Source organism: Ruditapes philippinarum, unplaced genomic scaffold, assembly GCF_026571515.1.
Source record: "Ruditapes philippinarum isolate M1 unplaced genomic scaffold, ASM2657151v2 ctg2954_1_1_1_1, whole genome shotgun sequence".
NCBI classification, from domain to species: domain Eukaryota; kingdom Metazoa; phylum Mollusca; class Bivalvia; order Venerida; family Veneridae; genus Ruditapes; species Ruditapes philippinarum.
This window is the reverse complement of record NW_026866608.1, coordinates 278221-350309: the sequence shown is the minus strand read 5'-3', so window position 1 is coordinate 350309 and position 72089 is coordinate 278221. Positions and strand designations below refer to the sequence as shown.

The following is a 72089-nucleotide window of genomic DNA, read 5'->3' as shown; positions in this document are numbered from 1 at the left end:
GTAAATATGAAGTATTTTTGAGTGATGACCGTTGCTCAATCTGGTAATTGCATTTAAAAATGTTCAAACTCCTCTTTATCTTACTTTACAATAAATAAACAACTTATTTTCCCATATTTGCTTTGCAAAGTATTGATTGATGTCAACTTTAAAAAAATAGCGTTGATTCAAATATCTTTCGTTTGAACTTTTATCCAAGCAGATTTTATTATTTAACATTTCTAGTTCATAAGTTTCACGTAGCTTAAATTCTTTCAACTTGATTAAAAATTCTTGATAATTTTCGACTTCGTCGTACAAGTATCATGATTTTTTAAGCTATTCAAAATTCTGGAAATAAAGTGATTCCTCGGAAGCATTAATCACAACAACATTACATAAGAATTGCAGACTCAGTTTGATTGAGTCTGTACATGAGAGATAATGAAAAAGTGCAACATCCCTCACGCCCCCTAGCAACGGCTTGAGCCGTACTCAATTCTCAACACTTAATAGTGCTGGCATCAATGATCCCGAAGGACCAGAAAATATAACAACACTGAAATGAAGTACAACTTTTTACAGCTGCCACACAGCACTTGACACTTGATTAAACCAAATGCAAGGTTCACGTCCTCCTTTTTAACAGTGAATTAGATTGGTAAGCTGAAGCCATTTAAAAATAATGATTAAAGTTTAAGCAATTTTAACTTGTTGGGTTCTAATTTTTGAGAAACAAATAAGGTTACATAAAAGTGGTTTGATATAGAAATACGCAAGCAGAATCCGATTGTTAAAACCTCCATTTCAACTTTAATTTTTAGGTGGATTTTTTAGTAGAAATATTCAAGTATATTGGAAATGCACAAGCCGAAAAGTTTAGTATTTGTATCTTTATATGAATAAAACATAAATTTAGAGGGGAAACTTGTTTGAATGCTATTAAAGGCACGTAATGTCTCAGAAATCTTTATCTTTCTTTCATTTTTTATAAATGTCGAGCATGTATTTAGATAATGGATCAAGAGCATAATTATAAGATGTTTTACATCGGAAAAAAGAAGCGCTGACCATGCAGAAATGTGACATGAAGGTAACAAAGTAGTATTTCTACTTCCATACACAAATTTCATTCACTATTATAATTATACCAATTGCTAACAGAGATAAAAATGCAAAATATAGTTCGAGTACATTTATAGTTTTTGAAATTGTAACAAGATACCATAAACAAACAAGATACCAAAAATAAACAAATAAAAATGATACTTTAAGCCTTTCTGAGGCTTAATGGTCATACCTTGGTTACGTTGGTAAATTTAATTATATTGCTTGGTAAAATCATCGTTTTGCGCGACACTTGCCCAGGTAGGCATAAACTATTAGTACATTGTGCTTTGCATTGTAAATAATAACAAATTGTAAGCTATTGGTTCCTTTCAGACTTTACCAGGGAATAAAATTCATTCATATTCAGTATCTTTGATTACATAAATTAAATAAATCAAGTTAATTTTTTCTTTCTCTTAATTTCTCTTGAAATATTTGTTGACAGTAGCACAATCCCGATGTCTGTAGAGAAATACTGAATACAAGAATAGCCACTAACTGCTTCATACTTTTTGTGTTTAATATGTCCTGAAATAGACTTTCTTTTTTATCAATGTTGTTCTTTTTGGGAATTCGGGATTTATTTGTCAGGTTTGATCATGTCGAATAGAGCTCATATTTTTTTCACTGTAAAATAATTGTAAATATGACAACTCTAATTTGCATTTTTCACATTTTTCTATTCGAAAATTTGATACGTTTTATGACATTTTTGCAATTAAATCAGCCAATAATTAGACATACTTTCAAATGTTCAACATATGCACAGTAAATGTGCAAATAATTCAAGTGACTGAGTGACTGACTGTGTTTAGTTAAATAGTTGTATGATTGACTTAACAACATAAATAACACGTTTGACATAAAAAAATGATAACAACCGTCTGACTTTTATTTTCTTGATATGTTTGAAAGTGAAAAAGGGAGAAATAAAAAGTTTTAGAACAGATAAGATAGTGCAAAGCGTTTTAATTCACTGTCTTGACGTAAAATAGATGTGTTTGACATCCAGTGTATACATGTTATATCTGAATAAAACCAAGTCAGTACTGATAAATGATGCAGCAAGTACTAATGGACGAATCAAGTTTGTTTGTTTGCTTGGTTTAACGTCACACCAAAACAGTATAGGTCAGTATAACTTAACTGTCGGAGGAAGACCTTAGGTTGTTTTCTGTGCATTATTTCAGGCAAATAAACACAAATCAAGTAGACATATAGGAACACTTAAATGCAACTTTTAGCTTTTATATATTGTAATGCGTACCATTTTACTTATTTGCAGCGCAAATATAATAAAGATCAACAATATGCACGGAATGCAAAATTAAATGTGTATATTCTTTAGGCCTGGAAAATCATTTTTTATTTACTGAAACCTTAATTGAATTGCATTTAATCTTGTCATGAAAACTAGACGAAATCATGTTGCATTTCAATTTCCACACATCTTAAGTGTTCTATGTCATGCTTACTAATTCTCGGACATATCCCGCTAATTTGATTTCCTTAAATTAAAACACATTTACCCAAGGCTCAAATGAATGCCTCATTTTGTCTCCTATAAACGTAATCAAAATGCAGACAACGATTGATATACGATGCACAAAGGCTAATTTGTTCATCTCCTGCTAACGCTAACCAAAGATAAAAAGTCCATTATAAAGTGTCTTATTACATTATTTCAAAGTAAAGCTATAGGAATAATTTGTCGCCGTGGTATGAATTACAATGATAATGAGATGACTAGGTTTATGAACTTGTAGTGTCGATGCAAATATACATACGAATTTTTGATAATTGTTACTCTTAGATAATCTATTTTAACCTGTTGTTTTATTGTCATAACTATCTATAGATATTATAAGCTAGAAGTGTTTTTAACACTGGTTGGTTAAATAAAATTGAAAATATTAATGAAAGACCGTTTTTAATAATACCTTACTAAACCTGACGTCGCTTTACATTTTCACCATCCATTTAAACAAGCTGAACAGTTTTCATTTTTAACATGATCCTTTAGTTTTATCCTGCTCAATTGTCGTAGTACATTGAATAAACAAGACATAAAAAACAGCGTATAAACCTTACTGTAACTGAAAGTATTAAGGTATGACCGACCACCTTAACATGCACTATAATAAGGAACTGGAGAATTGACAAAATAGGTCAGATATATACCCCAAAGTACACCCGTATGCGAAATTTAAACAAACTTTACAGTACATAAACATCGAGTTATGACCACTTTTCTGAACTGAAGCTAGGATGTTATGAGGGCCCTTTTTTAGAAAGTAAGGATATATTAAAATAATTTACAAAACATCATAACGAAAAACGTTTTCCGACAAATTTTGGTGGGAAACAAATAATCCACATTAAGCAAAATATTATTTTTTTCTGCTCAAATTTATGAAATATGTATAAAAATGTTACCCTATCCCACCAATTTTAAACATGTGCTTGGCCATCTTCCGTAGGGAGTTTTATTAATAAAAAAAAAAAACTAAAATTTACCCATATGAGTGAGTGCCTGATTTTAAAGTTTTTCAATTTTTTAAAAAAGAATATTTGTTGATCTTGTAAAATATTAAAAACATTCACCGCCTACTTTATTATTTTATTTGCTTTGAAAATATCAGGTTCCTATTTATATTGGATTAAGCATTATTTAGACCAATAAATAACTATAATAATAATCTAATATTTTTTTCTTCCCAGAGGGATATGATTGATACATAGATAATGTTAAAAGAAAGAAAAGAAAAGAAACAAATTGTCCCTTCTGGGGTTTAAATCCACGGTACTACGTTCCAATGGTTAACAGTAGTTGTAGCCTATTTATTAATGAATAAAGCAGAGGTAAGACATTAGGATGATCATACCTTAAATAAATAAATATTTAAATAAAATATAAAAACATGTTTAATTTGAAAAGTTATTTTCTTTTCTACAAAGGGCATTGAAGTAGTTATTAAACACGTTGCTGTCTTTTCTGATACTCCAAGAATAGGGTTACTTATATCTCAAAGCAAATATTTCGGGTTCCATGTTAGTTTAGTTGGTGTTAAAATCTGAATAAGTATTAATAAGATTCAGGACACTGACGATGAATCAAAACTATATGGGAAATCTTGTAATCAGCAATCATTAGTGAGTTGCATGAACCGTTTGGAAGAAGGCGACTTTGCACTGAATTCATATTAGAAAATCATCAAAAACTTTACAATGCTAATAACGTTTATGTTATTTACCTCTGTATGTTTAAGTTAAGACTAATCTTACGGATATTTCAGTCTGGAACTGTAAAATAATGTGCCAAGAGAACATTAAAGCTTCTTGGCGACATAAAACATAAAGATCAGAACCAGCATGCAAATTAATGTTTATATACGACAATGATAATGATAATTATCTGGAAAAAAGACAAATGTAATCGTTCTGGTTTTAAGAGTATTCCTGACACTTAAAATGGACATTTATTATCAACTTTTCTTGCGTGAACACTTGAAAGTTTTATTCAAAACATATATCTACATTTATTTTGCAAATATCAATTAATCTGTATGGCTGTCTGAGAACCACTTTTCAAATTTTGACTTTGACTTCTTTCTATCGACAGAATGATTGATTTGTGTTTTAAAATAAGTTTTCAATTTGACTTGTAATGTAATTTTCCCGCATGTTCGACTCAATAGCCGTAAAGCTTATGTATACATATCGAAACTCTTTTTCTTCTTTTAATAAAGTAGCGGTTGCTGAAAATACATTTCAGCATTTAGTATAAAATGTCGAATTAATTAAATCAGGGGGAAAACTCACTTGAAAATGTGATAGTTTTCTTATATGTGTTAATAACATCAAGTTAATTTGCACCGTACTAAAGAGTATTATGGAGTAATCACCTGCTACTTTTGAAAAGAATTATCACTGCGGTGTGTTTTGTTTGACAAATACTTTCATTTTAAAATAAACCTTTTGCAAAACCATCAAAGCTCGTACAATCTTCCCATTCGTAATGCTATGCAAAATACATTCTTATCATAGAGAAGATATGCTAACTACAGCTTATATTAAATAACAACAGAAATGTATTTGCAGTTTTATACTTTTATACGCTACATTTGAGCCCTCTGAATATTCTACAATGGACTCGTGCCGTGCTGACGCGACAATATGTATTTCTTGGTTAACTCATATTTATTTGGTTTGGGAGATTTCTGAATAGAATACAATACTAAAGCTCTCAGCAGAATAATAATGATTAAGCTCGGATAACATAATACCTCGTATTTGAGATATGCAAAAGAATGCACGTATGTAATGTTCAGATAAATACATTAGAATGAAGCAATTTTTGGCATCCGATATGATGCTTTTAATGTATTAACTTATTTTCATAATAAACATGTAAGCATGGTAATACATGCAGTTTGAACTACATGGATAAGTTTCCTTTAAGGTGTCAGGTGAAATGTTTTGCATGAATCGGACTAATCGAAATAACGTATGACAGCAAGGGTAAGCTACCAGCAACCGTTGTAAAAGAGGCCATAAGTTAAATACACCAGTTAAAAGTAGAAAATTGTACCAATTTGATTTATATGCTTACATAGATAATTTCAATTATTGTCAGCTTGTAAGGTTTAATGACCAGCCTAGTTCCTGATAAATAATGTGTCTCGCCATTGGTTAATACAGATTAACCTAATACATTTTTATACTCCAGGAAATATTATCCCAAATGTATATACTTAATGTCTTGTATTGTTTGTTTCAAGACGCATAAATCAGAATTTAATGACTTCCTTGTTTAAAGTCTGATTTTGAACTTTGTGCCACAATTGTAACAATGAGAAGTTTTCTACAGTTTAGGAAATACTCAATCTGTAAAAATATGTGTGCTGGAATGACCTATGTTTACATACACAATTGTTATATTCTTAAGCTGACGTTTGGGGCAAAGATTTACACTTGCCACACAATATTTTACAATGACGTTCTGACTAAAACGATTCATGAACGGACAAGTAGGTGCAATAAAACAGCAAAAATACACAAAAAGCTGATTGGAGAAGATGTAGTAATGAATATTAATAAGTAATGAACATAACGTTTATTTATATTAGCTTTAGAATAATGTTACACAAAAATACTACTGAATATTCTGATCCTTCGTTATGTACAAAAATAAAAAAGGCAAGAAACTATAATTATAACACAATAGCAAGCACCCACAAGGGAGTGAGTGAGTAAAATTTGGTCCAACCGATAAAAATAACATGTTTTTTTAACTTCCATTAACGGTGAAATTCCAAATAACTGGGCATGGCCTATTAAGTAAGTATCAAATGTTTAATATTTTCATTACAACACTTTTGACACATTGTTAGATGTCTCAATCAGATACAAGACCATGTCGTTATTATAATATCTTTATACAGTGTTCGTATAGTTTGCATTTTATCGCAATTTATATTGTCTAAATATTCAACAAAATAGATATAACTATTGTACACTCTGTAAAACGTGTTGTTCTGCACGCATTTATTTACCTTCAAACAATCGCAATAATTGTCACATGTTTACTTGTTTAATTGTTTTATAAATTGCAGAAGCACGTGGTAAAGTATTTACATGAGCAATTACGTTTTACATGTTTGCGTCAATAGAAGATCGTAGCAAATCTATCTTCTTTCAATTGTGTAACGTGAGCAGACCGTTATGGATTTTATTTATTCCATTTCTGAATATAAAGCATATTTAAGTATATTTAAGAGAAACTACTCGACGCTGATATTATGCCCACATAATTACGACTGAAATGAGAAATTTAAAAGGGCAAAACCCTACGAAAAGCCATTAAATTGTTATCTAATCATTATATCCTAGCATAAACACACACTCATAACTATCCACATTATTTTTTTTTCTATTTCAACAATAGTACGTGCTATTATCTTTTGTTACAACAAACTTTTTTAAGCTAGAATAAGGTTTATAGAACAATGTAAATTGTTTTATTAACACTCGTTGCCATATTGGGTTCATATACTTATATACGTTTAAATGCAATGTCAAATATAATAACAAATGTACTTCAGTCACGTTAAGCATCCGTTTAAAATATATTGTGCAAATATGAGACAAAACAATGCTTAAGGGAAGTCGAATACCTACAACTCTGTCAGTTATGATTAGCAATTTTATATACAAACGGAAACCTGAACATAGTTGATTTGCATACAGTTTACACCTTAATATAACTTACTATATTAATAGCAAATGCGTTCGTAACATTAAAGGTCTGACTACGATAATCATTATGTTAATCGTTCAACTGTAAACTTGAATTCAGAGTTATGATTCATTATTGTGTAACTAAACTCATTTGTTCTGTTAATGAAACACGGTTTATAATAGAAAATGATTTAACTCGATTTATAACTTATAATGATATTGCAGCATGATTCGAATTCATTGTTCTGTACAATTTGTAGTAGGGTTCAAAAGTTGCATTTGTATTTGATATCAGCTTTCCGTCGGTATCATTTTATAAATTAAAATACTATTCAACATACTACCTTAAGCGTTTCTCAGTTTTCCATATTGCCATCAGCTACTTAAACATTACATCACGAAAATGTAATAATCAGTTAGACATAATTATACGACTTATGTAATACATAGTCATTAGTTTTCCCTTTTCTGAAGAAGACGGTGACGTGTCACTTATAATTATATGACGAGTGTTCTTAATGATTATTGATAAATCTGATAAAGAGGAAATCTGTTATGAGAGATATAACTTCATTACGTTTCTCGTTTTCTCGGAAAGAAAAAACCTTCAAAATGGAAATAAGCTAACCTAATTTAAGCATTAATTTAGCTACGTCTAACACGACATTCTTAAAACATTATTTGTAGTTTTGTGGTTGCTACATTTAATGAACATATTAGAAAACTTATGGCGATTATTTATGCAGTGAAAGTATATGCAATTAAGCTATCAATAAAGGTATCAGATTAACGAAATTTTCATTGTTTTTCTCCGAACTTTAAACCAAGTTTTCATAAAAAAAATGTTTTTAACAATCTTTATCTTTGAAAGACGTATGTATTGAGAACAAGGACAAAACATTTTCTCAACTTATTTGATTGATATGCCTATCTAACATACACAATTTCTGAAGTATCCTCTGATAATTGACATAAATACTATGACACTGACAAAAAAGAAAGATAATCCTAAAAGCACTCGGCCGGTAATCATTTCTTTTTGCCAACAAAATAATGTAAAATTAACAAAATGAGTCTGCATTTCTTAAGATATTAACTTCTTACTGAGCATCACAGATAGGACGACTCGGAATTTCGAGATGCTTTCTGGCATAACTTAACAAATAAAAACATTTAGGTCATTAAATCATTTAGTCGCAAGAAATCCGTTTGAATTCTTTTATATTTTGGTTATCAGACTAGATGTAACCTATGACATAAGTCAGTATGGATTTTTCTTTGGAGGTTTTATCTCTTTTTGCGCTAATTTGACAACCTTAATCATATCATGAATATGCTCATAGCTACATAACTATAGGCTTATTTGAATGTCTTTTAATGTCGGGCACAATTGCCAAATATAGTGCACATGTATATGCCGATTGCATGTAATAGCTAACAGGTACATAAAGTTATTAACAGAAAAAGAGACAACATAAGTTGAATAACGTTTTAATATCAATTTAAGATCATGTTAAGTAATAAAAATATTTTAGTTCGACTGTGTAGGAAGCTATCAGCTTATCTAGACTCACTCCCAAATCACTTCCTAAATTAACTAGTATTGAGCAATGGATGTAAAGTAATAATGTAATGAAAGTAATAAAAGTTTAAAAAAAACAAAACATTATGAATAAAGTAACAGACACAATATTTGTGTGTCTGTGTATAGTTTAGTGATTCCTGTAAGACATAACTGTGAATGCTAAACATATACTGAAATTCTTGTAATTATATGTATATCGAGATCATAATGATTTCCATCATATGTATAACTCTAAAATAATAGTTTCGAATAATAAATCAAATAGAAAAAAAGAAAGAAATGAGAGCAGCTATTCCTGCTTTAGAAATACCTTTTTACTTTATTTTTAAAACAAAAACTTGTCAGGTGTTGAATTCTCAACAAGTGTTGTCCAACATTGTACAAACAAGATGTCAAAACAACCGTTATTTACTTATTAAAAGTCTTTAATTTAATTATTGAGATATGTATCGACAATTTGTTTTTACTACACAATAAAGAAAAAAAAACATTCTTTATTGTGCATTATCCTTGTGTCCTTGAGAAGAAATTATAAATTTATTTTTTGATTCACCAGACAATATAATCATCACAAAAAATGTTGTTTTTCAAGTTAACTCTTAATATCAAACCTTGAATAAAATCCATTTCTTTTCAAAGTTACTCTTTGTTGTTGTTTTTTTTTTGCCAGAAGACATTTAAGTTGAATTTATGAGATTTTAAAATGTTTCTTGCATGTCCCTGTTACCTTTCAGGCAGACTATTTTTTGTTCAATTTCACTTTGCAATGCTGGTAAAACGAATATTGTATTACAATAAATCGGCAAGACATCGTATACCAGAAGAAGTTTTTTAAAATGTTGTATCCTTTCACTGGCAGTAAATTCCGAAAACTGTTTTCAACGTTTTATTATTCATATCACTTTTGCTAATATGAAAAGGCTATGAATGACGCTGTCGTTGTTTTGTTTATCTATATGTATCTCAACATCTTATCTACAAGAGTTATAGATGGCTATGTTAAGTCTATATATTGCTAATAACATGTTTTGGCACCGACACAACAATCAACAGGAGTGTATTAGATGTAAAATACACGTGGCGCATGCATTTTATAAACTAATTCAACTTATTTTATTTTAAAGTCCGTGATATTTTAGAATAATGGATTGTAATGAAAAGGTCTGCTAACGAATAAATAAAATAAAATAAAACAAATAAAAACATTTAGGTCATTAAATCATTTAGTCGCAAGAAATCCGTTTGAATTCTTTTATATTTTGGTTATCAGACTAGATGTAACCTATGACATAAGTCAGTATGGATTTTTCTTTGGAGGTTTTATCTCTTTTTGCGCTAATTTGACAACCTTAATCATATCATGAATATGCTCATAGCTACATAACTATAGGCTTATTTGAATGTCTTTTAATGTCGGGCACAATTGCCAAATATAGTGCACATGTATATGCCGATTGCATGTAATAGCTAACAGGTACATAAAGTTATTAACAGAAAAAGAGACAACATAAGTTGAATAACGTTTTAATATCAATTTAAGATCATGTTAAGTAATAAAAATATTTTAGTTCGACTGTGTAGGAAGCTATCAGCTTATCTAGACTCACTCCCAAATCACTTCCTAAATTAACTAGTATTGAGCAATGGATGTAAAGTAATAATGTAATGAAAGTAATAAAAGTTTAAAAAAAACAAAACATTATGAATAAAGTAACAGACACAATATTTGTGTGTCTGTGTATAGTTTAGTGATTCCTGTAAGACATAACTGTGAATGCTAAACATATACTGAAATTCTTGTAATTATATGTATATCGAGATCATAATGATTTCCATCATATGATAACTCTAAAATAATAGTTTCGAATAATAAATCAAATAGAAAAAAGAAAGAAATGAGAGCAGCTATTCCTGCTTTAGAAATACCTTTTTACTTTATTTTTAAAACAAAAACTTGTCAGGTGTTGAATTCTCAACAAGTGTTGTCCAACATTGTACAAACAAGATGTCAAAACAACCGTTATTTACTTATTAAAAGTCTTTAATTTAATTATTGAGATATGTATCGACAATTTGTTTTTACTACACAATAAAGAAAAAAAAACATTCTTTATTGTGCATTATCCTTGTGTCCTTGAGAAGAAATTATAAATTTATTTTTTGATTCACCAGACAATATAATCATCACAAAAAATGTTGTTTTTACATGTTAACTCTTAATATCAAACCTTGAATAAAATCCATTTCTTTTCAAAGTAACTCTTTGTTGTTGTTGTTTTTTTGCCAGAAGACATTTAAGTTGAATTTATGAGATTTTAAAATGTTTCTTGCATGTCCCTGTTACCTTTCAGGCAGACTATTTTTTGTTCAATTTCACTTTGCAATGCTGGTAAAACGAATATTGTATTACAATAAATCGGCAAGACATCGTATACCAGAAGAAGTTTTTTAAAATGTTGTATCCTTTCACTGGCAGTAAATTCCGAAAACTGTTTTCAACGTTTTATTATTCATATCACTTTTGCTAATATGAAAAGGCTATGAATGACGCTGTCGTTGTTTTGTTTATCTATATGTATCTCAACATCTTATCTACAAGAGTTATAGATGGCTATGTTAAGTCTATATATTGCTAATAACATGTTTTGGCACCGACACAACAATCAACAGGAGTGTATTAGATGTAAAATACACGTGGCGCATGCATTTTATAAACTAATTCAACTTATTTTATTTTAAAGTCCGTGATATTTTAGAATAATGGATTGTAATGAAAAGGTCTGCTAACGAAGTAAAGTAAAGGTCTATATGTTGCCTTTCTGTAATTGTAGAAAAACAAGTGAAACAAATGAAATATGTTACCGTACCATAATTTGACGAGTCTTGGCAACAGTTTGTTTTCTGCAAAATAAATAAAGTATTTTTTTTATAATTTTACGTTCTGTAGATGACAAATGTCATGTTAACGTATCTTTCTTTGAATATTCTTACAGCAAATTATTTTTATCATTACGTTGTACACAGGGTTGCCATTTTAGAAATACCTATAATATGTAGACTAACGGCCATATAGATAAGAAATACACAACATTGTTAGTTAAAAACTACAATCGAGTCTGTACAAGATGTAACTAATTAGGAGCCAACTTAAAAATGAAACGAAATAATGAAGACTTCCCGGACAAGCCGACACTATGTCCTATTGTGAGGTTTCAAAAAGACATATGACGATAAGTTAATAACGTGCTCTACAACTACAAATCAGTTTATCTATCCAATTTCAATATCTAAATTATAACAATTGCATATGAGATATATTTATTATTGAACAATTCAAACATGAAAAGTTTTAAAGCATTTTTAGATGAAAAATTATCAAAAAAAGTATTATTCTAGTGAAAGCGGTTTTGTTCTTTCATTTTTATGAGGATGAAAAATAGTGAGTTCTACTTTCCTCCAGCAATTATCTCATCAAACCATATTTTTTGAAAGGAAAATGTTGAGTTCTGAATATTTTGTAGCATATATATGATGAATACAAATTTTGTGTTCTAAAACTATTTTAACTTCTATATATAAGGTGTTATATTTATAATAAATATAAATGTAAATATTATATCGGACTTGACACTGATATTGCTTTAATACGCTGATGAGATGGGTCTACTTTCTAAAAGAGTTTAAGGATTTGCAGTCACATTTAATAAAACGAATATTAATCCATTGTGACCGTTTATCATTTCAAGTTAATTTGTTGGAAGCTACTTCAAACATTTTTGTCATCGATTTTTAACAGTGTTTTGATACTTCTTCTAATGCCTTTCTGTAAAAATCGATTTGATTTCATGGCTTAAAAAATAACTTTCTCGGTAAATCCGAATTATAAAGAAGGCAAAACATATACGGTGGTTATCAGATCTACAAGGAAGAAATAAGTAGATCTGATTAGTCAGATTGATTCGCTTGTGTACTAAATTAATCGTTTTGTTAAGTCACTAGAATTCAAGACTTAGTTCGGGATTAAAATTTTGAAAATAAATAATTGTATCATAAAGAACGTATAAGAATGAGCTGTTAAATGATACTATTCATTGCAAAAAGATCTTTTCATAAAAGTTAATAGGTTTATAAGAAAAATAGGCCCATAGATATCTTCGGAAAATGTAGGACAGTATTATATGCGGTAAATATTTGATTCCATGTTATAAACAAAGACAGATTGACTGTTTCCTTCAGAAACGGAAAAGTGATATTGATAGCAAATCTGTTTCATTTGTATACAAATTTGTTAAAGAGCATTTTATACTCTTGCCCTAGCTTTAGGTTTCATCCATAATATTTCCATTTTCTGTCTCACATACCAATATGTTAAAGTCTAGATAAAAAAAAACAAGTATCTTCTGATTAACAATTAATTATTCACGAGTTCATTTAAATTGTTTAAGCACGTTTATTGCTTATTCTCAGCGGAAATTATTGCTCACAAATACATCACATGTTGATATCATAAATCGTCTGGTTTCTGGAATTGGTTTGGAACAACCGAACGCCACGACTGTATAATCAAATATCAGAATACAATGTTTTGTATAGTTACAGAAAATGTACAAATTAACTTGAAAACAATTTTATCTACATTGTTGATCTATCCTTTTTTGTAATATTTAGCAGACAAATATGTTGTTTTGCTAAATAATGAAACATTGCATATACATTCTAGACATATAATATCATCTGTTATATCTGATATGAGTATGTTACAATAAATTGTCAATATACATTGGTTACTATGCTATTATTTGTGTACATATCTCTATATTTAACATATAGTCATTTTAACCACACATTTATGTCACATGAATATAAGCTTAGTGTTTGATTTGTTTGGGGATTGCCAGCTTATTAATAAATACACGTCAAATATGAAAATATGTGAAATAACATGCATAATATTCTATCTGAAAGGTTATTGTTTGTACATAGGATAATTAAGATAAAATCATGTTTTATTGTGTTCTACGGATTTTATTAAATAAAATAATCAATGTTTATGACTCAGCACTAGACACATGCGATATATAACAAATAGTCAAATACATCCTGGTAATTAAATATCATGTTAAAATTGCACAAATATGTTGATGTCTTTATATATTTTTACATATTAAACATGTTACAAATACATCAAATTATAAACGATAATTATTTCATACAAATTTTGAGATTCGTTTTGCTAAACAGTAGATGTTTCATTCATGTACATGTATTCTGACATTACGCTTATCTTTAATTTAAAATCCAAATTTAAATGATATACAAGATTTTTAATCTGAATAAACGCCAATGCAAACATTTTCAAAGCAAGATAGTCCTTATACTAACAGATACGTTTGATAGTCTTGTCTATTGATGAACCTATTGTATTTGGATAACAAGGTGGAGAGTAAGATGTGTCCAAATTAAATATACAACACGTTGTTATCTCCGCTAAACCTTTTCTCATTTCAATATATTAAATGAACCTTTTGTTGTAATATTCAAATTTTGTGATTAACGACTAAACGTGATCTAATTGTCCACAACGCCTATCGGTCAATCATCAAAACAGGTCATGTTTTATTAAATTAGTACATTTGCTAGGCTGAGCAGAAAACGATGAAAAGCAAAGAATGTAAATCCAAATGACATTACCATTTAATACATCCTGAGCATGCAATACCAGTCATGCGGTAAGTCTACCAGTAAATAGACTATGCCAAAGAGAAATATGTATTTCGCGTTATTTTAATAAGGTATAGTTAAGATTAAAAGAGATTTTGTGTTGTTTAAAGAAATAAAGCCTGCCTAATTTAAAGTGACGGAATGGAAAACATTGTCCTGTTCGAGCATTAAATAGAACATCTAACTTAATAACTTAATACTACATGTTGCGGTACAAAAATAAATGTTTACTGAGACAAACTTACTAGAAACAAGACTTGCTGTTTCTTTGGTTCACCCAAATCATGTTATTCATTGTTCTTCTGTTAGATATTCATCTATTTTATAATTCCATGTGCTTTAGTAAAATATCATTTTATGGTGGATTAGGTACCAATTGGCCCTATTCTATCTGTAACCATACCAAGTTTATCAGCTCTTTCAATTTTGACACTTCTAAAAATAAAACATAAATAATAAAAAAATATATACGGTTCCATCAACTTCAAGTAATTTGCAAAAGCCACTTCATAAGCGTTCCGTAAAAGTCTGTTTTCTGTTGCTAATGATTTGTTGTATACATGTAGATTTGGATTTTTTAACAAAAACATATGGAACCTTACAATCTATAGTTCTTTGTGTATATTAACTAGATACGTGAACTGTTTGTAAATAAAATGGTATATTGCCTTTTATTTTATATCTTAATTAAGATCTGTTTTATTTATGCTGGATCTGAAATAACAATTCATGTTTTGGATGATAACCCGCAAAACTATTATTGCCAACATACATCATCCCAGTAAATTATGAATAAGTCATCTAGTTTTGTAAGAATTATAATGTACACAAGTATGTAAATGTTTTAATTCGTTTTTAAATACCTATTTCATTTAATATGCCATTTTTCTACCTTTTTCATTAAAGTGTCCACTGTTTTGACATAATGCCAAAGAATTGAAAGTATGAGGAGGTATAAATACTTTGGCGAAATGCATTTTAATATAATAGAAATATGATTAAATGCACATCATTTATGAGTTCGTTCGTTCATTCACTGACCTAAAATAGATAATTATATCTGAAATTGCAAACGACGGTAAAGAGTTATGTAAAGTACATTTGTCTTGTCTTTTAGGAAATGAAGATTAAAAAGTGCAGACTGGTGCCATGGACAACAATGTTTGAAGTCTAAAAATGGGTATCTTATAGGATCTAAGCAGAAACATTTATAAATGCTTTTTATGTCCGTCTAACTAACGGACGTAAGGTGTTTTTTTTAATTTCAAAATGAACTGTGATTTATTTAATTGTTATCAGTGAAAATGCAAGATTAGATTTCACGAAAATAAACGAAAATGTATAACTGTGTTATTTGTCGTTTATTATTTGTGTTTATTGAAACTGTTCTAGAAATACTGTCTGCTACTGCCCAGAAATAGATCAGATTGATGTATAATAATAATAATAATAATAATAATAATAATAATAATATTGTTTTTAAATTTAAATAAATTAAATTATTAAACCACAAAACTCGATAAATTTATATGTTTTGAAAATACATTCAGCTCTCATTTTGATTGCAGTCATACGAATCGAAACTTGAATTGTATATAAGCTGCATAATTTTTATGTCAATTCACATGGTACTTCACTTAAGCTACAAAGAAATAAATTGCCAAATATCTTACATGAAAGCACGACGTAAGTTATGCATAAATATACTTGTATTAGACACAAGTTGAGTATTTCATAACCTTAGAAATTCACATAATTTCTGTTGTTATCCTCATTTTGTTAAGGTTTCTCAACCACTATCTTGGACCTAATGAACATTTGTTTTGCAGTATCAGACTGGAAATTGTGTACATATTTATGTAGTGGAGATTATGAGTCAATCAGAGTTGAGAAAGAAAATGTTTTCACATTAACATTTTGAACAATTCAGTCAGAACGTTTTGCGCTGAAATTTTATCAGTATTCATTAAGTAACGTTATGCAGTGAGTGAATCATTAGCGAATGACCAAGAAACAATGCGCCCTCAAATGTCGAAGTGGTGTCAACCCTGTTCTTGGATCGTAATCATTTCTTGATGATTATTCTTTTCCCAATGTTCTAAAAATGTAAAATATTTTACATAGAAATGATACGATTTGTTCGTAATGAAACAGTTATTTAAACAAATATTTTTTAATGTTGGATTTTCCAAGCAAGTTGTACTTTTATTAATATTATTGTCTCGGTGAAGACTAATTATGTCGTCTAAGGAATGACCAAAGTCTGAGATCAGAGACACAAATAATTATAAATCAGGCTACTTAAATCGACTGATTTAGAATAAGTGATAAAAAGGTGATATTCTGAACTTTTCCACTACTTTTACGCAATATAATTTTGAACGACATAATGGAAGAGAGTCTGTAGCCACATTTTTTAAGTATCCATTAAAATTAAATTGCTTGTACTTTACTTTAAATAGTGCGTATTGTTATAGAAACTATTGTATAAAGTAACGTTATGATTTTGTTAATGCTGTCTTATAATGCAAGATCTCGATTATTCTGCTGTAAGTATAGACTTTATCTCTTTGCTTTATCCTCAAAGATATTGTTATTAATGATTTGAGTGTATAAAGTTATATATCTGCTGCGTTTTTATTTTGTTTGTGAAAACAGAAGAATATTTACAAAATGCATTGATAAACGAAATATGATAGTAAATTGCTTTTAAAGCCAATTGCGCTTGCCAAACGGCTAAAACCCTTAAAATAGCAGAATTGATCTTTTGTTCCGGAACATTTAATTCTGTTTACGAACAATAATTGTATGTGTAAATGACAGAGGTATTCACCATGTACAACATATGGAAATATTATAATTGTAGTGTTGATAAATTTAATAGATTTTTTTCTTACGATATAACTTCATACAATTTTAACTGCGCCTGACTATTGTCGCAGAAAACAAATTGAATTTGTTTTCACAATTTCCGCGACAGGCATAACAGTAGCTCTCCCATTACCAAATTAAAAAATAATTGATTGCAATATTGACAATCAAAACAGTCATAAATTTTGATGATTTTGTTTTTTCTATTTAGTAACTGTTTTACATATCCCATTCATCGATCAATGTAATCAACAAACAAATCTAAAGAAAAATGTTTTCTTTCTGTATGACTTTCCTACTATACTATTTTTCGTCATTTAATATGAATTCTTTCTTCATTTATTTTTCATTCTGAAAATTATTGTCAATTTTAATTTTATTGTTCATTTAAAAATTGATAATATGCAACCTTTACGAGAAAGTTTGGCACATTTCAGAATTAAAATGAATATTTGGCAAACATACGATTTGTAGCACACACTTCACAAAATAACAAGTACTAATGTCAATGTCAAAATTGGACTTTTTGAATAGATACTTTTCAAAAATCCATAAAATGTATATAGTTTTATTTGTACAATTACTGCTATTACGTCTCGATGTTTTACTGTGGTTTCGTGATAATATGTTATATAAATGTACAAAAATGTTGTTTTGATTCTATCAAAATTTTAAAGACCGATTCTTGGAAAATTTGGTATAATTTTTTGTACCATCATTTATATTATTTATTTCTTTACATGCCATAAAATTGCTGAGAGATATTTGACTATAATCGCTTTTTCTAGAATTGCATACAACATTAAATATTACCAACACGAACTATGACCATTATAGAGCATATTTATTACCATGATGCTCATTTCGAAAGACCAAATCCCATAAAACCCGAAATAAGAAACTTATAATTGATTATAAAAACCAAAATCACATTGATTAAGCTAAAACGGTTGTTAATTTAAATATATTGATACAATTTTCTTGTAATATACGTAAATGAACCTAATCATGATCTATTTAAATATAAATGTCATTTTTAAAATTGATGAAGACATTCAAAATTAATCTTACATTATAGCTACGTAACAAAAGGTAATAACTGCTTTACAATAAATAATAAAATCAAGATAGAAAAACTATTATATCTTGAATGTATCATGAATACACTTACTTGAAGATAATTTCAATAGTTAATTCTATGATTATAATCATATTATTATTTTTTCCCACCTATGAAAAATAGAAATGTGATATGCATGTGTTATGCCGAAAAAATAGACACACACCTTATTTTTATGACTTTAATTCAGTTATGTTTTTATATGACGGTTGGGTATATGGTCTAGATACGGATAGGTTTAAACTAAAACATTGTAAAAGGGACTTAGGTGTTGTTATATTTTTCTGGTCCTTCGGGATCATTGATGCCAGTAATATTAAGTGTTGAGAATTAAGTACCGCTCAAGCCGGTGCTAGGGGGTGTGAGGGATGCTGCACTTATTCATAATCCCTCATGTACAGACTCAATCAAACCGAGTCTGCAGTTCTTTTGTAATTTTGTTGTGATTAATGCTTCCAAGGGATCACTTTGTTTCCAGATTTTTAGTTTCTTGATGTAATACTTGTATTTCACTTAAAATTTATGGATTTTACTCGACAATGTTCTGAATCATCTTATCCAGCAATGTTGCGCTTTGTTAGACATGGCTTAAGTCCATGACATGTTCCAGATCACGATGTCTTTGAAAAAACATGATATATCAGGAGCAATGACAACAATAGTTAAATGGAAATTGCGGACTGATGCAACATCTCTCAAGTCCCTAGCACCTACCGAGGCTGTATTTAATCCTTAACATCTATCAACCCGATGACCATGAAAACACTGACTTAGTGATAAACTACGGGGAGACATTTCACAGCTTCTATATACATATATGATATTATTCAATTTCTCCTTTTAATTGTTGTCTGTAACGGAATAAGATTGTATGCTCTGTTTTTCAAATTCCAATGTTGTAATAATGCCTTACATTTATTTTACATATCTAATGAATGTATAACAACGGAACTTGTTTTTTTTTATTAATTTGTTAATGTGTATGTAACAATAATAAACATACAACATTTTCGTGTTTTAATTAGTAATGTTGGTTGCTTATGGAAATATCTCATTTGTTTCAGATTTGTACAGGCAGGGCTATTTGTGTTTCTACGTGCTGACTTTCCATTTTAATATGTTTTATATTTATTGAAAATAATATTCTTTGTTTATTCCTGTTTTCCGCATCATGATTAAATGATATCAACATTCAATGATTCAAATTCAGATGAAAAATTTATATTCTTACACAATGTACAACAAAACCATGGATGATAAACCCTAAAATGTTATACCATCACGCGAAAATTAACATTTTTAATTTCCTTTTAATATGCTAAGGCTTATATTAAATGGAAATATGTTTATTACACGTGTCAATGCCAATATCATATAATTATGTATAATTATGTTGTACAGGTAACAAAGATGCCGTGAAAAGAAAATAACCAGTTCAGGAACATAATACATATTACTACATATTTGATGTTTTAGTATTTGAATCTAAATAACATAAAGACGGCTATCTCTAATGCATTGTAACGATCCAATACCAGATGATAAACATTCGGCATTATTATTATATGATTATTACCACATTGACTGCTATGCTTCTATTTGTTTATTTAAAAAAGAATACCAGTATATGAAATGTTTGCATGCACATCTTGTTTTGTATGTGTTGTATTTGAAGACCTGTATATTAAGTTGTCTATGCATTGGGCTATGTTTTTCCAGCCTGGAAATGAAATTTGAACTTTAAACTTTGTGTTTGTCATTCTGTTGTATCGAAATAAACTTAAGTTCCATAAAAATAATTTGTTTAACATACGTTTGATGGATTACAACATAATTCACTTGTTAGAAGATAATAATTAAAATGTTAATTGATTAGTATTTACGTAAATTTCTTATAATTTCTTCAATTTTACAATTACATTTGTCGAATTGTGTTCCTAGAATTCCTCCTACAATAGAATGGAAATTGTTTTTTCTTTCGTACTTTATTGTAATATATTTGTAACAAACATCTCATAAATGTTTAATTATACAAATTGCAATACAATTTTCTTTTAACAATAACTTCTCTTTTAAATTAATGAATGAGTAGATATCATCTTGAAGTTGTCATACTGTCTTGATTTATGGGCTATCGTACAATTTGATTGTGATAGAAGCGAAGAAAATGAACATTCCATGCAATCTTTACAATTGGTTGGGGTTAATTTAAAAAATAATAAAATGTTACTTCTACAATTTTAGAGGAAAAGAATTTACAATACGTAACACCTCCTTCTATTTACAAAATAAATAGAACATCTTTTCGAGACAGTTATGTTTATTATAAATTCAGTTGTTCAAGGGACTTATATATAGCAACCTTCAGTCATTATATGTTGATCTAAATTAGGGTCTTTTTTTCCAATTTGCACAGCATCAATTTTCTCCATATGTTTTTAATCTGTTACAAACAGTTATACAGTCTGCTGTTAAAAAAAATACACTTGCTTGCGGAAATTGCGCTTATGGTTATTTTTTATTGTCACAAACCGTCCCTGATGTTGTTGATGGGAAAAATAAAATGTATTTATCTTAAGAACCAGGCATAACGATCTATATATTTCCTTTAGGAAAAAACATCCTGTTAAAGGCAGATTACGGTGAAGCTTTAACGATTGGCAATAATTGACAATTTCTATTAGAGTAAACAAGCGTTCCAACCTAATAGTTAGAGCAAACAAACTTTATTCGTTGTAAAAAGCGACACATAAAATGAAATGAAGAAAACATCAAATAACTTCGTGATTTTGTCCAACAATCAGTTTTGAAAAATATTAGACATGTCTTGGTCTTAAGATAGATCTTTATTTCTATGTTCCCTTTACATTGTTTGCTAAACTCATTAAGGTTTTGTATTCATTATACTTTAATTATCTTTAATTTAAATCATCTATTTTTATCATATATTTCTACATTTATACTACCATTCAATTCATATAATTTATAAATCAAATTAATTATTTTTATAATGCTAATTAATTCTTTTTTTTATTATGCACATACTGTCATTTTTTTCATCTGTTTTAGCCACAGGAAATTCTAACACACAAGAAACAACTTATTGTTTTTTGCCAGTAGCACAGTCTTGGTGTCTCTAGTCAACTCTAGTCAAGAATAGCTACTAACTTCTTCACATTTTTTATCATCACATGGAAAATTTCTTCAAATATCCTTTCGTATTATCAATTTGGCTCTTTTGAAAATTCGGGATTTATTTGTCTGGTTTGATCATGTCATTTAGAGCTCATAATTGTTTTGATTGTGTTTTCTTTAATAGGGCATTTCTAATATGCATTTCTCTCATTTTTTCAAGTCATGTTTTTGGTACGTTTTATAACATTTGCAGATGCATCTGTAAGTTATAAAACACACTTTCAAGTGTACATAATATGTACATTTAATTCGCAAAAAAGTAAATGAAGGTGTTTGATTAAATAGTGGTATAACTGATTGAATAAGAAGAAATAACATGTTTGACATAACATGAGTATAACAACCGTCTGACAGAATGTCTTTTATTTGCATGTTATGTTTTCAAGCGAAAAAGAGAGGAATGAACTTCATGTCATGAATTACCGATTTCATCTTCTTGACTAAACAATTTTAACTTCGTGAATTCAGGAGTTCACGATATCAACTGCAGGAATTCATGATTTTTACTTCACGAATTCAACTTAATGAATTCACGTTTTGAACATCACAATTTCAACTTTATGAATTCAATATTTCAACATCGTGAATATATTGAATTTTACGATTTCAACTTCATGAATTTATGTTTCGAACTTTACGATTTCAGCTTCACAAATAAAAGATTTCGTCGTCAAAAAGTTGAAATCGTGAATTCACGAAGTTAAAATCGTGTAGTTCAAAACGTGAATTTATCAAGTTGTATTTGTAAAGTTAAAATAGTAAATTCGAGATGTTGAAATCTTGCATACACGAAGCGACGTCGTGAGTTCACGAAGCTGAGATCGTGAAGTTCAAAACGTGAATTTATGAAGTTGAAATCTTGAATTCATGAATCCGTGAATTCGCTAAAGTTGAAATGTTACTTATTAACATTTCAAAATATACTAAAAATCAACAAATCTCAACAATATCCATTGAAATCAAAATCAAAGTTTGTATTACTTAAGCCTGAGAAAACAGTTTTCAATTAATGACTTTTTGAATTAAAATGAATTTAAGCTGGCCATGAAAACTATAAGAAACAATGTTGTGCGATGATTCAAGATTGCAAATATCTACACATCTCAGGTGTTCAATATCGTGCTTAATAAGTTGATAAACTGACAAATTCTGCATGCAAATATGCTAATATGACTTTGTTAGAATAGATAACATTTTACGGTCGCTTCATTTTAGTCTGCCATGAACGTATATTAAATGCAGACAGCAATAGACACACGGTGCACAAAGGTTAATATTCTTCTCCTGATAATTCAAGATCAAATATGAAATGTCTAATGACATTATTTCAGAGAACGGCTAATAATTAATTTATCGCATTGGTGTGAATTACACTGATAAGGTGGTTGGGTTTATGACTTCATAGTATCGATCCTCTGAAAAGAGCAATCATTTCATCAAATGCGCATGCTTTGACTAAAACTTTCTTAAATGACCTGATATTTTACAAACTATTTTATAGTCATAGCTTTCTTTAAACATCAAATCCTAGTAGTTTTACAAGCAGTTTAATGTTCGGCAAAATAAAATACAATTAACATAAACACTTGAAATGTTTTAAACATCTGATGTTATTTCAGATTTTTGCCATTAAACATAAAAAAGCACACAAGTGTTCATTTTAAAAAATCCTACACGTTTAACTTGGTTTATTTAAAATTCATTGAGAAAACAAGACTTTCGAGAAATTTAACAGCCTACATATGTGACTGATTTTGATGTTTAAGTTCATCGAAAGTATTTAAAAAATATATTTTAAACAGAATATGAAAACATGTTTTGAACAGTCCATTTTTGTCAAAACAAATCAACTGAAAGAGTAAGTGGCATATGAAAAGTTTGGATGAAGGGGTATATATTTGTATTGAATACATAACAGAAAATCCATCTACAAAAGTTTTAATTCTATTAAACGCTGATGAAATTTATATAAAAGACTTTCTTTATTTTTTTCAAGAAAACAACGAATCAGGAATTATGATAAATCATAGACATTTTTTATAAATACTGACATCACTTTGATTATTAAATAATTTATTTCCCGTTATAGATTTTCTTGCAAGGTATTATAATTACTTGCCCAGTTTAGTGGTAGAGATACAATGACAAATCTTTCCTCGGGAAAGTTCCTCTCAAAGTTATGATATCATTATGATAAGATTGCCGTTTACATTAAAATAACTCATTGCCTTTAAATTCTTACCATTGTTATAATAAACCATGAACAAATACGAATATAATGAAACTGATTAAAAATAAAATTGTTCTTTATGATAACATATCCAACGCGTTGCCTTTAAATTCCTGTCTTTTTTAAACAAAACCGTGTACACCTATTAGTGAAATTAATCAACTGACGAGTTTTATACAGAAATATAAAAAATAGCTAGACTACAATTGCTCCATGCATTTAAATCTTAAGTAAAAACATAAATCTTTGAAAAGATTTAGCTTTAATTTTGGGGGGATTTCGCCAACATTTATAATTGATGCATGCATAATACTGTGCATTATTTTATTAAAATAATGCACAGTATTATGCATGCATCAATTATAAATGTTGGCGAAATCCCCCAAAAAATAAAGCTAAATCTTTTCAAAGATTTATGTTTTTACTTAAGATTTAAATGCATGGAGCAATTGTAGTCTAGCTATTTTGTATATTTTCAATAATATTATTGTTTCGATCGTACTAGCGAGACAGTATATACAATTGCTTCACATGTTGTGCTTCAAACGTCTTACATCTTGATACGTGTTATAATGAAGACTAACCAAACGGTCTGCAACTGTTTAAAAGTGTGCCAATGAAAAATAAGACTTATTGGTGACATAAAACATAAGGACCCTATCAGAACTGAAATGTTAGTGAATGTTTATATACGACTTCAATACCTATCTAGAAGTAACGAAAAATGACACAGTACCGGTTCTTAGATTAGTCTTCACAAATTAATTATAATAATTTTACTACAATGAACTTTTATATATTCTTGGGTATAATTTGCTTAGATCATGACTGTATTGTGAAAAAGAAAAGAAAACATGTATCAAATTTCGAAAGAATTCTTTCTTAATTGAGGACCCTCGACTCTTTTGGAAATAAAATCTATATAATAAGGACAACTATTTTATAATAAATCAACATTCGTAGACTCCATTGACTTTTATCATCATTCTAAAGAAATAATTACAATTTGTGTAACCAATATCATAATTTCTTGTACTAATGTGATACCAACTAGATTCGTACTGCCTTCACTTCAGAAATACGAGGGTTGATCAATATATTCATGGACGCTATTAATAACTTAATAATTAATCAAGATATTATAAAGAATTTTCGCTATTTAGGAGAAGAATTTAATACTATTACAAATATATTGTGATTTTTTAAAAAAATTCTCATTTTGTTGATTATATGTATCGCCATAGCAACCCTATGCCGTACGAACGCCGCAGCTTAAAAAAAGTTATATTTACCATTTTAAAATACTTAAAAATTGGCCTTATTTTGGCGCGCTTCTTTAAAATATGAAAATGACGGCAACGTTCTTTCATATCGTTTATAGAACATTTAAAAAAAAACAAGCGTCGCTACGATTTCTTTTGTTTGTTGGAGATGTTAATGGAGACAGGGGTGTGTCACCAGATGAGAGCACAACATTGTTGGAACAGAGGGCAGTAATTAAGTCTGTGTTAATCTTGGTATTACGCCACAGCAGACTAAGGTAAACCTGGAAAGTGTTTCTTGAACAAAAAAGTGTCTTATTCGTTTGTTTTTAAGTGGCACAAACGCTTCCATAAGGGTAGAGGAGAACTTCAGGATAATAAGAGATGCGGCAGACCAATCGAAACTTGTTGCAATGAGAACGTTATGCGAGTGAAATTGAAGGCAGAGTTAAAGGGACACAAGTTTACCAGGTTCCATGATTTACAGTCCATGGCATTGTCTATGTTGCGTTCATTTGATACTTCATTTAATAAGAACATTTTCAGTCAGTGGGTACACAGGCATGAACGATGTGTAGAAGTTGGTGCTGCATTTTTTTAGAATATGTAACGGGACGTAACGTAAGTTGCGAATGAGCTGCGGCGATCAGCTTAACATGTATTTTTGAAAACTGTCATTTTGGATTACAATACTTAAAAAAGATGATAAGGCCTCCCTGTAGAATAATTATGATTAAGGTTAACATAATACCTTTTGAGAGCAATTATTTAATGTTCAGATGATCATGCAGAAAAATTGATTAAATAATGAAGTAAGGAAATATTTGGCATCCGATGCTAGTTATTTATTTATTGATTAACATTTTTCATAACTATCATGTAAACGCGGCAATAATTTCTTCTTATCGTAGTATGTTCAGGATATTTTGCTCTTTATAATTAATTGTATTTATTCAGTTTTACTAAATTTTGCCTCTATCATATTATAAGCATAATGATCATGATTATTTTGGTTAAAGTCTAATGAGCTTTTTTTTTTACTTAAAAGGCTTTTAAATCGTTTATATTATAATAAATTTGTAATTATGATTTAGAAATTAAACAATCTAATATAGTTATATTATTTGGCTAACGCTTGGATTAGTTCCCCTGATTTCTTTTTTATTTGTTAAGTCTTGTGTTTTTGTAAATACTATCATAAATTTGTAATGAAAAGAAAAATTTGGACGCCTGACGTGTCGTAAAAGTAGTTATAAGGTTGATTTCTGAGAAACTTATTCTTTATGTTCTTTTATCATTAAAAACGTGGCATACAATAAAAATACTTGGAAAGTGGCTAGGTGATTCAAAATAAGGAAATAGAAGAATTCTTAATGCTTATTTATGACATAATTATTTGTCAGGTTTTTCTCCTCATTTTTTGGAATTTGTGTAAATACCATTCATTTGTGACAAATATTATTGTACGAGGAATAAACATTACTACCGGAACCTTGTTTTTTCAGTATTCTGTCTGTAAGTAGATAAATGTATTTGCTCTATATTTTAAAGTATTCCGGAAATGTTAACCTAATGAATTATGACAGCATTAATTTGAATTTCGTAGAAATCAGGATTTTTCTTCCTAGTTTCAGAATTGCTTGTCAACAGGGTTCAGTCATATATCAACGAAAGAAAGAGTGCCACAAAATGCGACCCACATATTAAGTTTATTCTGTTCAAGGTGTAACAGTGACACAATTTGATTGAAAGCAAGCGATTGAAACAATGTGTCTTTAAGAAAGTACGTTTAAGCATATTCAGTTTAAATTGTAACAATATCAGTACAATTTTAACATTGAATTCCTAAATGATGTGTCCTGTTTTTATTTTTTTAAATGGTTTTTTCAACATTCATTGTGTGAAATATTCAATCATGAAATTATTGATATGATCTTTGTATGTTAAATGATCATTCTGCTATATTCATTTTATTTTTTTTAATGGAAAATGTTTAAGCTGGATAAAGTTTGAATAAAATTTTCTCAGCATATATAATTATGTTAACTCGGTAAAGTTGGGCAAACAGACAAATTATTATTTTTTATTTAATATGCTCTCTGAAGCAGGCAAGTTATTTGTCTTTAAATTAACGTCTTTTTAAGTACAATACATATCCTGGAGTATTGACCTATATCACACTTCTCTAATTTCAAGATAATAAATAAAATGTAAATGGTAAACATGGGAATTAAAAATAAAAGACAAAAAAGAAGAAGAAAAAATAACAAGAATAACGTAATGACCCTTTGTGGTGAATATAGCAAAAGGTTTCGAAAAAAGAAATGGATGGCTAAGAGGCACGAGAATTTCTCGCTTCAACATAAATATATATAACAGAAAATAAAGTAAACGCATTGATAGTGGTCGACATTTGCTTCTTAAAGTTATATAACATTCAAAGCCCTAACAGTAGGAAACTTTCCGCGGGAGGCCTACAAGGCCTACATGGCATAGTTTATTTTGATATTATTTAACAATTTGTCTGTTGTTGTTGTTTTTTTCTGTATAATTCGGAAGTCTATCAATTTTAAAGAAAAACACATTATTCTTTCTATAATAACAAAGTGTAAGAAAACTCGTAAAAAGCATCATTTGCTGTAGAAACTCGTTTAAACATTTTTTTTCTATTTCGTTGCGGGTAAGCCATTGTGTTAGTTTGGAGGCTCTTCTTTACAGCGATATAAAAACACAAACAATACTAAAAGCAAGATGACCGCCAGAGGCATGCAATACATTCTCGCTTTAAATCATCTCCATTCGTTCTTTCATTAAATAACGTATAATTATTTCCGTTTATTTACTAGAGACAATCGTTAAAAAACGTTTCGATTGATTCCATTGCGTAATAGTCAGTGTGTTTGTTTGGAGGTTCTTCGTAACAGCAATATAAGTCCCACAACTCTAACTGATTGTCACAGTGTGAAAATTATTGGCTGGCCTAGTTCCTGTCCATAAAATATCTCGTCATTGGTTAATAAAGATGAACCTTTTACTTTTTATTATCCAGGAAATCTTATCACAACACTATATAATGTCTTGTATTGTTTTTAAAGCCGTATAAATGCGATTTTATTGACTTCCTGATTTCAAGTCTGATTTTTAAGTTTGTTCTACATCTTTAATTGCGAGAAGTTGTCCAAAATGTATATGTAAAATGTCAAAGAGCTATGTAAATGACTTTTAACTTACCTTGGTATTGTTCATTCCACCATCTCTCTCTAGCACAGGTTTCAGCAGTTTATGACAATAATGCAAACTTTGAACTTTAAAACAAAATCCACAGACGTGATGATACAGCGGTGTAGGCTACCCGGTCTTACCTATCACATAAGAGTGTAGCTAATGAATATAGTATCATATTGAAATATGATAGTGTAAATTATTAAAGTCTTTTTAGCTCACCTGTCACAAAGTGACAGGGTGAGCTTTTGTGATCGCTTTTCGTCCGGCTTCCGTCCGTCCGTCCGGCGTCCGTCCGTAAAATTTTACTTTAAATGACATCTCCTCATAAACCACTAAGCCAATTTCATCCAAACTTCACAGGAATGTTCTTTTGGTGGTCACCTTTAAAAATTGTTCAAAAAATTTAATTCCATGCAGAACTCTGGTTGCCATGGCAACCGAAAGAAAAAACTTTTAATATCTTCTCTTAAAAAACCCAAAGAGCTAGAGCTTAGATATTTGGCATGAAATGAGCGTCTACCAAGTTTGTTCAAATAAAAGCCCTGGGGTCAAAATTGGCCTTGCCCCTGGGGGTCTTTGATGTTCCCTATTTGCATATAGTAAAAACTTAAAAAATATCTTCTTTTACAGATTCCAAAGAGCTAGAGCTCAGATATTTAGCATGAAACATGTTCTAATGAGTGTCTACCAAGTTTGTTCAAATGAAAGCCCTGGGGTCAAAATTAGCCCCGCCCCAGGGGGTCATTGATTTTCCCTATATGCATATAGTAAAAACTTAAAAAATCTTCTTTGAAAAGACCCAAATAGCTAGAGAGTTTAGATATTTAGCATGAACCATCTTCTAGTGAGTGTCTACCAAGTTTGTTCAAATAAAAGCCCTTGGGTCAAAATTGGCCCCGCCCCAGGGGGGTCTTTGATTTTCCCTATATGCATATAGTAAAAACTTAAAAAACCTTCTTTTAAAGAACTCAAAGAGCTAGAGCTAAGATATTTAGCATGAAACATGTTCTAATTGGTGTCTACCAAGTTTGTTCAAATAAAAGCACTGGGGTCAAAATTGGCCCTGCCCCGGGGGTCATTGATTTCCCTTCTATGTATATAGCAAAAACTTAAAAAAAATCGTCTTTTAAAGAACTCAAAGAGCTAGAGCTAAGATATTTTGCATGAAACATGTTCTAATTGGTGTCTACCAAGTATGTTCAAATAAAAGCCCTGGGGTCAAAATTGGCCCCGCCCCGGGGGTCATTGATTTTCCTTCTACGTATATAGCAAACACTTAAAAAATCTTCTTTGAAAAAACCCAAATAGCTGGAGTTAAGATATTAAGCATGAAACATCTTCTAGTGAGTGTCTACAAAAGTTGTTCAAATAAAAGCCCTTGAGTCAAAATTGGTCCCGCCCCGGGTGTTATTGATTTTCCGTATATTTGTATAGCAAAAACTTATAAATCTTCTTTGAACAAAACCCAAATAGCTAGAGTTTAGATATTAAGCATGAAACATCTTCTAGTAATTATGTACAAAGTTTGTTCAAATAAAAGCGCTGGTGTCAAAATTGGTCCCGCCGCAGGGGTGTCATTGGTTTTAACTATATGTGTATAGTAACAACTTAAACTAGTATTCATTCTGCTCATTTATCTATAAACAACCCAAGCATAAGCCAGTGATTGTAATAACTGGTAACGACTCTTTGCACCTAAATTTGTTTCAGAGCAATGAGTGTTATGTTGAGGAAACAATTTATATGAAGGCATATGCTTCAGAAACGACTGATTTTCTGAGTAAAGTATTGAATTGGAGTGTGTAAAGCTTCAGCAGCTCAGAATTAAGATAAAACTTCAACTGCTGTACAATCACATCCACCAGGACCATTGATTTCATTTATAACATGGTATTTCACGCATGATCAGAGTCAATAAAGCCGAGTCTGCAAATGTAACATAAGTTTTGTTTTCAAAGCTTTTGGAGGATCTACAATTTAAAAGAGTTAAATTTAACCCGTCTTATGTGAGGGTTTTAGCAATTAAAATGTATCTTTTTGTGTAATACATATAAATTATACATGTATAAAACGTTTCAAAACAACAAATAAAATCAACTCCTATTCTAACGAAATTAGGCAATTACCTTGCAGATACACCACCTGTTTTATCCAAAATTTCAAAAGAATCCGTTTTTCTTTCAACTCATATCTACCGATAACAATAACAAATAGCTTTTCCTATTAAAAGAACAAAAACAAATATATCATCATTCATAAAGACAAAGAAGTAATAACTCAAAAGAAAGCACTTTATTCAAGTAACAGAGAAACACAACAACCAAAATAGGTCAAAGTATTCTTATTCTAACGTCGAGGTACAGATACAGATATTGATACAGATGACATAATTATAAATACAGACTCTAATTACTTTTCAAATGTAGAAATAACTGTCAGATCGGCTTTCTGTTTTTTATCCTTAAAAGTATCATCGGTGTTTCATGTAAAGTTCTTATATATTCAAAAAAACTTATATTGATATGATATCAAACTTTCATAATATATTAAGGATTATCTACTATTTAAACACTGTTTGGCTGCTGAATCCTTTTATTGGACTTGACCTGCTCAGGATTTGCAGCATTTCAGTTGGACAGTAAAGAGCAACTAGACGCAAGGCTGGTCTGGCTCTATACAACTTGTATCAAAGGTTTAAAAATCATTTTCGGCCATTTCAAACAGTTTAAACAATCAGAAATAACATATGACTTGTTTTCATATAAGAACAGGAAATAATTATGACATAACATGATATCATTCTTAGTCTTAAACTCCGTTACATGTATTACAAACAGACTTCTTACACACATTTTGAGTTTAATTTTTCGAAGCCTGTTCTGTGTTACTTAGAATAGTTTGACACAAACATGCATAAAAAATAAAATGTTAAGCAGCTTTTATATTTGTAATAGTTTGATCTATAACTTAAACCAGAATTAAAATATTTCTCATAGAATCTGTTTATATCATGCATTGAAAAATGTATATATACAAAAATACCAATAACTGTTCCTTTATTTATATGAATTTCACCGATATAGTTGAGATTATACACGTAATTCTGTCTGAAAGTACAATATGTTGGTATGCCAAATCAATCATGATTAAAACGATCTCAAAAGAGAAATACGGTATCTCAAAGTGAACAATGGAACATTACGTTTTGATTCAAAATAAAGTCCATACAACAGAACCTGTAATGTTTATTTTGCTATTATTTCATTTATATCTGTCTTTATTTATGTTTTTTTAATTTTTTTAATTGTTTTATTTTATTGTTTTTTTTCTTTTGTGGTTGCACTCCTTGTGTTTCAAAACGAGTTTTCAGCTTTTCCTCTTACAATAAATGTAACGTTTCCGTTTCCGCGGCTACAACGATGAGCTGACGTCAGGTTATGATTACACTGAGCACCTGCATGGCTATGGCTTGGCCTTTTGAATAAATTAGAAAAGACATTTGTTAAAATAATGTTACAAAGAATACATCAGAACATGTAATGTAACCCTTACCCTTTTCTTCCTAAAAATAAACAAAGTTTTGGTGGCATTTAACCAAAAATAATGTTACTACAATACTGAAATATTTGTATAATCATTTCAACATATTAAAATCAGTTTTGTACAAGTTACAAGTTCGTATGAATTGCATTTTGCGAGTGTTTTATTTATGTCTTAACGACATTATTAGGACGAAATGTCGTGCGTCGTATTTAAGCATTTTAACAAAAGATGCCTCGGTAACTTCACAAATGAAAATGAGTTCCTCTTTTTATTTGTAGCATTCCTTACAAACGACACTGTGCGACATGTCTAAAGCAGCATCAATGGTACAATTAGATAAGCTAAAATTACCTGAATGTCAGTGTTATTCGTTTCGTATTGATATCGTGTGATCCATCATTTCCAAACAGTGACGAATTATTTTCCGACGAGGGCTTCTGCATGCACTTTGATTTTGAAAACATTAGACGATATTCGCGTTTAAATTTTTTCCTGCAAAACAATAAAATAAATAAAATTTTTAATAAATAAATAAAAAAAAATAAAAAAAAAAATAAATAGAAAATAATAATTTCCTATTAGGTAATTTAATTTTTTCGCATTATTTTACAAAATAATGCTATATTTTTACCTTTTATGTGTAACATGTGTAACATTCAGAAAACAATGATGAAACACGCGGACCTGATGTAACTGTATATAAATGGATAATAACAAGTACTTACAATTTCATGATACTTTACATGATAATATCCTAATGACTTGATTATTAAATAGAATATAAAGCGTACTTTTAAAACTCAACTTGACAATAATTGTTATCTAAACATAATAAGTGGTAGATGCAGGTTACATAATTATTTTTAATTTAAATTATAACAAAATTAAAAAATAAGCTTACATTAAGAAGGCCATATATGAAAGGGTTGTAACAAGAGTTGCTCATTGCCAACCAGTTTGAGCAGAACCATACAATCTTGATATATTTATATCTGAAAAAATATGAAAACCAGTGCACATCTTTAATAAATGTCATTTAAACATTATATTTATTAAGATTAACAAGTTGCATACAAAAAACACGTAACTCGTGATGAATACCATATGAATGTCATGTATGTTAAATAAGAAAATCAGATTAATTTCATATCCTTTGTAAATAAATATATCGATCAATTTAGCTTACGGAACACTGACTGTTCTACTCAGGTTCCTGCTTGTACATGAAAGAAAAAATAATACACAGACGGACACCTGATGTCTACCTCCACCACTTGTAAAGTGAAGGGAAGTCACCATATGACATTCTCAAGTATCGGTGTGACTTGAAACCTTCAATGGAAATAAAAGTATAACATTTCCTATGTCAGTCATGAAACATACTGTTATGGGGAAAATAAACAGGTTCCAGTCGTACATGTTATCATCGCTTTGAACTGATATGAGTACGGATCTACCTGAACATGTTTCAAGACTTTGTATCAGAAGGCAAAATGACACATAACATTAATACAACAAGCCCGGTTGTTGTTAATAACCAGAGACATACACGCTGATATACTCTGACTGAAACGCAGTGGCATTTGCACAGTACTTCATTTCATTTAGAGAGAACGAAATATTAATAAAACAGAAATCAAACAAGGAGCTTACTCATTTATTTGTGGGTATATCTCTTTAATAAAGTTGTAGAGCTGTAGAGGCATCCAGCAAATCACGAACAACAGTACAACAATGATCAGCATTTTTACAACCTGAAAGTTAAAGAATGAGGCATTATGCTTATCCTAGGATAATTAAAGAACTTAAAAAAATTTTTTACATCTTGTCATAAATATTTCTTTAATTTTCATAATTTTATATTATAATCATCATATATGTCAGACAAAATTTTACGTCGGATGAATAATTAATACGACTCACGAACCCTTCTGTATGATTTTCTTCCGAATTTATTAAGTAATTAAAACGTGAAAAATTCATTTTTTAGATTTTGTGTACTATTGTGCCTTTATTTATATAAACATTATTTATACATAAAATTCATGTTTGCCCAATTTAAAAAGAAGTAAAAATTGGTTCGTTTCTGAGGCAAATGTGCCTTTAATGTTCATGAAAATACATTGAATAATTTAAAGGCGATCTAAGGCATTATTTATTTTGGCCACTAAAAGCATGACAGTTCAATAAAGTTTATATTGGTAAATTAGGCAATACATCCTCATCTTTTGTTAAGTACTAACAATGAAGACTTAAAATTCGTAGTTAAGTATTCTTTTATTTTTCGTTGTAGTTTGTAGTATTTATGAAGCTTTAAACAAAATGCATCACAGTGAAAGTACTCCACTCAAATAATTTCTGGACTCGTGTTTTACATGCTATGCAAGATAAACATTTGTTTCAATGTTTGTTTGGTTGTAATTTTCTTTACCTTTGTGCTGTTTGTCCTTTGGGTCATTTAATTTTTTGTTTAAGTATTTTGCGTTTATGTGTTTGTATGTAAAGTTCTGGTGTTGTTTTATCATTTGTTTTGTTGATTTTATTGATTTTTAGGTCAATTTATGTTGATTTATTTAATATATTGTTTTTATCTTTTTGAAGTAGTTACTGTTCTGTTTTCTTTTTGTCGAATACTTTTCTATGTCTCATTAAACATGTCTTGACCTTGTGACTGTAGCATCATAATAATTGCATTATCTATTGATAGCAAGCCTGATACACTGCTTTATCTTTGGAATCATAAAATATAATTGTGCTTCAACAGTTTGTTTCAGAAAATTTCTGTAAAACGACAATGAAAGTCATTTAAATGCTGCACAGCGGAGAGCTACTTGACAATTATTTGACAGTAATTATCTAACAAATGGGGCCTTGTAAAGATGAAGAAAAATGAACAATTTCTTTGAAAATGTCAGGAAATAATATATTTCATTATATGAGACACTAATTTCTACATGATCGGGGTTTTAAGGCCTTAAATAATAACGCGTATTGGTTTGAAATACATCGTTTTCGTATGCGATGATATGCTTTCATAATTTATTATATTAATATGCCATTATTTTAGAAGATCAACACTTTTGTTTTGTCGCCGCTTAGTAAAATTGTCCCGTATTTTACTTCAGTGATGTTTTATTTTTCTAGTTTCTAGTCCTTTTGTGATCATTGATTTAAGGAAATTAAGTGTTGAAAATTTGAAAACCATTTAATCCGATGCTAGGGGAGTAGAGGGATGTAGCGTTTGTCTATTATTCTAAATAAACAGATTCAATAAACCGAGTATGCAACTGGTATGCAATTTTGTTGTTTTCAATGCTTTCCAGGGGTCACCTCTTTTAATAAAAACACATATTCAAGTTTTCCTTTGACAAAAAAAAAACAAAACATGCAGCTTGTCGCCAATTACGTGGCTAGTATCTTTCTTCCTTTGTTTTTGACTTCTGCTGCCGTCACACACTATTTTCTCCTTTTTTTTGCAATAAAAAACAAAGTGTGACACCCTGAGAAACGGTTTCATAAGCATTTATATTTCCTTGGAGATGTTTGAAAAATGTTAACAGAGACAAATACCTTATTGCATAACAAACCTAACGTTAAATCCGGCTTGGGAGATAAACATTTATGGAAAGTTCATTAAACCCGTTTAACGATCCTTGTTTAATATTTCATTATTTTGACTAGGCATTTTTGCATTTTGGGAAGTAAATAATCATATCCTAAATTATTCCAAATGTCATAAATCAATGAATAAACTGTAATATTGCTTTGCTTTGCACGTGATTTTGCTTTAACTCCCACTGTACTTTATTTCTGTTATTTTATTTAAACATAACTTTGGTTAATTTCAATTTGATTTTATTTTTCTTTACTATAATTTTCTTAACTTGTTACTTTATTTACAGCAGTTTTATGACCTTTATTTACAGTCATTTTTATAAGCATTTTATGTTTCTCTTGAGATATTTGAAAGGTGTTTACATGCATAAAAACAATTTACAGATCAAACCCGACGTACGATCCGACTTTTAGAAAGGATTTCGATGCAAGAATCGCTAATAAAAATGTATATTCATACAAAAGGAAATAAAAGTACAAAGGAGATTGATTGATGTCTTCGTCAACAAATAGATATTATAAAAGTGCATGTGTGGAGTAATGTATGTGAAGTTAATTGTACCGGGTTGACAGTTTATTTGTGTTTCTCTATCTGTCAAAATGTTTTGTCGACATCATTGTATCTGTTCGTAGAAAGGTATTAAAATACATATTAATTTGTTATTATCCAATAAATGTAAAATACATTACAAGTTAGTGTTTCATGTGAAAAGTTCATAGGGCCTGTATTGTATACTTTTTTCATCTTTTGTTAGTGATATTTTCTAGATTTCATAATTAGTTATTGATCCGGAATGTTCTGCCGTTTAAAATTTAAATGATTCAAAAGCAATTTACATATGCATTCAATGAGTTAATTCAAAATAATTATAAGACTGTCCTTTTTAGAAAAAGCTTAGATCATTTGAGAATTTATTCGTTTCACTTCGCTGCCATTTTAACATACTACACGTGCATACCTTAAATAGGTCAACGACTAAGATATTTAGATGCAAAATAAACGTTTGTTAACAATTGCATGCTGTCGCCCGACCCGATATCTTCCTTTCTTTTTTGTAATTTCTTACTATTTTCTGATTCATATTATTTAGAAATCACCACTCTAAGTAGTATTTAAGCTTCTGAAAGATAGGATCCTTTTGCTACAGCTTATTACCTTTCGGCGACAGGAAGTGATACTTATCCGAGAAGTTATAGCTGAATAATAATGACTATAATTTAGTTCATACATTTTAGTGCCAGCTAGATATCGAATCAACATATAATTTTATTATTAAGATTACTTTTAACAAAACAATAAATATTTGATTGAAAGCGCACAATAATAATTGAGATGATGTATTTTTGCGATTTTAAATAGTTTAGTGCCGATTTGAACAGAAATGTTTATAAAATATAAGTTATATTTTAATAACATAAATATACATTATTACATATTGAAATTATTATCATGGCTTTTAATGAAATACGATATGCTACAATTAATTACATATTTTCATTATCCCCATATATCAAATCATTTTATAAACATAAATCTTTTTATTCCCGGCAATTCAATGTGTATTTTCGTTCATCCATCTAAGACTGAAGTGTCAGGCCTTATCGGTATATAAATTAACATCAACTTTAAACCTGCTCAATTTGTGTAATGGATAAACGACCCTTTGAAGATTGAACCAGATAACTAAAATTTCAATTTTAAAATTTAAGACCAACATTATAGCATGGGATGAAGTACAGACTCGCCTATTTATTATATACTGGTGGCAAAGGCTTACACTATTTGGGCTCCATATGGTTAACTGATATAAAACAATATGTTATGAAATATTTTTACAAAAAAAATATCAGCAGTAAAATTAGTTTGTTTCAACACTCTTCAGGTCGATTCTCCGAAAGGTTATAACATAAAATGCCTGAACATAACACATGTGAGTATTATACGTAAAGAGAATTGAATGCTCCGCATATAATGTTATGCTGCAATTTCAGTAGAGTTTTAACTGTTTGCATAGCAATTTGCAATTTTGCCCTCAGGACGGACATTTATTCTCATGATATACTTCAATAAACAAAAACACAAGTAATTTTAGAATATCAGTCACAGAAACAAATTGTTAAAAACACGTTTCATATGAGCGCTGTAGAAGACAGATGGTAAATAAGTTCAGCAAGAAAACAAATTGGAAAGTTGTCATGCAATAACAAGTTGTGTTACTGTCAATATGTTTTTGTATATACTTTTCTTGGTGAAAAAGCGTTTTTTCAGCAAAGCTCACTTATTGTTTTTTTTTCGCAAGCATTATGGAAGTGTTCATTTTTAAAACTCAAACAACAATTATTTGCAACATGATGTCATTCAATTGTTTAATTGCATGTTGTGTAACTGTCTGTATGATTTTGTATCAATTCTTTTGTTAAAAAAGCGAGTTTTCAGCGCGATGCTCAATTATTGTTTTCCTACGTTTTTCCAAGCATTTTGAAAGCATTCTAATTTAAAACTCAAACAGCATTTATTTGCAGAGGATATTTAATTTTATACACTTTAAGAATTATAACAAATTATATTTGCTTCAATAAGTTATTGATATTTTGCACTCAGCAATGATATCAGTTTACATACAAAGTTCAGAAGTTTTAGAAAAATACTTTCGATCTTACGTCATATTTCTTCATATATTTACACTTTCTGTTCATTTTTATTTATTTATTCATTTACAACTTTGCATTTATCATAAAAAGTTCGATTCTATTTATTTGTTTGTTTATTTACATATTATTTATTTATTTATTTTTACTTTTCCATTTGCTATAATTGTTCTTACTTTGTTTTACTTTTAGTTTACTTAATAACATTTTTATTTACTACAACTTCAACTTTTGATTTTTTTTGTTTCTTGACTAAGTCTACTTTGTTCTACTTTATTTTATTTACTTACTAATTTGTTATGATATTCTTGTTTCTATCTTTGATGTCTCTTTTCTTAATTATAACATTAAACTGTGTAAAATAAACACTAAAACTGGCATTGTTTTGGCTCATGAGTATAAATGACCGTCTTATTATTATTGTTAAGCTTCCAAGATAATGCAATATTATAATCATTCACCTTACGGACATTCATCATTGTGACACATAAATGTCCAATGGTTTTGTCTTTCTTAACTGAAAAATGCTGTCCGAGAAATACGTGCCCTAATAGAATCTAGGAAGATTAAAGAGGTATTTATTTCATGACAAGAATATCCGACACGATCTAATTATACTGTTTTAACTAGAAAAAAAAAGATAAAGTGCTAATCAACTTCTTTAATCTGATACTAATCAAGTATCTTTTTTTTCAAAATGTAAACAATCGAACGGCTGCGAAATTTCAGTGATTATTGATGTAAACGTGAAAAACAAAATGTTTTTTTCATAGCAAAATTAAAAACAAGATATATCAATAGGTCTTTCGATTATCTCACGAGTATTATCACCATTTTCAATTCATTGAGCATATAGGCATTTCATTGGGCATCAAATTTTTATTACGTATACGTGACAATATATTTTCCACTTTTACCAACAAAATTACTTTATTAGGTTTTCTTGTACCATTATTCCAATGGCCTTTTATTTAAGCGTAACACTATACATGTAGTGTGTGCATACTTTAAGTTAAGCATAATCATATTTTTCTTCGTTAGACCTTTCATTAAATAAGACAACAATCCATTCATATACAACTGTACCAGTATTTCTTATGCCTTTTTCGCATTTTATAATTGACAAAACAAAATTAGATTATTTTTTGAACGTGAACGAAAACAACAAAAACAAAAAAAAAAAAACACAAGAAACAGATTAAACGATAAAAATGAAAGAAGAGTATAATATATACCACCAGCCACATACCTTTTTCTTATTTCGCTGCCTTGCGTTGTCTCTGTTTCCCCTATCAACAGTATTTCCTGGTTGCTTTGTTCCCCATATCTTGCATGAGATTCTCGTGTATGAAACATTTATTACCAGAAGTGGAAAAAGATACTGTACTAGTAAAAGATAAAGATGGTAATATTTTCCAAAATTTTCAGTTGGCCAAGAAGCATCACATGTCAGTACAAATTTCAATTCAGCATTAATCATATAATGGACATAGTAGTAATATCCTTCAGGAAAACATGATCCCAAGCCAAGCCCCCAAATGATCAATAAACACACAATGGCGGAGCTTTTTGAAAAACCAGCTTTTAACGGGTACATTACAGCAACGTATCTATCCACGGAAATAACAGTCAATGTTATAACACTTACACTCACTGATAACACTTTAACTGACGGTGCTAGTTTACAAAGGAACTCGGGGAAATCCCATCTTTGGTGTAATGCTGGATGAAATTGAAATGGTATGGTGAACATTCCAAAGTATAACGTCTCAAAGGCCAAGTTTGCTAATAAAAATATTTGTCACGTGTTTCATGCGCTTATTCTGGCTATAACAATAATCACCAAACCATACCTATAATAGCAATAACTGATATAACCATATAGAAGAGCAAGCAGGGCAACTACAAATGTTGGAACTTCGTACATATCCACATCCGGAAATAAACTTGTGTTCAACGATCTATTCTGCAGACTCATCCTGGCAAGAATATCCAGAACGTTAAATGATCCATTTAATAAATCCATATTTTCATAGACTGTGTTCCTTACCGTATGAAATAATTCTCTTGGCCGTTCAAATCTTCCAACCGTGTTGTAAGGTTAGAGATCCCTGTACGTTATCGTTTACTTGTGATTCTTGTGAAAGCATACGACTCTGACGCTACAACAGTACTATTGGTAAAACTATTTTCCGATCAACAGCAGGACAGCAGGTGCCATCCTTTAAGGATGAAATATAAATATTAGATATTTAATCGGAATATAGAACATTTATTTTTATCTGACAGAAGAATGGTACGTTTTGTTACTGTATATATAATACAATAGCGTAATTACAGTGCCCTTGTCTTAACGAATAAATAAACAAAACTGTTTTGACCCAAAAGCGTTTATTATTCCACCCACGCTGCCTCATTATTTCGTGCAAAATTTAGAAAAGTTATGACATTGTGCATTAAAACAAATGAAGCATACTTTATGTCTGCCCTGTTATCGCAGTGTATTTCTTTTAAGTTCATCTCAATTAAACCATTAGCAAGCATATTTTAGGTAAAGGTTTATCGATGTTTTACTCAATTGCATTTCAAATTATTTATTTGGCAGAGAGGTAAATGTATTTCGTCCCGTTTAAAAAACCTCAACAGATTAGTATATCGGTAAGCAACAGTTTTATACAATAATCGGTTCAAGGAAATACAATCTAACTTCTTAAAATTGATTTTTTATATTATTTGTTTTATAAATTATCGGCGTAGTTGTATTACAATTAATGATGACCTACTTTTGCAACAAATGGAATTATTGTGAAATAGATAGAAAAGAATCCCTAAAGAAAGTCCAACAAGACAAAATTGAAATGTAAGTTACAAAACCATCTGTTGTAAAATGTTTATTTATTATTTGTAGAGAAGCAACAGATATGAAATTGAGGAGCAGATTGTGTACATGTTTGTATAAAGGTCTCTTAGATTAATATGTCATACAAATATGTGTAACAATAAATAATATGTCCAAATTGGACAAATATTCTTGATATTCTTAAGGCAAGTAAATATAGTATGTATAATTAAAAGTGCGACTTGTTTTTCAAACCTTAGTCTGTAATTGTAAAAATCAACAAAAACCGTTAAAAGATTGAATTAGCAGTTTAATTAAGAGTAAAGGCATATGACTAAGTGATGATTAACCTTATGACAGTTATAATGTTACAGGACACATACCGCAGAAAATATTTATGTTTCAATGTGGAAATATGATAGTTCGAACTATTGCTCAACTTTTAAAATTAAGGCTGCTATTAGATATCTTCGCTGAAAAAGTTATTTCCTCGAAACCTTGAAAAATTCACAAGTCTGAATATTTATAACCATCAGTTGGGTTGTCACCTTGATAGAATTAACTTCAATTTTGCTGATAGTTGAAATTTTCTCTCAATTAAAGTCACTAGCGGGTTGTCATTTTACAAATTATATTTAAAACATATAATTCAGTTTTAATGTTACAGTTGTAATACATGTAACTGGTGTAAGATGATTTGTTGCAAAAAGTGTCGAATTCTAAATAAAACCTTACACTATAATAGATTTAAAGGGAGCGGTGGCCTAGTGGTTAATGTGTCTGCCTCTTAACCCAGAGATCATGGGTTCGAGCCCTACTCGGGTCACGACAATGTTTCTTCATATGACACCAGTACTGGATGGTTCAAGGAAGCGGACTCGAAAGTGATTAATATAAGTTGCAAGAAATTGTTTCGCAATCGAGCTTAAATAAATATGTTTAAACCAAGCCAATAGATGTGTGCTCATGACGCCATAAATTTGACAATCTCTTGTCCAAGGAATACTAGAAAAAATTATAAAAAGGTTAAATTGAAGTTTTTAAAGATGCTAATTTTTCAATTCTAACTTTATTTGAGCACTAGATATCAAGAAATATTTAGATGTGGAAAATAATTGTTACTACCAGGGTCTTTCAAATGGAATGGTCTGGAAACAGGCTATGCAAACCATTATCACTACAATTTAACATGTCTAGGTAAAACTCGGTGTAGTTTGCTTTATGCGAATTATGTAAGTGTTCAAGAAAAGGGTGAACATAAAATACAAGAGTAGAAATGGCGGTTCTAACAACACAATGTTCTTTAAAAATCTTTAAACTTGTGAAAAAATATCAATTTTTCAGAAAGCAATGTTTTTAAAACCATAATTTGTTGAAAAAATATGGATTGCTTGTTCAGAATATTTGCCAAAAACGGCGCAATTTTGAAAATGCACCAAAGTAAACATAAAATATTTGTAAATAACATCGTAAAATATTATAAAATCTTTACAAGATACGATTCAATAACATATTTTTTCTCTGTAAAATCAATTTCTATTTTATCATTAAACAATGCATAAAATTAAAAAAGCCTATGAAACTCAGACCTATTTTTAATGGGTTGGTCAAGTGGATAGCTGATTATTTTGTAATGGTAAAATCTAAAATTCAACACAATTACGAGCGTATGACAACAAATCCAGATATTTCGATTTGTACCTGCTCACCAACCATTTACTAATAGATGTGCATATTACTTTAAATTCTACAAAATGTTTTTTCCTCGATGATCGCCTATCGCAAAATTATCACGCGATTTCAAAAATGTATAAGATCTATAAAACGGTTTACAGGTTTTAAACTATGTGAATGCTTATAATACGGAAGTACGTTTTACAACAATTATTTTACATATCATGTTTACAAATCGAGATTTATTGCTATTAAGTGAATCATACCTGTGTCATTTGTTTCATTCACTTTACTTTTGGCCTACTTTTTCGACCAATGAGAAAACCTAAAATTGAAATTTTCTGAAAGTCTTTTACGCACAAACCGTCTTTAATGATGTTTATTTAACCGTTCACTTCAACGTCGCGTTAGTTAGGTATAAGAAACACATGTCTTAAACAGCTTAAACTGCTCATACGTCGCTCCCTTTGAGCTGTTTAAATAGTTTAATGTATCCTTAATATCGTCTAGTTATTACATAGAGACGATAAAAATTCCATTTGTTAAATTAAGTTACCCACGTTCGCCCATTAAACTTACATCAACTTCAATTTTGATAATTCTTCACTTATTATAACATATGTTATAACAATTATCATAGGAATATCCGTATGTCAAAACATCTTGTTTTCCAAAGATTAACAAACAAAGACCTTGAATAAACTAATATCTCAATAATCACATTCTTAGATTTCATGTTTCAAGTTTGACTGTTTAATTATTTTATCTATTTCGTCAAAAGAAAACCATGATGTATTTGTCTTCTGTAAGATAAAAGTAATTATATTTATATGGCAACTTTATTTAGCTGTGCAGATACTACTGGACTATATTGATGCAACTCTGAACAGAACAATATGGGGAACATATAAAAATATCTTAAGCAAAGAAAATATATCATAGGTTGTTAGATAAATTCAAATGCAAGTGCAAAAAATAAGATAAAAATTAAATTATGACCTTATTACTTAAATCTTAAAGACTGATATAGGCTTTCCTGTTTATGATTTTAATAAAGAGGAAAACAGAATTCCTGCAAAATTGAAAATATTGAATGCTTTTCCATTTTAAGGGTGAAATACTGACCACGTCCACCGCTAAAACAGAAATTAGCATTAACATTAAATGGTAAACTTTTGAATTTAGAATCTTCCAAAGGTGCGTTCATGCAACAGATACCATGGAACAAAATTAAAATAAAAAAGCGGACAATACCATCAATATAAAGACACTTTGAATCGTTTCTTCATAATAGGATGACATGCAGCTAAATTTCTTTTTTATTTCTTTTATAAATAATTACATAATACTAACTTGAATATATCTTATTAACCAATGTTAGCAAAAAAGAATATAAGGAAAAAGGATTGTTACATAAATATCCGGAAAACGAACTTAAGATTTTATCACCTCCTGCAGATTTAGATTGTGGCACAAATCTTTCTGGAATGAATAATGATGGTATTGACATTTTATTATACCAAATATTATAGCTGACTATCCTATTATGTCTGTATTTCTGTTTAACTAAATTATGATTGCGATATTAGATTACATACACTATCCAAGGCTAAACGAAGACATATAAATGTCCAAATAACAAAAAAAAAAAAAAAAAAAAAAAAAAAAAAAAAAACACACACACACAAAAAAAACAAAAAAACAACCTCCTTTAGTATCTATTAAGAAAGCTTAATGTACTATGATGTCCCTTTAGCAAAAAGAAATGTCATTTGGTTAGTGGTTTCTAATTTGTTGAATTGATGAGGTATGTAAGGTATGTATGCTTATATGCAAAAGAAGAAAATGACAAAAAAGATAATGTGTTACGTTCCCAGATAAGGTAATAACTTAATAAGTAATTCGGTGTGCCACCTGACAAATATATTTAATAAATGTCGCCAGTGAAAACCATTGTGTAAATTTGAATTGTTTGTATTAAGAAAAAAAATCATTCTTTTGGTAACCTCCATGTCAGTCGTTGTTCATAAATATAATTCAAGTAACAAACAAGATATTACCACAACATGTATATTGGTTTACATTATAATAAGGGCCATTTAAATCTACATAGTGTCATTTTTGGTCACCTTTAAATGTCATGAAAAATGATATTACTGACTTTAACTTTGGTTAACGAGGCCTAGTGTGATATTCTTTACATGTTCTTGGATCACTTGAGCCTATTTTTCAAGTCACTATATCTTTCAGTCGGATACCAAATTGACTTAATAAAATAGTACAAATGTTAGAGCAGTTAGAACTGCATATCTAACTTGTCTTGTATATTAACATAAAATATCTAATAAAGCTCCTATTATCAACTTATTTTCCTACTCTATGTATCATTATCAAAACAAAAACAGGTTATTATGATTCATATAGACTAAAGAGATTTTCTATATTCTTAAGCTTACGCTTGTCTTTCAAAGCAAATGTATCCTCTAATATTGTTTCACATAAAATAACGTCAAATACACTAATCGTATGATTTTGTTTACTCTACTGAGAAACAGAAGAAAATTAACATCATCTTAAAATGAGAACTTCTTTATGCCATTTTATGTTGTACCAATTGAAAAATATCTAAAACCATTCACATCATGTGAATGCGGCCACGCGAATATGCGAAACTGCCATCATTTTTCCTATGGGATTGTGTAAAAATGTGAAGAAAAATTAAATAAAAGAGATTCTGCCAAGAGAAGACATTTCACCCACGGCAGGACTTAGAAAAGAAATAAAAACAGAAATTCCACATGTTTTATTTAAAAACCTGTTAAAAAGGGTTTAAAAATTAAATCATTTCAAAATTAAACTATTAAAAAAATAAAAAAGAAAGAAAAAAACCCTCACTTTGTGCAAAATTTCTTTAATTTTTAAAAAATTAGTTCTTTATAAACGAAAAACGAAACTTTGGCGTACAGATTTTTGTAAACGTTTTTTTAAAAAAAATATTGCGCCTAAGGCATTAGATAAAACTAAAACACTTCATAGAAAGAATAAATACAATCACAATTGTAAGAATTTGACAGAATATCAATGATAATACTTTTAAACAGTGTTATAAATAACTTTTTTTTTTTTTTTTTTTTTTTTTTTTTTTTTTTTTTTTTTTTTTTTTTTTTTTTTTTTTTTTTTTTTTTTTTTTTTTTTTTTTTTTTTTTTTTTTTTTTTTTTTTTTTTTTTTTTTTTTTTTTTTTTTTTAAACCTTATCAAGATAATGATGATGGAAACACGACACAGATGACAGAGTACAGGTAATTAACACACAAAACATCTACTATCTGACAGAATACAAATAATTAAAGAACAAACAGATACTATCTGAGGAAAGCGCTGACGAGAAAATTTCGTGACACGTCATCTTTGATGCCCAAAAGATTTGTTAAATTGCTTTATTATGAAATAGAAATGCATTGTCGATCATTATAAGCAGTGTATCTTAACACGTCATAACTGTGTTGCAGGGAACGTAAACGCATACTTTCGTTATGCCTACTTAGTGAGTGAAGATATACAATGTCATACAGTCATAATTAAGAACGTAGTTTCAACTCCCTAAAGTAACAATGCCAGGAACCAGTTATCTTATTTATTCATAGACAAATGTTGCAAAACCCCAACAATAACAACAACGATAACATGTCTTTTCGCATAATATACCTGAACGATACCTATATACATGTATTTATAGCTGTACACAATTAAAATATTGCATAATTATTCGATGAACCACTTTCATACAATATAAATATAACATTTAAAGTCAATCAGGTTTTTAGGAAAAGGGGCTATAAAACAAAGAAGAAAAAGATAAATATCTTAATGTTCAAGCATGAATCAGTGAAAAATATTTATTTCTATAAGAAACCTTAATAAGATTTGTCGTTAAGTTTATCCATAAAGAATGTTATGTTTTTTGTTTGTTTTTGTTTTTGTTAGGGGTGGGTTTATTTCTGAGTCAAAATTATATCATAAATATTTGTTTTCCTAGATAGCTCAATGGTTATAGAATGATCATTGATTCATGTAATTTTGGTATCAAGCGATACTTTCTCTATTTATGAAAGAGAAGCTAACTGCTGTCATATAAGAACAAGACATCTAGCATTAGTAGAGACATTTCTTTTTTCTGTTATTATGTTCTGTATTTTCACAAGTTTGACACTTAGCTACTATTTTATTCAGACAAGACATTTACCTAAAAATCAAATACCATCATTTTTCGAGGCACGTTTGATTTCTACGTAATATACAATTAAAAAAAAGGACGCCTTAAAGGTATGCAAATGGAAGAAACACATGATTAACAAGTATCCGAACATAGCGGTCTTTTTCTGTAGACTATAGTTGATATGTCCAAAAACAACGCTTTTGCACCATTCAGTTTATTAATGTACTTTTCTCTATATTTGATATAGAATTTATAAACCTTGAACCAATTCGTCTAAAATCATACTATGCCCTCCAGTATAACATGCGACATCCTAGCACTATCATTTTGCCCAATTTCAAAAGATTTCTTTGATGACAAGAAAAAAAAGTTGCATCCACCGAACTCTATTTTTTTCTTTCATTTTTATCATTAATTTTATTATTTTATTTTATGCCGATATAACATAGATTTTAACAAAAATGGCTTTTTCAGTTTTTTTTGTGAAGAATTTTGCAAAGGTAAGGACGCAGCTAGTTATTTCGATTCTCCTCTATTGACCTAAGCGGACGGGCTATCTGAATGAAATAAAGGCAACTGTGAGCAATAAATATAAAACATCTATGAACACGTTTAACATAAAGGGCACTTAAACTAACATTCTTCGTTGGAGTTTAATTCACACCGTATTTTGTCTTTCCAGCATTCAAGATTTATCTAAGAAGGAACGGCCATCTGAGAGCAAAGAACCACCACCCTTCCCTTACCTACCTGAAAAGTTTCCCATATATAAAAGAATTAAAAGCTCCCCGTCGGGATGCCAACCATTAATGGCTAATGGTAAATATCCATTGGTTTGACGTGAGTGTCGTTAACTACTCAATCAATTTAAGCCCGTAACGGATCTGTCAACTGAACTATCATAGTTCCTTGAGTAATATTTAAAATGATGCAATTAATTGCTGTAAACACACTCCAGACATTTTCGTCTTCTGTTTTCCTGTGTCTTAAAATCTTCTCTATTCAGCTTAGATTGAACACGCAATACAAGCTTTGCAGCTAATTTATAAAATCAACATATTATGCACCACCTAGCATTCCAGAGAAGACCTATCTTATCAAACTTAAATTAAATTAATATGCGGTTGCATAAAAAAGTAACCTATATGATATCTAAGAAATCAGAAAACAATACTTCAGTTTACCTTCAGCTCTCATATATCAGCCAGCATAGTTATCATATTAATATCATAGTTATTTCGTTGAGTTAGACATTTTAACAAAAACAGATAAATCTTACTTTCATCACAATTTCTCACATTTCATGGTGAAAAACTTACATCTTAAGAATAATTTACATCTAAAGCTCCAACGACCAAAAGAAGCATCTGTAATGTTACACTTTTTTCGGAAAAATAGCCTGAGGCAAACATTTGTGCAACATCTGAATTGCTTTCATGCAGAAATGAGGCATTCCTCATCACACTTTTATATTCCAATTACAACAAGTGTAGAGAAGGTAATGTGTCGCATAAAATGCAAATAGTTTACTCTCAGGCGGCGAGGTATTAGCAGACTATTACCAAATCATTCCTTGCAAATTATTCAACCAGACAACTAATATATGTTAAGTTATGTCTTACAGTGTTATGCCCAACAAGGAACGTTGAGATTGGAATAAATAACTGTTTAAAGCACATCATATGGTAAACGGATTTATGTTAAAGGTGTAATGCACTCAACAGGCCATCATTTTTTTGTCGTGAAGGCTCAACAAATTATTTTTAAAAATATAAGCTATCATGCACTAATATTAAAGAAAAATAATTTAACGGGTTCGTCTTCTTGTCAATTCAATTTCAGTCATTTCTGTCAAATGTAGATAAAGGGTTTCATAAAATACGTTTATATTATCCTCAAATTAAACGTGAAAAAATGTTAAATTTCAAGCAGTTTGCAAATAGAAAAATGCTTTCTCATTTGCTTATTCATTTATAGTTTAATAATATATTTGTGTTAGTATCTTTTACATTTTATAATCATTTAATCTAAAATATGGTACATGTATACAGATAGCCAGCGCTGGGAGAAATTTATCTATAAATTTATTAACTCGTTTAATCACTTTTTTTTACATAAAATATTAAAAATTTAGTCGAAGACTTAATCAGGCGAAAAAAACCCATGCTTAATTATTTTCAATAATTTGTTTGAAATTAGCACCTAAGAAAAAATTTTATTAAGTTAAAGATTTGAGAGTTAGAATTTTTCGTGATGTTTTATCATTTAATGACCTGTTACCTTAAATCTTTTGTCAATCATTCGCTTACTCACCGTGTACATCCAGTAACGCCGGAATGTAAAAATACCGTATGATTCGTGCAATAAGTATCGCAGAATTTGTGCAATAAATGGCGGATACCAGACAGGATTTCCAACGTAGTAAGTAAACTGGTCATATATTTTATATTTAACCGAACTAAAAAAGGAATAGCCGCATACGGCTGAGAAGACATTATTCTTTATCCTTCATCAAGATTATTTCCACGAAATTTCTTACATTTTTCAAGATCATTCGTGAAAATGATGGCAACCGGTTTGAGTCTGATTTTAGCTTTTTGTCGACAATCATAAGTATATCCATGTATATTATACCGTAAAATTTCGATTTTCGAAATGTCAAGTGACATTTATTTATCATCTGGTGATATAGAAATTTGAAAATAATCTGACGAAATGTGATTCAAACTATTTTTATAAGATAACGCCGATGTACGTGACTATTGCTTCACGATAACGCCGGAAAAATGTTATTTTTTGGTGTGTTTTAAAATTTCGGCTTATTTGAGTTTCGTGAAATTAATATATTTTCATTCAAGCGAATTTTACCTCAATATTGTCTAAGGATCAGCGAGGTACTTTGATATTAAAAACAGTATCCTTTGTTCGGTATAATGTTAAAATGTCAATGTAACACGTTGTATTGATGTTTTTAATATGGATCTCTATTACGTAATTTATATTTTTTCAAAATTATTTCCGATATAAAATATCCTGTTAAGTGAAACATATCAATGTTGTTGTCGTAAATAACACCAGATGGTTAACTTAAATGTCAAAGGGGAAAGTTTGATTTCCAATTTAAACTAAGTAGCCTGAGACAAAATGCTGTGCTTTAAAAACATTTTAAGGCAAACAAGACTAAGTATACAAGTATACATCTATCCAATATGACTGATCTTTTATTTTTTATAACGTAAAATAAATTTTAGCATCAGGAAAAGAAATAAATAACAAACCTCGAAATTGTCATTTAAAGTCATTTAATGTATGAATATAAGTAATCAATAGATGTTTGAATAAGAGTTGGACCTAATAAAGGCCAATAATGATTATTCCTAAAATATACTTTTATCGATAGGCTTAATAAATTATATACATGTATCAACTTGTGTTAACTGTTGATTCGCAATATTTTAACTTGAAGTGCATTGTTTTATGATTTGTTGAGGTGTATTGTCACGGTAGCTTCTTTCACAAGCTCTATAATTGCGCCTTCTTTCGCAATATTTTGTATGCAACGTATATTTACAATTTTATTGTGGTGTGTTTATTTGACCGTTTCGCTCTTCTTAGGAAAGTCCCATATGGCATTCCGTTTGAAGCGGGTCAAATAATATTATAATTCAAGCGGTTTTGCGCTTTGTAATCTAAACACCCCGAAACGATATCTATTGCAAGCGGTTAAATGGCACTTATTTTATGTTTTATCACAGTTCGTAAGATCATATTTCAAGAGGCTTTGCGTTCGTGTTTTAACCCTTATTACATGTTATTGTTACCAGCAGCTTTTCATTTTTCCGCCCATCTAGTATCACAACATTTAATCGCAAGCAGTTTTGTAGCGTTTATTTAACATTCCGTTAAATATTATCTTACAAGCGGTTTAGTGCTTTGTTCTCAAAAACACCCCGAAAAGTTATCTACTTCAAGCGGTTTTATGGCTTTAGTTTTATGTTTTATCACAGTCCGTATTATCATATCTCACGCGGTTTTGCGAATCATGTTTTAACCCGTATGACATCTTATTTTAGCTTTTCTTTTTCGCCTATCTACATACGGTGCAACAACCATCGGTATTGATAAGCATTTTCTAATCTATCAGCACACCCCATTCAACATTCTGTCACAGCGATTTTTTGCGCTATCTCCTGCATACCACATACAAACGCTTATGTGGCGCGTTTTACAACAATCGATATGACAAGGATTTTCAATTAATCTTTTTTTAGTGTACAGTATGTCCTTTTAAATCAGAATTTATATATAATGGCATAAACACAAACAAGGATACATTTGAAACATTCAAAAGAAACAAATTGCTAGATTGTAAGCTTAGTATGCTACATACGTTTATTTTGTTCAAATATGACAATATTATCATGTGATCATGCACGGACAATTTTTGCTTTAAAATATGTTGGCGTTAGGCGTCATTTCAAACAATTACCCAGGTATCAGACATTGTATTAGCACGTTAAAAGCATGACAAAACTGGTTTGTTGATACGAAAAAGAAAAATGTAATACAGCAACACCAAATCAGACGTATACTTGTATTCAAGACACATGTTTTTACATCCTTTTTCATGCATTACCATCTGCAGAATCCCTTGACCTGCATAAAATCCCTCGCCTTGCGTATCCGGGCTTTTATTGCGCCTTTGTGTTTCTGCAGATCGTAAATCCCTGCTTTTATATAGCGCATTTGGTTAAAATTTGAAAAATAGCCAAGTGCCACTTTTTTGCCGCTTGGTGTGACTCGTATTAGACCTATTTTATTTTGTTAATTATTCTAAACATTATTAGGATATACTCAACACATGAACATTTAGGTATCTACCGATTTTATTTGTATAGTTATCCAAGAAATCAACAAAATTAATGAAATGCCTCGATGAATAAGCCCTTTTCTTAAACCTCTGTTGTCACTAGTGATTGAAAAATACATAATAAAATAAACAAAACATACAAACGGTAATACATGAACGTTATTAACAACAATTGAATTTGTAATTTTAAGATTGGATCGCTTTCTTTCTACCAAATGAGTCGTACATTGGTGTTTAGACAAAGTCAAATAATTGACCATAGATCAGAAATGATTTCGAAAACAATGAAATGGTATACAAATTGAACTATAAAAATAATATTCTCATAACAATCCTTATACCATTATCAAACATAGATAAGTTTGTGTAAGAAAGTACAAATATTTAATCCATAAATCTAAGCTATGTTTTGCATAGCGATTTTTATGTAAGCAGGTGAAAGGAACGGGATAACGGGTGCTAGACCATTAAAGACTGTCGGCCAATGAAAATCGTTAATATCCCTTAAAGAATTTCGGCCAATGAAAATCGTTAACTCTTATCAGCACGCCGCTCCGAGAACCGGTTTAAACCAGTTACGATTGCGGCCGGACACTCTAAACAAAGAAAATTTTGCATTTTAAATATTATTTGTGTTATTTCTTTAACATATTGTTACAATTTCATTGGAATATTCCGTTTTTTGTGACAATTTCATTTTCTGACAGTAGTTTTATCGTATAATATTGAAGTTTATCTGTCGAAAGCAAGTTTTTTCTGCAATTTATTATTCGTCACATATCGAGTGCGAAGAACAAAGGAATTTATTTGTGAAGGTAAATTTCTGACATTATGCGGGACTCTAAAATATCTGTTGATGTATTAGGCCATAGCTTTATACGGCGGCTTCAGTACGACATAAATCATCGACTGCTTCCTTCAAATTATGACTTGGCGAAGTGCTTTTTGTTCCATAAAGGAGTTGGTGGGTTTTCAGTTTGTGAGAATTATCAGGCCGTTATTGGATGCACGGACCATTTCAAGGAGCGTTTTCACAATTTTCTAAGAACTTACAAACCTCAAATAATTATCTTGCAGCTTGGGGAAAATGACATCGACTCGGCAATGAGTCCACTATCCATAGCCAGTACTTTGGAAGAAATTGGTTTAATGATAGTGAAGGAGTATAGAATTAAGCAAGTCTTCATATGTGAAATGTTCACGCGATCAAAACCCAAAAATATAGATGACAAACTTTACGAAAGTAAACGTGTACAAACAAACCATATCTTGAAAACTCTTTTGGAATCTCACAACGACATACGGTTTTGGACCCACCGAAGAATATTTCAAGCGCAGGCTGATATTTTTACCAGAGACGGCATCCATCTCAACCATTATGGACAAAGGCGCTTTAACAGGTCACTGAGGCATGCAGTTCTGATGGCTTCTCGTAAAATAGAGTCGTTATAAAGATAAGTATCTGATCAGCCTAATGCATATATAGATCTATATATATAAAAAAAAAATTGTAATAAATAAAAATTTTTAATAAATAAAAGAAAAGGTCATTAATCAATAATATTTGGCGATATTTATCTATAAGTAGACACCGGGCTTATTCTTTATAATATATAATCTTTATAGTATATAAAGATCTAAGAGCCATACATACTTAGGAATATTTCCAGCTGATAAATTTTGTTTTGTATACAATTAATCGGAATGGCCTTAACAGCAATTAGCTGTAGATTTGGTGAAACATGCTGGCCTAGTTTAGTATTTATGAAATTTTGGTAGGCTTTTAACATGTGCTTTGACCGCTGTATGTTCGATGCTATGTTTCTGTTTTTGTACCAGACCATGCTTAGACTTAAGTGGGGTCACAATATTTGAAGACAATGGTGACGTTCAAAATATTTACACTATGGCAATATAAAAAATATGCTACCTATTTCTATATTATACATTGTATATATATGTGTATATATAATCTTTCTATAAAAAAAAAACAAACAAAAAACAAAAAAAAACCCCGGCATTTTGCTGATTTATATTTTTTGCCTTGTAAGTCTTTTTGACTTTAACGTGGTTACAGTTTTGTTTGATAAAACTAGTCGTTTACATTTATAGCCTTTCTGTGGGTCTTTTTTACTTTAGCACATATACAGTTATGTTTGGAAAACTTGTCGTTTATATTTATAACCTTTCTGCGAGTCTTTTTGACTTCAGCGCAGCCACAGTTTTGTGGATATGGTTTGCTGTTTATATTTATAGCCTTTCTGCGAGTCTTTTGACTTTAGCGCAGCCACAATTATTGTGGATATGGCTTGTTGTTTATATTTATAGCCTTTCTGCGAGTCTTTTGACTTTAGCGCAGCCACAATTTCGTGGATATGGCTTGTTGTTTATATTTATAGCCTTTCTGCGAGTCTTTTGACTTTAGCGCAGCCACAATTTCGTGGATATGGCTTGTTGTTTATATTTATAGCCTTTCTGCGAGTCTTTTGACTTTAGCGCGGCCACATTTCTGTGGATATGGCTTGTTGTTTATATTTATAGCCTTTCTGCGAGTCTTTTGACTTTAGCGCAGCCACATTTCTGTGGATATGGGCATTTATTGCTGGTTGATTACATTGTGGTCACATTTTTGCCAACATGGCTATTTTATTTATATCCATAGCCTTTATGTTTGGATATTAACAAGACCGCTGTCCTTGGAATATGACTTTTTTATTTACTGCTTAGTTTTATACCAATATATTTGGCGTTGTGGCAGCCAAATTTTTATATCCCGCGTTTATAGTTGTTTGTTGTGGTTATTTTGCCAACTTCTTTTGAAGTTTTATTCTTCATCTATTTAATGAACTATTATATTTCTATTATAAGTGGATATGGATATGCAAATCACTACACTGCAATTTTTTATCATGACATGTAAATGTCATACACATACACGTTACATACATTTTAACTATTATTTCATAATATTTTTCGAGTATTATACATGTACATATTTAAGTGATTAACTGTACAGGTTAATATTTTAAGTGATTAATTGTACATGTACATTATTTTAAGCGATTTATCATTATTCATTTGCGTTCAGTCACCTGAACACATTATCAAATATAAAGTTTATATATCAGTTTAATTAAGATGTGGCTTGCATTCCTCATATAATGGACATGATTGTTTTACTTCCATTAAAGTTTATACATAATACTTAAATTTCAGGAACAAAAATGCCATCGTGACTTCGACTAAACGGGGAGGAAACAAAAACACAATCAAACTGAGAATAGGGCAACGTCTGTCACAGAAACAAACGACAATGCTGTGGCTACGGAAACTATCACCCACCATAACACGAGGAACAAGGAGTCACGACGCCCATCTACGCATCAACCTTCAACAAGTTCTATAGATGTCGACCAAATTGGAGAAATAGTTGACACATTGTCAACCAAACTGGAGGCTATGGTTGATAAAAAAATTCAAGACATTTTGGGGAAAGACAAGACAAAATGCTTCTCAAAATTTGCCTGTACTGGAATTGCCACAGCCCGAGATGCCTAATTCAACTTCTAACTCTGACCATCAACACGGTCATATAGGTACTGGTATTTCTGGGAACCTTTCTCTTCATTCGTCGCCATCTATCCCGTTACATGCAACCGTATCTTTAAAAGTTAAGGAAAAAATATGGGCTAATGAATTTGTTGATCTATCATCTGTGTTCAACAAACAGGATGAATTGCTCAACATTACTGTCACTAAGGCAGGCATTCAAGCCGTAACCCCTCTTCAGCCCCGGAAGTTTCTATCAATTGAACAGTGGACAGATCTGTTCGCTGTGTTTGCCTCTGTCTACAGACAAAGGTATCAAAGGTCTATTTTAAGTTATCTGAAATCGCTGGCCAATAAATAAATGAATAAATGAATAAATACATAAGTCTTGTTTCCAATATTGATTCAACAAAGGTTATATTGTGTTACATATAAAGCCATTTTAGAAAAATCCAAAATATCTTAACGGAATTTATCTGAAAATGTTTATTCTTCGCACGGCTTAATCTCAAAACTTTCACCACAGAAAATATCCGCCGTGGAATTTTGACGTGTTGCGTTGACGTCGATGCTAAACAGCTCAATCCCGTTTTCGTCTGTATGCACGATAATATTAAAGGGATAGTTGCCTTCTGGCAAAGTTATGTTGCGTCCAATCTGTCCCGATTCACCATAAATAATAGTTCTGTTAGTAACGGTTTCGTTTATCATAATGTCATGGAAAGTGAAATTGCCTATATTAGTATTATTGACGTAAAAAGAAAGACGATCTGATTCCATGCCGATGAAATTAATATTTCCAAATGTTAAAGTTACATCGTCTTCGTCCACTTCAGGTCTAACACAAAGATTTGCTACAATTGAGGTGTTCCCATGTACATCAACAATTCTGACTAGAGATGTATTTTGTAATAAATCTTCTCGTTTCTGTCGGTGTGCAGGTGCATCAAAAATAATCGAATCGCCAAACCTGTACGTTCCCTGAAAATCCGCATACACCACATTCAATACACAGTATATTTGTAACAAAAAGAACACCCTAACAATATTTGAGACATACATCTTTACAGATCAAAAGATGTGTTGGAAATGAATGTAAATATGTATATTATTATTAAGAATTTGTAACATATGTCAGATATTTTTTATTCTAAAGGTTTATTTGATTGCATAGAATTTGTTTGTTTCTTTCTTAAAAACTGACATCTACAAACAGTATGTTGTATATAAAATATTTTTCTGTAAGGATACAACAAAACGTTTAAATTAAAAATGAAACGATTTTAATGTTATAGTATCGTAAATCAGAAAAAAACATCAGTATATCGCATTCCTTCAAGACAGAAGTCCGGGGAATATGCCACAGATAGCCCTTGTGTATGCAATATTTAGAAACAAGTGTTTGTACCTCATTAGACTAGTAAGAGAAGTAAAAATTAAAGAATCTATAGAGTTTTGGTTTTATTCTATTAAACTACTGTAATCAAACTAGTTTTGTCTTTCATTCTTGCAAATATAAATAAGAATTAAAAGTTTGTGAAATAAATATAGGAATTGTTATTCGACAAGAAATTTAAACAACCCTTAAGGCAAAGATACTTTTTCATTTATCTATTTTTTGTATTTGTTTTTGCAAGAATAATCAAATAAAAAATGTTAATGGACTTAAAAAGAGTGGAAAACTAATCAATGGAGACACATTGCATAATCTTCTCAACCTTTGATGTAATTGTATTAAAACGCAAAGCATAAAAAGTGTCAGAAAATGTGATATTTCCGCCACACAAGTTATATTGAGCGTTTATTTTTAAATGAACGCGGCAGATGGTTATTTGTTGATTTCTATATCTGTTTTGTTTTAAAATAGATAAACACAGAATCCCTAAAGAAAGCCCAACACGACAAAATTGAAAATGTTGCAGGCTCGGTTTGATTGAGCCTGTTCATGGACGGTACTGGAAAGTGCAGACTTAAAAAGAAGACAATTTGCTGCAATATACGCACATCGTATCGTTGGAACCATTCTTGTATCTTTTATTTGAACGCATTCATAAATGTTCTTCTTTTCATAATGAATAGCCGGGTGATGCGGACGACACGATTAAAATTTCATGTTCATGTTTATTTAATCTTACGGGTTATTATTCGTTCATATTGTTTTAAACCAGTGGTAATAATACAGAAATTTTCATACAAGGTTAAACATATTAAGAGGTCATTTTTAGAATTTGTTTCTTTTTCTAAGTATATGGGCACAGACTTTGTTTCTTTTGCAAAAAATATTCGCATTACATTTTCCTTTGTGTTAGCGCATATTAAAGTAAAACGCTAAAAGCTTCGTTTATAAGCAAAAACGATAATGTTTGAGGTTTTTCTTTGTTCCATTTTTTTTGGTATTTACATACAAAAAAATTAATCAATGACAAAAATATTTGCCATATGTCGGTATATCATTTCTTTCTCAACAAAAAGGAACAAACTGACAATTTAACACTCATTGATTAAATTCCCCAAGCAAATTGTCACCCACACAAATAGACATGCCAATAGACTTACACATGCATATCTAAAATGATGTTATAAGTGCGTTTTTGTCCTTTACATTATTTGACCTCCCCTTTTTGATCAGAATCCATGCTGTTCGCTTACAAACCCTATTACAAGTAGAGAATCTGTAGCAAACGTTATGGATTCTAATCAGACTGTGCGGATGTGCAGTTTGGTCTGGATATATGCTGGTCGCAAACGCGCTATGTTAGTTTTGTCATGTCTCGGCTCAAATAATGATAAATCTATCAGTAAAGCAAGAGATAAGGTATCAATGCCTTATCTATTTTTACATGATAATATTACGAATTAGACAAAGCTACATGATAACAAACATTCAAAATCTGGATAACACACTTTAAGTATACAATACTGCCAAGCCAAGGCAATTGACAACCAACCACAAATGCCATATAGTTACGGGAAAATGTGCTGTATACTTTTATAATATATATAAATAAGATTTAATTGTGCTATTTAATGGACACAAACTATTTGGAGAATGACAATTTATTTTTATTTCAGACATCAGTGGTTTAAAGTGTGTACCCAATGGCAAGGGCTTCTTTAACAAATCTTTGACAACTGTACATTAAGCTGATTTTTATTGTTTGAAGGAATCATTAATACGGCATTGAAATTCAAATAAGAATATCGCCATGCCTAAATGTTAAAATCCATAATCATTTATAATATGTTATCAATAATGTACATAGTGTAATTAGAAACCTCATTTGTTCGCCCGTTATTGATGTATGCAAGAGTTTGTAAACGTTTTGTAATATTATATTGTCTGAATTTATAAGTTTTCACCAGAGCATTATCATTTATTAATACATTTCATAAACATGTTTGATACATGATTAATTTAATTCTTATTAACAACGACAAAATTCTTCTATGTATTTAAACGGCCTGTTTGATAGCAAGTTTCTGAGTGTCTTAAACGCTTGACTTGTCTGTTAGGTCTAACAAATAACAAAATGTTTATGGTTTTATTAAGAAATAACAGCGGGTGTTATTAAAAATTGTTCCCTGCTTATGAAAAAACTATTATTTTGTAGAGTTTATCCTAATAACTTACGTCATAACAATTATCTAAGGAATACGAAATTGATCAAAAGCATAATCATTCTTAAAACCTAACATAACTTGGATATGTTTACGTTTTAGTAATTTTATAATCCAGATATATTCCTTTTAGAAACACAAAATTATAACTTTTGTTGTCAGCAAAAATATTGGGACATTTTTCTGTCCATATAATTTCCGTTAGTGTTTGAAAGAATCGATGTAGATTGCTACATTTCGCATGCACAACACCAACGCCCATGCTATAGACACATTCAATTACTTATTTATAAAACATGTTCTAAAACTTCAGGACAGGAACAAACACATTTCCAACCCACTTTAGAAATGATATTGAATTGTAAATATAAATAAACATAAAAAATAAAATAATAAATGAATTGAGCTTGATCCTTTATTATTTGTGAACACAAGGTAATGGCCACATAGAGGACCCACAATTAAAATTAAATTCTGAAATAAATGTTATTAATGAAGCTGTTATTTTTTCAGATGGCGTATAAAAATGGCATACTTCAAGTCAAAAAGCTTGAAACAAAATAGATGCAGATTAAGCGCTAAGGAGTTTATTACGTGACCTGTCAATTAAAATTACAATGTTAAAAGCATTTTATTGTTCTGGGTTTTTAGTATGTACATGAATGATAAACTAGAGAAAATTTACAACAAAAATAACACCGATGTGGCAATTAAATAGAGAATTGCGGAATCCTTAAGTAACTCATAAAACGGCAAACTGAGAATGATGCAGAATCGGTGTGATTGAGCCTATTTATGAACCGTAGTGGTAATTACTCAGTTCAGCTGAGATATTAAGATATTGAGAAAATGTTGTTGCCTTTGATTTACCTCATACTAGAAAACGTTTATCCTTATCTATCTTTTCATGTTTGAAGCCAATGATCCTCACCGATAGTTTTACAACTATGAATAACCAATCATTAGAGATTCAATTTCAGCCTATAATTGTGATAATACATCTGCCTGGTAAAATATATTTTATAATTGATATCTTAAACTTGTGGGATTAATCCACAACCACGACGTTCGACATGGATGTCAAAATTGATCCCTACATTTTGTCAATTATTAGCTACGAACCGTGTTTACGATTACGTGTAAGCTTGTATGTTAATACTATTGAAACTAGTGTATACATCATTTACTCTATCCATAAAACAATGGAACTGATCTGTTAAAGAAATTGATCACATACTCATGCCGTTTTTTTGTAAATGCGTAAATATGGTATTGCATGGCCGTGCATATATTTTCTCGTGACGTCATTTACGCTATACAAACATAGAGTAAAGACGCTCTAAATGTTAGCGTTACACTATAGTCTTGAGGAACTTACACTCATTCAATATCCTCTATGCATCAAACTGATTTGATCTTTTTTGTAAACCCCTTTAAGATGCAGACTACTAAATGTATCTTATTGTAACACATGTACTTTGTGATTGATTTTTTTTTAAATTACCAAAGTCATTATTAATTTAATATATTTTAATAGACGACGAAGATATAATTATGTATCATTTTTTTTATTAACTTTTTCTTTCAAATTGCTGAAGACATTAGTATAAAATTTCTTAACAGCTGGTTTTACTCTCGTGATGCACTCTTAGACCAGTGTTTGAGTTTGAGGTCATTAAATTATCTACGAAGAGCAAGAAACATTTGCTTTGCTAAATTAACTTCGATATTTCTTAAGCTAAATGTCAAAAATAGAAAATGGAATAATCACAGCATCGAGTTTTTTCCAAAACAAGACACATTTTCTTAAATTCCGATCGATAAAACTACCGAATTCAGAACATATAGTACTGTGTCATTTTTCTCTATGTATTAAATTCTTTATACAATAATAAGTAATCCTTGTTTATGTTTGTTTTTCTTTTTTCAAAATTTGCTAAAAAATTAAAGTGTCTCAGAGATAGTGTCTCTATATTATACATGTACATGTTTATACATATTGTTAAAGAAAATCCTGCGAGGGCATCAATATAATATAATTATGTATGTACATGTTGTTAATGTCAGTAAAAAAAAATCCGAGGGCATCAATATATATGAATACATGTATGTCTTAAAACAGAAACATGCAAAACCTTCTTAATTCTACATTCTGCTCCACCTTTAAGTGTGAAAAAATCTACTAAATCCTACATTTTGTCCGCTTCTCATGTGCTAAAGTCTCGCTACACTTAGTTATGAGTAAAATATGATAAACAAGATCAACAAGGAAAGGCGGCGTTCAATGTACGCAACCCCCACATGACCCAACAACAAGAACCAGTGGCAAGGAGCCCAGGCGAACCCCAAACAAAAACCAGGACAGGGCACTAGGCAGAGCACGGACAGGCTTATCACTAAATAATAAATAATTTGTAACTGATAAGAAATTCAAAGAAAAACTAATAAATGATTGAATAATAGGAAATAATTGGTAACTGACAAATAATTCACAGAAAACAAACAAATGACTGAATAATAGGCCCATAAAGTCAAAGGGCATAGGGAAAGGGGACAGTAGACCCTGGGAAGGGGGGGGGGGGGTAAATTAAAGAAAAAAGGGCAAAGAGGAAGATACTTACCGTAGACGAGAAAACAACAAGGGACACAAGCAAAAGTGTCACCAAAACAGTATGAAAAAACAGACATACATCTAAGGAACACAGAGGGGCGCCACCTTGGAACGGTCAGCAGCATAATTCTGACTGCTGGGGAGTTTAAACCGGTTAATGGTGCACCAAACCTCACTGTTAGCCCCACCATGTTCCTATAAACGAGAAAGTCGGTAGTGACAAGGGGGCAACTTATTTTATGGGCTAAGGAAACACATATGACATATACCAAATGTAGCTAACTAGAAATAGTTTATTATTTTTTTTTTATAAAAAAAAGAGATTTTTTTAAAATGACAGGATTGAACATATTTGTATACATCTTCTTTTTCTTGGACCCTAGTTATCCCGTTGCGTTGCTCTACTAACTGAGCTAAGATCGCTTACAAAGTTGTTTTTTTCTTTCTTCAGTATGTGAGCAGTTCTATACCGCAACATAAACCCTTACCACAAACACTGCAAGTGAATTCCATGTATTTAGTCTTTTTATGAGAAATTTACGTTCATTACAATAACTCAAGCCGCATAAGGTCCAATTATTCGCAGAGGTTGACAATATAATTTGGCTAACGTAGTGATTATAGGCCATTTAGGAATACGTATTTCCTGTTTGTTTCCTCTCTTTAAATCCGCTCCTTTTGAAATCGTAGCTGGTTTATAGACTTGCTCAATGTCAATGTCTTACTTTACCTTCGAAATTTGTAAACATTTTTCGATGATTTATGATAAAATAACAAATGGCTCATCTTAAAATGGTTGATGTCCTAATTTGCACCATGAAGTCGATAAAAAGCAAACATAAGATTTTTTTTCGATTGTACAAATATTTTTTTCTTCCTTTTGATTAAAAGTTATTGTTATAATTATATTAGATACAAAATTAAGTATTGTTATTCGCCCTTTTGCTTTAAAGTCCAATTGATTTTTGTCGCTGCATGTTTAAAATATCACGGAACAATTCTTCTTGGAAACACTCTTGAAATTACTCTTTAAAAATGTATTCAAAATTCTGTTCAAAATATCGTTCTATCAGAGCTATGATGATGAGTACTCTTTAAATAAATATCTATCAACGTAATTATTTTTCTATGCAATACAATGTATATATTCTTACATAACACTTTTCATACCTAAATTCAGTACAACCTCTATAGACTGGAATATGTTTCGTTTCTTGCGAAAATTAAACATTACAATTCTCAGTTTTGGGACATTTCTGTTGAAAATGTGTCGATTTAAATCGTATACATATACATGCACAGTGTGTTATGGAGTGCAGGTAGTAGTTACCCGCACTCCAAAGCATGCCATTTGATTGGCTCATTTTTGCTGGGGTTTACTTATTGTGACGGAAGAGAAAGGGAAAGCGACAGTAATTCACATTCAGATGCTCGTTCATTGGTTACTTTTTCCCGGGGTTTCATATTGTGACAACAGGGAACGTGCTTTTATGTTTGACTATGATACAAAAGAGAAAGAACATCAAAACACTCGGCAATCTGATTTATACTCGGGGGCTACGCCCCCTCGTACAAATCAGATAGCCTCGTGATTCGATGCTCTTTCTATTACATACAGTACAATGAGATAAATTTATTAAAGCTCTTTTTATTAAGGTTGCTCCTTTGAACTTAGCACTTTATTAGTGCAATTATTGCACTTTAATTCTAACATTAAACGGGTGCACTAATGATTTATGTAGGTAAACCAGTTGAGAAGTGGTGCCTTGAATTGCTTCCTGACGAATTTACCAAAACTCTTCCCATAGAATAATTTTAAAGCATTAATGAAAATGATAACGACATTACAATTTGAAAAAGGAGACCATTTGAGACTCTCAACGACAACAAAGATATTAAATTTTCTGAAGTTTGATGCGATGTGCTTTTGAGTACATTCCATTAGCACTTGGTTCCCGTGGAGTAATTATAGTGATTAAATGGTCGCCATGATAATGACTGCTCTAACAAACAAAGAATTTGAAAATGTTTAGGTTTGATTAACAAATGAGAGCGGGTGTTAGCTTTTTTCAAAATCAAATGAATGTTCAGCGTTAACCTTTGTTTCTAAGGAATACGAAATTCACTAATAAACAACTCATTCCTAACAAAACGTAACATAATTTAATGTTTTGTGATAGAAGCCGCACGGGATTCACTTTAACTAAAGGTACACACATTTTCTTGTTTCTTTTTAGCCAACAAGAAATTCGGAACTTTTTCTGCGGTATAATATTTGTTTGTATTTCAAAAAGTCAATTTGAAGAATGCAAATTATTTCATGTACCACACCTAAACACCGACTTAAAGTATTACCATCCTAATACCTTACCTCCGCTTAGAAAAGTATTTAAATAGGCTAGAACTACTGTTAACTACATTGAATCTTAAGGCCATGGGTTCAGACAGCAGACGGGTCCACTTTTTTCCTTTCCTTTTTTTTTCTTTTAAGATTATTTATATATCTCAAAATCCATTTTGAGAAGAAACAAGTGATTTTTTTTATTATTAAATTCATATAGTTGGCTAAATAATGCTTAATCTAGTATCAAATATGGTACCTGATATTTTCAAAGTGTAATAAAATTAAAACAAGACGGTATAAGTATTTAATATTTTACAAGATAAACCAATATACTTCTCTGAAAAATATAGGGAAACTTTGAAAACAGGCACTCATTTGGGTAAATATTTAGGATTTTTTTTTAAATTAGGCTCCCTAAGTAGGAAAATGGTCAAACACGTGACTGTTTAAATGGGTGATATATTGTAACATTTTTATACATATTTTATAAATTTTGAGTAGAAACAATAATTTTGTGGAATGTTAGCTGAATGGTACTATTTGTTTCTTACCAAATATTAAATTAATGGAAAACGATTTTCATAAGGATGTTATTGCAGATTATTTAAAGGTTCCTCATTTCTGAAAAAAGGCCCAGAAAAGTGGCCATAACTCGATTTCACAAAAACAATGTTAAGTCCACAGTTGAGATAATATTGAATTTTACATTCATGAAATTTAAATAGGCAGATTTTTTTTTTAAATGTAAATTTTGGAGTTGATTTTGGCCATGATCCGTTAATCTGTGTAACCACAGGGCAACGGCGATACAGAACCAACAAATAAAACATCATTCGGAAATAAAGGCTTTAGATGTTCTTACAATTGATTTTAATTGGACGTATATCATTACAGAGTGCATGAAAATAGAGTTTGAAACAAGATAGAGGCAGATAAATCATTAAGGAGAATATTCCGTGACTTGTAAAATAAAAACACATTATAAACAGCATTTGCATCAACTGTTTTAGATTTATAGTTTTTAGTGTTTAATTATATGAATGTTTAGCTTTATAGGTGTATTACATGCTAATATGTACTGTTTATGTGCACGTAGTGTTCTAAATATTTCAGATTGTTATTGTGGCAGGTCGGCATTCTGACGAAACACATTAACTCTAATGGAATTCGATATCTAGATGTATTCTAAATGGTTTAACTTTCAGCAAAACTTAAATTAGACTTGAAATTATTTTGCGTGCCTCAATCTTTTTTAATATTAAAATAGATTTTACAAGAGTAAGTATATTAATGGGATATAAAGTTTTCAAGTCGGAGAAACCAAGAGAAAAAATACTTTTAAATACGTACTATTTAGAGTGTGTGAAATTCGTGTACTCGGCACATTTTTTATGGTTTTATATAATACATATAATGTTTAAATTAAGAATTATCAATATTGTAGGTTCCAAAAAAGCATTATTTATAAAGATATTACCGATTTTAACATTTCATGTAAATAAAATAAAATAAATAAAAACTTTATTTTCAATAAAGTTTAAGGCACATTTTACAAGAAATGAATGCATATATTTTAATGATTACATATAATATGCACAAATATTTGCAGAACATATTCTTCGATGTTTGAAAATTGTTTTATTTGCATAATTATGTACAAATATACAATTTCATTTAGTGTGGTTTACCACTTTGATCGCAACATACTGGATCTTTAAACTATTTGACGTCATTATTGAAATTGTTATGGCAGTTACATTCTGTCGAAACACAAACAATCATATAATTAGAGAATGTATATAGGTTACTAACCGACAACCCAGGACAAACATGCAAGGTCTCGGAAATGATATTAAGTTATAATTAAAATTACTTTATAAATGCTGTCCATATTTCTGTCGGTTTGCAAATTCCAAATGGCACTCAGATATGATTTATATTATTGTATAAAAAAAAATTAAGCCAGGCTAACCACAGGTAATATTTATTATGTGCACCTTTCGTAGCTTCAATAACAATTTTAAAGTCAGCAAATATTCATCTACATATTCAGCTCAAAATGTGTTTTTCAGTAAATGAACAAGTTTCAATTAACTTTTGCACGTCTAGACTGTTTAACATTTTCAAAAGATGTTAAGGTTAGTCTAATTAAAACAATCGTTGAAAATTGATATGTTTTCTTGATTTTTCTAGGTCACAAATCAAGAGTAAATAAAATACTGCTAAAGATGTTGTTTGAATGCATACTATGCAAATATTATATCAAATGTAAGAAAATATCAGCAGACTGAGTACAAATGGAAGTAAATCTGATACCTTTTTTCTGACTGAATACAAGTTAAAATTTACTGATTTATTTTACTAACAGGAAATTAGTTTTAAGTAACATTTTAAAATACTCATTAGTAGTTTCTTATCTCAGATCTTTTAATGGAGAAAAAAGAAAGGCAATCACTTAGCTAGATAAATTTATCATGCAGACTTCTAATAATTTACTACAAAATGCATTTCAAGATCAGCAAAAAAACAGAGTCAATATTGAATTGATATATAATATAGCATTAAGCCCGATATTCGACAATATTAAGTGTGCATTTTATGCAGTATTTGTTACTGCTGGCAATTTTATCAAAATTAATTCGTCACGAAGCACTTATTAAATTGTTTCACTACTTGATTTACTGCCCATTTAGATATTTGCAATAATGTTATTACTATTATAAAGATCTCCAAAACACTAAAAGACATGATACCTATATAGCGGATAGTTTGGCTAACATTTATATAGATTACAAATACCTTGCGTCTGATGTTCTCAAGTTAGATGTTTTGTTGTTTCTGTGTCAATTTTCCACTTTATTATACCTCCTTATATCGCTGATGAAAACTTAAGTATTATTTTCCAGACAAATTCACTGTTACATATAGCCTCGTCAATTGTTACTTGGAGATATAACATAACATCTTTTATTACTGTTAAAAGATCTTTAGCATTTTCGGACGGATAATGAATGGAGTTTTTAATTGGTATCTAATCTTGCGTAAACTAAGACAGTCCTGAAATAGAAAATGTATATGAAATAATACAATGGAGGATTTCTTTTTAAATAAAGGTTCATTTTAATTGTCAAAAGAGTTCGTACCATTAAAAAATTAAAAGAAATAAATGTTCATTATTTTTAATAACTTGTACTTTTGTTATTGACCTGGGAACAGTTTTGTCAATACGTTAAAAAGCAACCATATTGAAGTGTTTATTATAAGATTAGTGGCACTTGTGTCTTAGTAAGATTTAAGCATTCTTCTAAGTGCCAGTATAAAACCTTGATGTTTTTTCAGGACAATTAAAAGGAATGTGGAATGAAAAATAAGTTTTTTATCCTCACAAATTTTGATACAAATCATCGTGAAACGTAAAAGAGAATTGTTGATCTTAGTTACACTATACAGTGCAACAGCTTTATATCAGTTGTACATAATAATATAATATTATTTCCTTTAGGTTAGGTAAATCTAGAAAATATTGCCCAATGTATATCTATTTCATTCACATAAAGGTATGGTCGTAACCCTACATTAATCTCAGTTTCGTTCTTCATCACCTTAAATAAGATAAGATTGAAGGTAATTATTGAGGCATCTTATTGGAAGAAGTGTCTTTCATTATTTATACAAAAAAATGTTGGGTTTTATCCACAATCACGTTTCATATAGTATGAAACATAATAAGTCTTTTCTGGCAAAATAGTAAAATATACAGTTACCTAATAGTGTGTGTTTTATGCTGGCTTAAGTTTCATGCAACTTCCTAGTGTTTAAGTGGGATGAAAGTAAATTATTTAAGAAACAGAAGAAACTTTTGCTTTGCTTAATCAACTTCGACAATACTTTAACTCAATGTCAACAATAATATAGGATACGGTTGTACTTTACAAAACTTCCTATCAATGTTCTTTTTCTACAAGCCCAATCAAAAAGACCAGTGCTGCATTGATAGCATAAATTTGTTCATAACTATCCTTGACATGTTGATGAATATTTATATAATTTCCTTTTGGTTGTTTTTTTTTAACGGTGATGGATTAATCAGTCGCAAATGGGGACCTTAACAAAAGGACAGTATATCTATTGAGAACATTTCTATCATATATTTGACAGTACTGTCTACCATTACTTTCAGAATGGCGCATTGGCACGAAAAAACGAAATCAAGTCTTTACCAAATTCCATTATGTCGAAACGACATTGACAGTTATGTCATGAGTGTACTTACGACCATTCATCTTTAATTAACACTTCCAGATTTTTAAGGAAGCCAAAGGTTTAATATGTCTGTAACAGAATATGAATTAGATGTCAATAACGGCATTCTGTCTGTGTTTGGAAAAGTCTCTCACCGTTTAATGTTTACACTTTAACAGTATAAGGAACTTTTAAAGTAGAAGAGGATGACACTTTTGAAAATAGCTTATAACCATACTATTAGTTTAAGACCAAAATAATAAGACGAATTCGATTAAAATAATTTTTAAACTATGTTGATTTAATAATATGAAACACTAGTACATGATAATTTAATCTAATTCTAAAACTGAGAATTTTGATTCTATAATCTTGACTCATCGAGTAGTCCTACATTAATTTAGATTATTAATTTTGTCCAGTTACTTTCCTCTGTATTATCACTTACATACTATATCAATTTTTGCTTTTTTCCAAAGAAATTCATTTAAGATTTCGGGAAAAAAATGAAAAGTGAGATCCTTCTAGAACAGTAAAAATACAATAAAAAGGTAAAAAATGCAGACTCAAATTAGAAAGTCGAATATGATTTTTTTTTCATTAATTTGTTTTTACTCTCTATTTGTTTAAATCTGTAGCACTACGCTATTAGTGACGAGAGGTCGCTTCAATTTTTTACGTTTATCGCATGTGATACGACTTGGTAGAGTTTGTTGTATCACATATACAACTTTAATTGACTGTACCTTAGATTTCCTCCATCTGGTGTCGGGTTGTTTTTGGGTTGACTAACAAAACTTTTCCGACAGTCATGTCTAAGACGTAAAACAGAGAGAAATAAAGAATCCTAAAGAACACACAGAACGACAAATTTAAAATGTTGGAGTCTCGGTTTGATTCAGTCTGTTTATGGACAGTAATGGAAAGTGCGAGTGACCGTCCACGCCCCCTAACACCGGCTTAAGGAACATTCAACATTTTATATGAACTGGTATAATTTAGAATTTCGAAACATCTGCAGATGTGTTCATATGTCTGTTATCATGAAACCTTCAATGTGACACGTTAGTGCTATTCCATGAAAAGCGGCATATGGCCCTCAAGTAAAAAAGCCGGAATCAGAATTAGTTTCTTCTACTATAAAGGTCAATTTGAATAAAAATTACGGAATGTCTATACAAAAAACAAATTCAAAAGTGATCAATAAATTTGAAAGATAGAAAGATTAGTCTATAGATATGCACTAGAACAAACTTTCATTTCTATTTGTATTATGTCTAGAAGTGCGACGTCTATAGACGCTTCTATTCTATGATTCATTGGTAATGGATAGCTATGAAACCTTTATATAAAACAGGTTCTTTCAAGTGTAAGCTTGTTTCAACTTTTTTTGTAACTTATTTGTTTTTTCCGGAGCAACAAGTCTAAAATTACAAAATCCTTGTCGGCATTACATAATTTCTAAAACGTTAATTAGATAAAATGTAATTTACTCAACAAGTGTGCACCATATGTCTACCGTTGTCAGCATTTAGATTACCTTCAAGGGAGACTAACAAGGTGGCGTAAATATCTTTAAGTTTTAATTAATAAGTCCTTTTAGCAAGGCACGTCTACAAAATCTTAAGTATATCAAATTAGTATGAATTATGAACGTCTAAATTTATAGGTTATATAGATATTTTGATACTTGTGCCCCAGGGTTTCTTAGGGTTCCTAATAATAATTTTAAATTATTTTAGTCAAGTTAGTAAGCTTCACTTAAGAAAAAAACACGCTTTTTTACGTTCCAGCATACATGCCGTTAACTCTGCTCCTTTACTCTAAAAATATAATATATTAAGGGTATTTAAAGCTCGTCTTTTCCGGTGAAAAATACGTTCCAGTAATTATGATTGCTGTGGTGTCGTTGTATTGTCGTCGTGTAAAAAGTCTATTGAAGGCCTTTACTTAAACAGTTTTAAAGATTTTAAAAATGACCAGGTACAGCTGGAAGACAAGGACGCCGCTCTGAAAGCTTCACGTGAAGAGTAATGCTCCATTTGTAGTTACAATGAATATATTTTGTTCGTGTTGCCTACTAAGTAGAAAAATTTCAAAACTATAAAAGATATAAATATTTAATATCATATACTTATTAATATTGACATTGAAAACTAGTTTGACGAACAAAATGCGTCATTTAGAAAGCATTTTATTATGAGTAATTCTTTTTTTCAACTTGAACATATTGTAAAAATAGCCTATTAGGTTGATTGATTTCTTTGCTACTAAAGAAATAAATATGAAACTTGGAACACTTGATGATCTTAGCAAGGGGCAGTTGTAAAACAAAGAGCACCATCCTAACAGCAGTATATTAGAGTTATTTTAAATTAATGAAGATCCATATTTTCGTACACCTGGAAGTTTGTTTGATGACTGACCCGTGTGAGCTATTGCCAATCAAATCATGATTCCTGTTAGGTTTAAAACAATTATTTCAACGAAACAAACACAGGAATTCAAAATAGTGAAAGATGAATTATATAAGATTTGTTTATTTGATCAAAATTGTGTGCCCTATTTCGATCAACCCAGACAAAGTCCGAAATCCAGAAAGAGCGAGATTATTAATAAAGAAATTATAGGAAACAAACAAATGATACACAAATTAACTAAGAAAATAGAATATTTCATTATCGGTTAATGATTAGTTGTATTTAATATAAGTATAAATTCACGGAAGACTTAATGGTTTATCATTCTATAATAATTAATCTAATTAATAAGGGTAGTGATAAGGCCTACGAACATTTTCATTTAATCTACTATGATTGTCGAAAATAAAAGCCTTACAAGCAGACTTTTTTTCTATAATTCGCAATATTTCAACTGTTTTAATTGACGGTTGAATACTTAAAATAAAGAAAACGTTAACCTTTCGTCAAAATCACTTTAACTTGAATAGTTGAATAAAAAGTATACTGTTTGAATAAAAGTTTGTACTACTAAGTTTTTTTTGTTATATTACAGCAGTCATTGTATTGCGAGAATGCTATTGAAAAAGTAAACGTATTTTAGGTTAAATTTACTATGTTAAATATTACTAAAACGAAGTTCAACATAGAAAAATTTTATATTGAGCCCCGTTAATCACTCTAGAACTTTATTTTTTTATAATCTTATTGCAATTCATTTAGTTAATACTTTGTATAAGAGTGAGGATATCCGAATAACAAGACATGTAATTTTGTCATTTTAGATCAATATAGCATTTATCATTGGCAGTAACCGGAAAACTTCACGTCAAGTGTTTTGACAAATTAAAGATATTCCTTCATTGCCATCTTCACTTGACTGTATACTAATTAGGCTCGTAGACAATGTTTCCAAAATATATGAAAAAAATACCTCTTATTATTGTCCGTCGTTATACATAGTAGTAATATGCTTTATCAGGAGTCTATTTTGTCTAATGGAAATATAATACATCGTTCTGTCTGGTGCTTTTGATAAACACATTTTAAGACTCTTCTAGCCAAAATTTAGATGGTAAAAGTGCCGCATGCTTTAAATTTGGACAAAAATCAAAAACATGTATCGAGTGGAGCCACAGAATAAGTAAATAAAATGGAAAAGTGTACAATTTGCTAATATTTCAAAAATAAATATCAAAGCCTTACACTATCTAGAAAATAATACAAGTAACGACTATCTGATTCTAATAATTGACAATTAGGGTCTACAATTCCTTTAAGTCTAATAATTGCAGCATCAGATTTCATATATTTAGCCAGTT

The 72089-nt window shown here is 30.0% G+C and overlaps 1 pseudogene; it reads right to left on the bottom strand.

Annotated features, from left to right (window-relative positions):
• Positions 1 to 32982: 32982 nt before the first annotated feature.
• On the bottom strand, positions 32983 to 40460 carry LOC132733045 (neuromedin-K receptor-like; annotated as a pseudogene).
• Between the last annotated feature and the right edge of the window lie 31629 nt (positions 40461 to 72089).